This window comes from Pelmatolapia mariae, linkage group LG10_11 (genome assembly GCF_036321145.2).
Source record: "Pelmatolapia mariae isolate MD_Pm_ZW linkage group LG10_11, Pm_UMD_F_2, whole genome shotgun sequence".
Lineage (NCBI taxonomy): Eukaryota > Metazoa > Chordata > Actinopteri > Cichliformes > Cichlidae > Pelmatolapia > Pelmatolapia mariae.
Window position 1 is genome coordinate 17486969 of NC_086236.1, and position 62812 is coordinate 17549780.

General features: G+C 40.3%; 2 protein-coding genes across 2 annotated transcripts; one reads left to right on the forward strand and one right to left on the reverse strand.

Moving 5' to 3' along the window:
* Positions 1-3068: 3068 nt before the first annotated feature.
* On the forward strand, positions 3069-4040 carry LOC134635318 (olfactory receptor 1500-like). Its single transcript, XM_063484712.1, has one exon. The coding sequence runs from the start codon at positions 3069-3071 to the stop codon at positions 4038-4040; it is 972 nt and encodes a 323-aa protein (XP_063340782.1).
* A 16621-nt stretch (positions 4041-20661) lies between these two features.
* Positions 20662-57230, reverse strand: ubl3a (ubiquitin-like 3a). Its single transcript, XM_063487310.1, has 5 exons — positions 56491-57230; positions 30230-30338; positions 26526-26612; positions 24160-24237; positions 20662-22478 (listed from the first exon to the last, which is right to left on the reverse strand). Exons 1-5 carry the CDS (start codon positions 56515-56517, stop codon positions 22426-22428), a joined length of 354 nt encoding a protein of 117 aa, XP_063343380.1. The 5' UTR covers positions 56518-57230; the 3' UTR covers positions 20662-22425.
* Positions 57231-62812: the final 5582 nt, after the last annotated feature.

Here is a 62812-nt window from a genome sequence, read left to right on the forward strand (position 1 = left end):
CCTTACGGTGATGCTATGAGGGGAGTGGGGGCATGTTCTGATTTAGGACTCAGATGGCCTGAGGATAGAAGCGCTTCTTGAATCTCTCCGTTTTTGTCTTGATAGTGTGGAATCTTCTGCCTGATTGCAGAAGTTGAAACAGTTTGTTACTGGAATGGGACGAGTCCTTTAATATCCGAACTGCTCTGGACCAACATCTCCTGTGGTAACTGTCCAGTAGGGAAGGGACAACAGACCTGCAGCAGTGGTCTGCCGCACGGATCACTCTCTGAAGCGTTTTTGGTCATGAACACAGCTATTCCCATACCAGTATGTTCTGTGTGAGGATGCGCTCCACAGCACCTGAATAGGAAGTCCTAAGGATCATTTGAGAGACCTCATCCCCGTCGGAGATGGTACAGGTGCTGCCTAGCCTTTTTGGACTGGACCTCAATGCAAGCAGACCATGTCAGGTCTGAGGCAATGTGAACACCTAGATACTTCAGGGCAGTACCCTCTCCATTGGAGCTCTGTTGATGATAGACTCACTGCTGAACCATTCTAAAGTCCACCACCAGCTCCTTGGTCTTGGTCAGATGTTCAGCTGGAGGTGGTTGTCCTGACACTACGATGCCAGGTTCTTCACCTCATCCAAATAGGATTGTTGATGGAGCAAACTTAACAATGGTATTGGAGCCATGAGTGGCCATGCAGTCAGAAGTATAGAGGGAATACACCAGTGGCGAGGGTATGCACCCCTGTAGTGCTCCTGTGTTGGTAGTGATGTTGTCAGAGACACACCTACCCACCCTCACCACCTGAGATCTGCCAGTGAGGAAGTCCAACACAGATGCACATAGATGGCTCTTAAGTCCTAGAGTCTGGCTTGTTGTTCTTGGACACGGAGCAATGGAGGATATTTTCAAGCATGTGGGGACCACGGACTTTACCAGGGACTCACTGAAGATAGAAGTGAATACACCTACGAGCTGGTCAGCCCAGCAATGCAGCAGATGGCCAGTGATGCCATCTGTTCCCGCCACTGTCGTGGTGTTCACTCTCCTCAATGCCGCTCGGACGTCGTGCTCCACGATGCTGATTACCTGTTCCTCGGTGCTGACGTCACCGTACTCTGTTGTCGGGCTGTAGTTAGCACTAGCCACCTGGCTAACCTTGAAACGGGCGTAGAACTCATTCAGCTCATTGGTAAATGCAGAATCGACATTGATTGTCATGGTGTCCTTGGCTTTGTAATCTGTGATGGTACGCAGTCTATGCCGCGTGCTCTGTGTGTCACCCTGGTTGAAGTGAGACTCCACGCACTGCCAATACCTGTGGCATCCCTCACCACCATACAAAGCCACTTTTTAGGCGCTTATATTGCCAGTGGTGAGACCAGCATTGTATGTGGCGGTCCTGATGTTCACTGCAGTGCGAATCAATCCGTCCACCACGGTTTCTGGTTTGGGAACATCTTGACTCTTACAGTAAGGATGATCTCCCCTGCTACCATGCTAACGAAGCTAACTGCTACTTCCGTAAACTCGCTAATGTCATTGATAACCGGAACACGTTCCGGTCTATGTGTTCAAATGCTTTCTGTAGCGTAGCTTCTGATTGGGCAGACCAGCATTTCACCTCCCTCGTGACTACCTCATTAATATGTATGTTTTGTTTATATTAAGGAATGAGGAAATGGGGTTGTGGTCGGATTTGGATGTGAAACAGTTTTATTGCCCTACTTGTATGGCGTGTAGCAATGGTCCAAAATTCTTTCTCCCCTCGTCGGACACGTAATGTGTTGGTAAAAGTTCGGCATAACTTCTCTGAGGTTTGCTTTATTAAAGTCTCTTGCCACAATGAGGGCTGTACCTGGATCGTTGTTTTGAAATGCACTCAGCATATCATGTAGTTTAGACAAAGCCATACTTGTGTCTGCCGTGGGGTGGGATAGGTGGTGGCCAAGGTGAACTCATGAGGCAGGTAAAAGGGGTGATACTTAATTGTCAGATATTCCAAATGAGGCGAGCAGTCACTGGAGACAGTAGAAATGCTCCTGGCATCGCACTAATTTCTGTTTACCATGAGACACACCCCTCCACCTTTGGTTTTGTTCAGCTCTCCCGTTCTGTCCGTACAGAACACCGACAGATTTATGGCATGGTCTGGCACAGATGGGGTTCAGCCCTGTCTCTGTGAAGCACAGAATGTTACAATCCCTCAGGAAAGTAACTCTGGCCCTTATGTCGTCCAGCTTGTTCTCCCGTGGCAGTGCATTGACCAGCAAAATGCTGGGCAATGGTGCACGATGCGCCAGAACGTGTCTCCTGGCGTTTCTTTGTTCTGCACCTACAAGCGTCCCGTCCCCTGCTGTTGACTGCACCGCGCAGTATCTCAGTTGGCCATGACAGGTCAGGTTAAAAAAAACATATTACCAATGTTGAGAAGCGTTCTGCTATCATAAAATAGTTAACCAGCTGACTTTAGAATACGAAATAAATAACTAAAAAAGAGTACAGTCTGTGTGGAGCGGTCAGTCTGGACGCGGCCGCACCATCTATTTGTATAAAGCAGATCCAGACAAACTGACACACTATCTCAGTCAGTCAAACAATATGATGGTCAACAGTATTAAAGGTAGATTTCAGGTCCAACATCAGCAAATGCCATTATTTACTTACATGACTTTGAAAAGAAGATGTCGCTGGACTCTGCAAATGGTTGTTTTTGTAAAATGAGGTCTGCAAAGCCAGACTGAAAATGATCAAGATTCCTTTATTGCTGCTGCTTGACCACAACCTTTTCTAAAACCTTAGCAAGTAGCAGTAAATATAAATTCTGAGATTGGCATGTAGCTATCAAGAAGAGAAGAGGCAGACTTATTTTATTTTATTTTTTTCAAATGGGCCGATAAAAACGTTTGTGAACCCAGGCCTGCTTAAGCTGACACATGGGAAAAGAGCACTGCTATAAGTATCAGAGCACAATGTTGCTCTGCTTCTATTTGCAGCCAGCCTTAACAAAATAGAGGCTCCCTAAACAAACGATAGAACACAGAGAATTATAGAAGATTAACAGAAGCTCTTTACATGGCATTGATTAATTCAGCTGCTGAGAACAACATCACCTTTGTGCGACCTGCATATTTTATAATAAGTGGTTTTATTGGCATACCTAATATTAGATATTATTTTGTCTTTCTGTGTTTTATTTACATTCTTGCAGTGGTGGGAAACACATTAGTGATGATTGTAATAACATTGGATCACATGTTGAGAAGTCCTAAATATATTGCTGTTTTTAATCTTGCATTTACAGACCTGTTAAGTAGCTCTGCTTTGATGCCAAAGGTTCTTGACATTTTTCTGTTAAACCATTATTACATTTCCTACAATGACTGCTTGACTTTAATGTTTTTCAGCTTTACTTTTTATGCGATGCAAGCTTTTAATCTGGTTGTATTGTCATTTGACAGAGTCATGGCTATCATGTACCCACTGCACTATCAAATGAGAGTGAGCCACAAGCTCATCTTATCTTTGATTGCTTTTTTCTGGCTTCTTGCCATAACTCTTATACTCATTGAAGTTGGCCTTCTCACAAGACTTTCTTTTTGTAAATCTGTTGTTATTCAGAGCTATTTCTGTGATCATGGTCCTATGTATCGTCTTGGCTGCAATGATGTTACCCCCAATCGTGCAATTGCTGGTTTGGCACCAGTTATAATTCTTGGGTTTCCACTGGCATTTATCGTGGGAAGTTACTGCTGTATTGGCTATTCTTTGTCAAAAATTTCTAAATATAAGGAAAGAGTGAGAGCTTTTAAAACCTGCACAGGTCACCTTTCATTGGTGGCAATTTATTTCCTTCCAATTACATTTGTGTATATCTTTGGGAATGTAATACATCCAAATGCTAGAATCATAAGCCTTTCTGTTACTACTGTATTGCCTCCCATGTTAAACCCGATTATCTATGTTCTTCAGACACAGGAGATCAAAGAATCATTAAAGAAGTTGTTGCAAACTAGAGCGCAGTTTAGAATTGCAGCAAAATACTGATAAGGATTTAGACTTGAAGTTCTGCAGTGCCCACTGCAATGTAATGTAAAAGATTTTTTAAAGCTGAAAATGCTGACCGAGTATTTTATACAGAATGCTGCATCTGAATGCATTTTAAGACACACACATTAGTCTTAATAAAAGACTAATGTATTAGTCTTCATATCCAATGTTAAAAATATTGAAGTATGTATTTTTCACTGTAAATCAAAATTATTTAAAAAAAAAGAAAGAAAAAGTTTAAAATACAAATATGAATCAGTAAATTCAGATATTTCTGTGACCAAAGACATTGTCCTCATTTGTATTTTGTTGGAGCAACCCCTTAAAATGTAGATGTTAAAACAACTTTTATTAGTGTCACAGTGGCAGCATCACTGTTAGTACTATTATAAAATTATAAAATTATTTTATGTTCTTAGGAAATTAAGGGTGCACTAATATTGTATGTGTGGGTGTGCATTTAAAAGAAGAACCTAGATCTAGAAACAAGTGGTCAAGTTTGTGATTTATAGACCTCTATAGTGTGTGTTAGTCTGACTTACACACATTATAGAGGTCTTTATTGGACTATATTGAAATTGTGCTATTAACTATATTGAAGTACTGCAAGTGAGTATAAATGAAAGCAAAAATCCAACTATAAATTACAACTTTTCTTTCCATACTGATATAGGTTTTGTATGACCATATTAAACTGAAGCTGGAAATGCTGTCTGATATTTATGTTTTTAAGTCATATATGCAGTATGCAGTGCGACACATTCAGCTATTCTTCAGATATTCAGACAGTCTCCTCATATATTCTTCTACAACAAATAGTCCAAAAAACAAACAAACAACAAAAGTTGTGAACCTTGTGTGTGAAGGTTTTTTGTTCTGACTTTTATGGATACAGAGTATTTCTTCTATTAAAAATGACTAAATATGTTAGTCTGTATGACAGATTTTAAACATAACTGTCATCACATAAAATTATAAAAATGCATATATTTAAAAAACTGCTTTCTTTTTCTTTCATTTCATTACCATGCCTACCTTCACAAACTGTACAGGTTTACATACATCTGCTAATAATAGTAAGTAACAAATTCATAAAATGCTACAGTCTCAATTCAGTTCAATTCAATTTTATTGATACAGCGCCAAATCACAACAAAAGTTGCCTCAAGGCGCTTTATATTGTAAGGTAGACCTAAAATAATGCATAAGGAAAAACTCCCTTTTAACAGGAAGAAACCTCCGGCAGAACTCGGCTCAGGGAGGGGCAGCCATCTGCTGAAACCTGATGGGGTGAGTCTAGAAACAAAACAGAAAACTTTCTGGAGATCCTTCATGTTAAAAACAGGCTAGAAGGCACCAACAGCACACACATGGTTGGCAGGTTCCATTCAATGGCTTGAATTAGAAAAGATGAGTGAGACCTTGCATACAGCAAAGGGCTACACCCCCTGTGTTGACTCATGTGTCACTTATGCCCCTATTATTATCAGATGATGAATCATATGTACTCCTGTAACATCATAGCAATGAAAAACTGAAAAAAAAAATCGAAATGATAAAGTATTCCAATATCCTTCAGTACCACTCTTCACATCAAATTTTGAATTTCTGGGTATTACAATAAGTGCCATTTAAAGCAGCAGTCCCCAACCTCCGGTCCACGCACAGGTACCACGCCACGAGAGTTGAGGCTCGGGTGTGAAATTTATGGTTTTCGGGTTTTTCATCGTTAACTCAGTTTCCCTGGTTCTTTCCCCATGTTGTAGTTGTGTGTCTTATTTTGAAAGAAATATTTACACCTTACCATAGCAACCAGATAGCATTAAGGGGCAGAGAGGTGGACGTTTCTCTCAATGTTGTTGGCGCAGTTCAGGAGGATGCTGCTAATAAAGTCACACAATTACACAGTGAATTTCACGTCTATTATTATATTTACAAAATACCACAAATTTTGTCTTGTATCATTTTATTTTGTTGTATTTATCTGCAACACCTTAAAGAAGTCCAGATGCTTTTCTTTCCAAGCTCTTTAGACTACCATGACCTGGATGACTGAGAACCTTCACAGACATGCATTCCGTTACAGTTACCGTTTAAATAGGTGATAATCAGAATACAGTTACTTTGTTGAAATAAATGGAATACACAACAGTCATTTCCTGTTTCATATGTTAGGCTATCCCCTCTCTATTTCTTCTCCAATTTAGGTGATCAAATGCAGTCGGGCGCAGATTTAGCTCAGTTGGATGAGCATCCAATCATATGGCGCATGGCTGAGAGCACTTCTTTTTTTTTCCACTACTCAGTTTCCATCTGGGATTAATACAGTTTCTCAGATTCTGATTGCCAGAAACCCAACCAAAACATGGAATAAGAGGCTCTAATGTAAGTGTCCTGTTAATATTGGTGGCGTCAGGACCCGGAGCCAGCACAACAGAGCCAGCAGTGCACGGGCAGGAATGCATTTCTTACTTGGAAATTCCAACACCACTTCATAAGAAGTGGTGTTGGAATACCGATACTGTATATCGGATCGGTCCATCCCTAGTGAGGTCACTGATGTAGACCTCCTCAGCCTCCCTGGTAGTCTTGTAGCAAGACTGCCACTAAGGAAACCCCCACCCATGCACTTGGCACACAGTATTTCCTTGCTCAGTGTCTTTTTACACAGTTTCAAATGTGTCGTTTCCTAGTTCAGCATTGCCTGTCAGATCCATTTCTGCTGCCTTCCCTCCTGTAGCCAGCTCAGTCTCTTGTCCATTCACACCAGTCTTAGCCACTAGTGTCATATTAATAAGAGAGCAATGATTAGGCAAATATCGTGCTACAATGGGTCTCATGCTCTGACAGTTTTCGGCTGATGTAAACCACAGGTTGTTCGATCCCCTTGCTGGGTCCAAACAACTGTCAGCCCTTTGCTCAAGGCATCAATCTACAGAATGAAAGGGCGATCCAAATAGAACTCTATGAGTGTGGTGCAACCGGGCAGAGGGAGAATACATCTGCAAACTACGGTGGCAATCCAGCAACATCTGCTCTCTGGGCTGGTGTGAGATGGTTCTCACAAAGGAGCGAGGATGGAATAGTTAAATATGTTAACTCAGGCCTGAACTCATCTTGATACCGGGCTCACGAGAAGTAAGCAGAAGTTGTTGATTTACCGGTCAGTCTGCATTCTTACCATCACCTACGGTCACAAGCTCTAGGTAATGGCCAAAGAATGAGGTCATGGCTACAAATGGGAGAAATTAGCCTGCTTTGAAGGGTGGCTGTGGTCTCCCTTAGAGAGAGAGAGAGAGAGTGAACACCTCCTTGATAATGTATTCTGGGCATCTCCTACTCCGAGAAGGCCCCAGGGCAGACCAAGGACTTGCTGGAGAGATTACATCTCTCGGCTACCTTGGGAAAGACTGTGTCCCCGCAGATGTGCAGGAAGTGGTGATATCTATGAAAGATGAATGGATGGTTTGTAACAACACTATAACAATATAAAATGTGAACCAAGTGAGCCGTACAAATACTTTCTAGATGCACTGTAATCTTTTGCACCAACACATCTGCTTCCTATATGGACTTTTTTTTTTTTTGCACTTTTTACTAATATATACATGAAGCAAAGATCAAGCGCTATATGATTCAATGCACAAATGACTGATCTATGTATACAGACTATAAATACATTTGATCATGCTGCTTACATAAGAAATACTCTAATAAAGTCACAACATTTCTGACTTTCACAACAGTTCTTAGCTCCCTAGCCGAAAGCCGGAGAATCGCAGCCTAATGAGGATGTTAATGAGTTGTTTGTTGACATCGCTCTCACAGGACAATGTCACATCCTGAACTGTTAGGTAAACACTTTGTAGTAGTCAAGGGAGAAAGGAGCTCATGTAAGGTAAATTGTAAGAACAGGAAAAATTAAATTGCCTCATGAAGTTAAACATTTTTCATGACATTGGATTTACAGCCAGAGGATGTCATATTCCACACAGACAGATGAGGCAAATTTACAGGCTACTTAAACAAAATTAACTTCTGAATTGAAAAGTGTTGATAATGATATTTTATACTCAGAAGGACAAACGGAGGTGGTGAACACATGGCTTCCTCTACACATTTACATGAAAGTGTAGTGTTAGGAGCACTTAACTAATCAAAATTATGGTGATTGGATAGTAAGTTTACTGGCAGGAAAGTGGCTTATTTTACAAAAAAAGTTCATATATTTTCCCCATAGTATATGTTTAAGTTAAATGCATGCAATACTGATTAAAAGCTTTGGTGCGTGTATGTGTGTGTGTGTGTACCTGTTTGCACTGCACGGGAGTTTAGTATTAAAAGCGTTATTAAAATGCATGAGTGCTTTAAGCCCTTTAGTCAGCAAGATTGAAAAAACCTACTATATTAATAAAGATTAGCTTACTTCAAGCCAGTAAGGAGAGCTGGCAAAAATGCTGTGTTAGTTGACAGATTTATCACAATTCCCTTATTAAGACTTTGGCAAATTTGACAGATTATTATTAGTATTTCATTAAATTGATGTTTAAACGACAGTTTGAGTCTTCTTTTTTTTTTTTACCTACTGCCGCAATAGCATTTAACCTTAATCTGTCTGCTAATTTGTCATAAGGTCAACAGATTAAACTAGAAATTTACATTTAGAGAATTTTTGGCTTTCTCTAAGAGCAACATGACAAAATTAGAGCTGTCAGCGTTAATCTCGTTAAAATGACATTAACGCCTTAACTGCATTAATGCAGCAAATCTCTGAGATCGCCCCATGCGTGGGGCTGCACGGTGTCAACACGTTAACCAGCTAACCGCATAGTGCGTTGACACTGTGCATCCTCACGCCTTGTTTTACAGGAAACTGATGGGCAATATTTAGCATTTTTCATATTTTAGGATTATACTGATGTATATAATCTGGAAATTGTGAAGCTGTTTGCAGTCAAGTCAAGAATAAAGTCTAAGAATCTTTATTTATTACCAATGCAAAACAGGGAAAGACAAAGAAACTAACCCTGATCCCTTCTCAGAGGTCTGAGGGATATTTCAGGAACTGTGACTCAATTTTCCTAAATGGTTATTAGGCAGTGATTTCATAATTGCTGATCTCTTATCCTGAACATATCATATCACTTCCATGTCCTGAGTGCTAAGGCTAGTTAAAGTAGTTTGGGTGGGTGGAGGTTGGGGGCTGAGGGTATCTCAGTCAGAGGGACTTTTAGAGGCAAATATAAATAATTTTTTTAGGTTTTTTTATTTTAAAAGGGTAAAAATACTCCCGAACTTATGTCACTTGAGGCTCGTCAGTGTGGATTTCCTGATTCATCTGAGGCACTAGAACTTTGATGCATCCATTTTGTGCCAGAATACAAAACATAAAACTAATGGTTTGCTGGTTTAAGTAATGTCATCTAACACTAAAATTTAATGTTAGATGACATTTGCTCTAGAAAACACAGGTTACAACTTTGTTAACTTCGGTTTTTGTTTATTTTTTCATTCTGACTATTGCAACTGATTAGATCAATTACTAAAAAAAGAAAGAAAGAAAGAAAAGCACCAGGGTAGAACAAACATTCACATACAGTACAGTTCTTATACAGCAATGCCAAAAAGAAAAAAAAATACTCCAGAGACTATTAAATCTCCAGGGGCTCTAAACTCAAACTATTACACTGAATATTATCCACAGGGACATATTAATAAGGTATTGTTGCCAAATAAAAGAAATTAGCTCCCTGGGTATATTAGAGATGTTCAGATAATCCCTCAGAGAGAAATAACAGACTGTTTTAGGCCTACAGGAAACTGATCTACATTCTGTAGCCTCGTGTTGTAATCAAAGTGATTTCCAAGAAAACTGAAAGAGCACTGTGGTTGTAACTTACACTTAGTTTCACAATATTTTGGACAGTGTTTGGAGTTTTGCCTCTACGCATCACCATAATAGATATTAAAACAGTCAATATATGATTGAAATGGAGAGTTTAAGTTTATATTTAAGAGGTTTTATGAAGTGTTACATTAACTTTTCAGGAATTGGAGGCATTTTTATGTACTGCTTAGATTTAACCTGAATGAGTGAGTTCCAGTCACTAGGGGTGCAATGATATACAAAATTCATGGTTCGGTTCGTTTCGATACTTTGGTGTCACGGTTCGATATTTTTTTGATACAAAAAAATGTTCATGCCTTTTTTAAGTTATTCAAATTATAAATATTTCTTTTAACTCAAAAGTATAGTTTTTAAATTAAATGTTGCTGAAACAACAAAATAATAAAAAATACATGTATCTGATGGAGAAATCACTCATCTGTGGAAAAGAGAGTTTATTACAGAGAAATGGCTCTTTCCAAAATAAAAGCTATTTTGTTGACAGCAATAAAAGTAGCAATTGCCCTATCTCTCTTTTGCCCTCTTAGAAACGCCAGATCTGAATGACGGTGGATGAGGCTCAGTTTCGGGTAGCGTTGAGGTAGTTGCCATGCTAACTTGAGTGAATGCATATGGGCGGCGCTCAGTGGATCTGCGCTCGACAATGCAGCCTAGGCGGAGTAATCGAACGCAGATCCACTGAGCCCTCAACACAGACGGCATCGTCAGAAGAAAAGTTGTTCAAATAAATTAAAAACTTTGTATCGTTCAATACTTATGCGTACCGAACCGAAAGCACTGTATCGAACGGTTCAATACAGATACATGTATTGTTGCACCCCTACCAATCACATATTGATTTATTTATAATCAACTGTGGTGATGTAGAGGCAAAACTGTGTGTATTTGTCTGATGAATTATGGGCCTAATTATTGATCTGTGATTGACTCTTTCAGTGAGTTTGTTCACCAAATCACTTGGTGTAATACAGTCCCTAGGCCTGAGTTGCCGGAATAATAAGTAAAAAGGCCCTAAAAGATTACAGGTTTACAGAATTAGCATGATCTTACTTTCCATCCTTACAAAGAGGTCTGTGAACTACTCTTCAGGCTGATCCCAGAGGAATCCCACCACAGTGCCACTGTATCTTCTCATTTTCCCCCCACAAGAGGCCTGATCTGTTTTTCTACTCCTAATAGGCTGTTCCTTGGAGGACAACACTGTTGCCTGCTAAACTTGTTATGATCAAACTGACTAATTGATCCTGAGAGGCGTCAGACAAAATCACAAATATTTATCACACAGACGGCTCAACTTATAATTGTTCAAGAACTTTTTGTTTTTTTCTAGTCATTTTAAAGGTGCAGATGCTTCCATCACAGGGGTATTTCTTACACATCTGACTATGACATTTTGGGTCTTGAGCTTATATCTTATTTATTATTTTGGTGGATTTTTGCTCTGAAACAGAAAAAAAGGTAGAATATAGCAGATAGTGTTCTTTCTTACAAGAGAATTTTCATTTAAATTCTTTTAAATAATAGAATTAGTGACTTTTAGATGAAAGCCTGTGCTTCTATGCACAGGTTCCACAAGGCCTGCAGCAAAACACACAGTCTTGGTAATGTTGATTAGGTGACCTCATTTAGTGGCTTAATTTTGAAGCCAATCCTCACATTAAATCAAAACACATGAATTCACTTCAGTTTATCTCATAGAACTCACATAATATTATACTCACTGACTCAATGCTTTGTAAGGGTCACGGTGATCAATCCACTTCTTCATTTTGGGTCCAAAGACCAAGGGCTGGCGGGGGCAATTTTGTAACAAAACAGGAATAAAATTCAGACTTTCCAATTCAGCCAAAGATGTGCAATATGTCAGAGTTTTATATGGTTACACAATAAATCAAGATAAAAGGTGTGACACTTGACTCCACTGACCTTTACTTGACCCATTTAAATCATATATAGTCAACTGCCCCAAATCATTGAAGGTAAATTACATTAAATTACAAACACGACTCTTTGGCATGTTCAACAAAACAGTCTGAGATGATTTGAGCTTTCTAAGCTTTGTGTGGTACAAAGGGCCCCAAAGTGTGACAAGAAAATATCCCGGCACAATTACAGCACCAGCAGCCTGAACCATTGTTACAAGGCAGAATAGATTCATGCTTTTATGTTGTTTACACAAAATTCTGACCCTGCAATCCAAATGTCAGAGCAGAAATTGAAACAATGAGAAATTGAGATGTTTTATAAACACAAGTACATAAGGACATTTATTTCAACTTTCACACTTATCAGGATCATTGCATAATTTCCAATTATGGTGTGATGATTACCTGGTTTGACCTCTAATGGAAAGCAAATGGTTCAGGCTGCTGGTGCTGTAATTGTCCCTTGAACCTAACATGTTGAAAAACAGCTGTAAGAAGCCTAAGACACTCATAACAGACTTGTGTGCTTGAATTTTGTAGAGGGCCTGTCTGTGTGGCATACAAGAAATGGAAGATGTGTTAAAGGGTGATGGAAGTAAAGAAAAGAGGAAAATGAAGGTTGCCCTGAGGGTAATGGGATGAGGACAGAGTGTGTTAGAAAACTGAGACAAAAATAGTATCGCAATGTAAAGTTTTTGTTTTAAATACCATGGAAATCATAAATTCTTAAATAAAAATGAAGAAACTGATGAACATTTAAGGTTAATAACTGAACTCTTTTAAACCATGAAAGTAATTGTAGACTACAGTATGTTGAAAATGAAGTTGAATTGTGCAGACTTACAAGCATATTTATGAAATGTGGTGTAATTGCTCAGTTTATGACCACTAGGGCTGGGCCATATTATACCATTCACGGTAATACTGTTAGAAAAGAGGTGTCAATCATGCAAATTGACCAAAAGGAACCAAAGTTACAGCCCCTCAGAGTTTAAAGGGCCAGAGGCCAATTAAACGCTCCATGCGCACTGCAGAAAAGGGCCATTGCCATGTAAATGTGTGGTTAAATCTTCAAAAATATATTAAAAAAAAAAAAGCATTTTTAGGCCTGTTAATAAAAGTAATTAATTTATGCTCTTTAATACCTGAAGAATTCAACTGGCATGGTGTGCAATTGTGTGCCAAAATTGGAAATGTTTGTACAACGTCTGGATATTTATGTATTGACAGTGCTGTAATTTTTCACTGTTTCACTTTAGAAACATAAATCTTTGCATATATGATGTTTATATGTTGGTTACTGAATTTCTGGAATGAAATGTGAACTAAGGCATATTTTTAAAAGGGTTATATGCTAAAAAAAAAAAAAAAAATAGCTGAGGATAAAATCTACTTTTTCTGTGTTCCATGCTCAGTAACTTTAACACAGTAATATCTGCTTCAATATTTACACCTCTGATGAAATTTCACAAGTGTTAGCTTTATTTTGATACTAAGATTGTAAGCACAGAGTTTGTAATTGCAGAGAATTAATCAATTAATTTGGGGCATTTCATTTTCAAGCAGGAAGCTCAGAAACCCCTTTGGGGCTTAAGAGAGAGCGACAGGACTTAATGCCACTAAATCTTTGATTTCATTCATTTTTTGCTGTGTTTTACTTGCATCTATTTGAAAGAGTGAGTGTAAATACAAAACATTTTATCTTATATGCTGGAATATGCAGAAAATAGGTTTCTTCAAGTCAAAGACTGTTGCATATAATTTAATTTTTGCTTGATGCAATGTGCATAAAGGTAAAAGATTAAAACTAATAAAACAAATTTTAAAAGTGACTTTTTCATTTGATTCCATTTTATATGATGGATTATGCAGAAAAAAATGGGCTGAGTGCTTTATAACATATTCAGGTTGTCTATCATGTTTTTAAAAGTAACTAAGTAATAAAGTAACTAATTAATTTTAAAATAAGTAATCAGTAAAGTCACAGGTTTACTTTCTTAGAGAAGTAATCAGTAACTAATTACTATTTTCAAGTAACTTGACTAAAACTGTATGGCACACATATTGCCTGTTTTTTTAGAACCATCAACTTTTACAGCCTACATGTAGAGCTCTGCAGCCCTCACCTCAACTCAATTGAAAATTTGCAGACTATGCTCCCATGACAGGAAACCAGCTGATTTAAACAAGCCTTAACAAATTATACCTAGGAAAGTTGTCATGATACGGCTGTGACAGGCAGGATGTAGGACCTAAATGCAGGACACTCAGACGGAGGAATAAACTCAAAGAGGCTGCTTCATTGCAGTTGCAGAAAAAACTCCATAAACAATAAACTTGCAAAAACAAACCAAAACTAGAAACTAATACTAAACACTAGGAAACCTGGAGACAAGAGACTAGGGACAAGGAGCACTGAGGGAACCACAGACAGCATGAGGGTGTGGATCACGTTAACGACGCGACACAGACAGAGAGAACCACAAGGCTTAAATACACAGACTGACAATGAGAAGATGGGGAACAGATGATAATACACCAGGAACAAAATCAGAGCTAACGAGACACAGAAAGCAATGCAGACTAAACTCAAGACACGTAAACTTAACACAGAGACATCAGACATGGCAACAGGGAGGGAACATAGACACAGAACAGAAGGCGGTCAGAACACAAAACAGAAACCAAACCAACCTAAGAACAAGACAATCTTAAGAATTAATCTGAAACATAAAATAACAGTATTCAGAATCAAAATTACTAAGTCAACAGACTCAGGACCGTGGCAAAAGTCGTCAGATATCCAGTCAGAATCATGCCAGAAGCTACCAAAGTGTCTGGTTGTGTGAGAGGGGGGCAGAGGCCTGTACTAGAACTGGACTCAAGTGCAGGATTCAGGTGCGGAAGCATAACAATTTAACTAAAAAGAAGCTTTTATTCACAATGACATTGGATTGAAAAGGCGAAACAAAACCTAGAACCTTGGCTTGATACCCAATATGATACTAGTAAGGGAATACTAGCGTGGTGGCTTGAGGTATGTTACATAATGGGTGACTGGTGGAGTGGTGCTCAGGGGGCGCACTGAAGAGTAAGAGAAAGAGTTAGTGGGTGCACGGATTGGGCCAGAGGTACAGTGGATACTGAGATGGAGTGGCTTACTTTAGCAGGTGAAGGCTAAGGCTTGGAGGGGGAGGTCTGAGTTACTGGCAGAGGAGTGTTAGATGGTCTGACCTGAGTTTTTAAGGATCTGCGTGAGTGGTGATGGCAGGAGGGCAGGCAGGTTACTGTGGTTGGTAATTACTTCCTGGAGTGTGGCTGAAATACTATGAGGGTTGTGATGAGAATCCAAGAGGTGAGTTTTAGTGGTGTTGTCGTGACGTAGCGAGCCAATGGAGCTAGGAGCAAAGGAGATAAGGTAAGCAAATAAGAACTTGGCTCTCAAGCTAAGAGTGTGAGCCTGTTACCAACCTAGGTGGGTTGATGAACTGGCAGTGAAATAATAGTGAAACTGGCCATAAATACCCTCCGCTGATTGCCACAAATTAACTCCAGGTGAGCTGCCCAGGTGAGAGAATGGCAGGCTCGACCCGAGACAAGTAGAGGAGGCAGGGATCCACACAGGACACTCCCAGCTGCTCACACTGACCAAGACAGAGCGATGCACAAGTTGTTGAAGGACATGAAATATTAGTGAGGGCGCATGTATAATTTTCAGTCTGTTTGTGTACTTTTAGGCCTGCGTAGATTAGCGGAAATCCAAAATCATTTTTAATCATTCCACCCTGGAAAAATAACTGTTCAAAGAAATAATAAAACACCGCAATTACCATGACATTCAGCTCCATGGTGAGTGGATGTAAACTTCTGACCACAATCGTAACCATGACCTTTGGAGAGCTGAGTTTCACCTAACCTAAGGTGATCTTTGATATTTACAGCTTGTATATTAGAATATTACAGGCTCTTTGCATTCACGTCTTTTATATTATTCATGAACTTTTAACTATAAAAGTCTTTTCCCCTCTGGGCAGAAAGAAGATCTTTAGCTGCCACAGAAGTGCCATCTGTCATCGACTACTTTTCTTGTCTGCTTTACATTATTCTTCCAAATTTCTTCTTACCTGATAATAACCCTAAATATTGTATAGGCACCAATCTCTTTTCCAGTGTTTCCAAATGAGTCAGATAAATGGATCAAGATTTGAGCTAAAAGGGCAACATGTCTATAAAGCATGTGCAGCCTTTTGCAATTACCAAATCAAACATCAAAAACAACATTATTATTGATTGTTCACTTCCATTGAAACACATTGAAACATTAACATGAAAAATACATGACATAAATACTACTGTGGCGACCTCTTGTGAGGAAAGGGAGTAACTGAAAATAGTTTTCTCTTTATTGCATGAATTTTACCTTTGTGATATATGGGTATGGAGGGCTTTGAGTGCCAAAATGAAGGAATAAAATAAATAATTATCTATTAATTAAATGTGTGAATAATTAATGCATTAATTATATAAATAATGAATCAAATATGTCATTATTTCTTACAATTGTAAATAAATAAATAAATAATTTATTAAATGTTTTAAATGATTTGACATTTAATTAATTATTTATATATTTAATTCATGAATTAATTCCAATTTTAATTAATTAATAACCCATTTAATTAATTATTTAATTATGTATTTAATTCATTCATTCTGGCACTCGAGGCCCTCCACAGCTGGTATAGATGCAGTTGAGTTTTATTGTTAAACAACATAAGGTGAGTGTATAAATATAAAGCAAATGGTAAAGACTTTCAGCTATTTATGGAGAATAGTGAGAAAAAAAGAATTTACCAAAGTGTATCATACAGCATGATCATCAGAGCTGATCTTAAAACTCATCCACACTCATGAATAAGCTATTTGATATTTTATTCCTCATAGTGAGATAAGGCTATATTTAATAACTATATTGATACGATGGTAACAGAACCTATAGTTATATATATAAACACACACACACACACACACACACACACAATAAATAAATACTCAAAGCTATCAGACGACATGTGCATTTATAGTGCGGAACGATGAGCTGTCATAGAAGTATTCTGCCAGAAGATGGCATCATCCCCAATCTTTACTGCAAACAGAGAACTCACCCACTGAGCAAAGCAACTCCTGCCTTGCAACTCTGTTTGAAAGATCTTTTTCCATAATTATATTTTTTCCCTAATAATCGATGTAAGCACAATAAAGGAATGCTGAGAGAAGCTTCATGAGAAGATATCACTGCACCAGGGTTTTAACTCTGTTGCTGTGGTCTGAAGTAAGCATGAGAGATATCTGCTTTATTAATGTTTACAGCAAAGCTCAACACTTAAATGTGCTTTTGTATAGATCACAGATATTTAGCTCATACTGCAAACTATAAGGAGTTCTTACGGAGACTCAGATTTCCTTGGAAACACTGATTTGTATAAATACTGTTGGTGTATTGTTTGGAAGCAAAGCAGAAGTGATGCTGGCATGGTTAATGCCTCACACACACACACACAGAGTGGTGCTTTTCACTACTGTAACCACAGCCCGCTCTGTCTGTACCCAGTCTCTTCGAGAAAGAATAGCTGTATTCATGTTAAATGTGGCCCGCGTTACTGTGACACAGCACGGCTGCAGGGAGGAGAGGAGGGACAAAAACTACACAGGACTCCACTGGTAACACAGAAACAGTCAGCATCTTCAGTTTGAATAGCTCTTTATGCTTCTCTTACACTGCACTGCTTTACACCTAGTGATATTCTCAGATAGATATCTTTCTTAAACCACTGAGCAAACAACACATGTAACATATTTTGTTTGCTCAGTGTGTCGTTAGTAGATGAGTACATGAGGTTTAACACGTTTGCAAAACTCTCCCAGGACAGCAGTCTGGGTTGTTCTCTGTGCTGCTCCTCCTGCTGCACTTTGGTCTACTCGATGTTGAGCAAACTCGACAAGTGACTCAATGCCATCACATGTTTCTTTTTGGTTTTTTACAAATTATGCAATCAGAGTTTATTCTTTCTCGCTGTGTATGACTGTATCTGTAACTTTGAATGAGTCAATATTCTGACTTACTTGATGTGTTGAACACGAGAACCAACACAAGCATTAATCAGGGGACTTTATCCAATGAGAAACTGTTGACTGTCACCTCACAGGAAGCATACTCCTGCACACAGACATGCTCAGGCACAGTTGCTGCATCTGTAGTGTTTTTCTTTCAGTGTACCCATACTCATTTTTGAAGCGTCATATGATGTACTGCAATACTTAATAATACTTATTATTTTGTACACAAAAAACTGCAGTACCCCTCACATTTTTAAACACCTGAGATTTTTATACGCAGCAATAATTGCGCATCATTATGGCGTGTATCAACTATAAATATGTTATTATTCATATTTATAGCTGATACTTCATTTATATTCCCACCAGCATGTCATAATCCTAAAACTGTTTCATATTTTTCTTTACTTGTTTTAGTTACACACCGTAGGTCAGGAGGAAACAACATTTCAATCCTGTGTGTGTGTCCTGAACAAATTGCAGACTTGACAATAATGTTGAATTTGAAAATATTGCTTTAAAGAGTGCATCAATAATTTATGCAGCAATCTCACACATCAGTTGAAAAAGTCTTTGGATCATTTACTGAAACAACAACTTTCAGTAAAACAATAAAATTCTAGTGTCAGCGGCACTGCTATTATATTATTAGACTTTTTGCATCATTTTGAATAATCAGCTTTGTTATAACACAAGAGTGTTTTTACAAATTAAAGTAAAATCTATTGAGTTTTTTTCTTATTTGTGTAGCACAGCCTTAAACACTTAAAACATCTCTACCACCGCTAAAATTGGTGGATTAACCTCCCACCTGATGTGTTTTTGTATATTTAATGAAGCCGTGCAAATTCTGTGCATCACAGCATACCGCAAGATGTTTCCCACATACTCACTTACTTTTTTTTTAATGTGTACTGTGATAGTGTTGCTTTCTTGGTAGTTTGTACCGCCTGCCTGATTCCACCATCAGATTGTGATGATGTGTAATCTTGGTACACATTCATCTTTTTTACAGAGACAGGAAAATAAGGAGCTTTCAGCTTCAGGAGGTCTAGAGTGATATCTTGATATGACTCAGAAAACAGATAAAATCATTCAGGCTGCCGCTACTGGTTTCTACTATTCTACATCATACAGTCATGTGAAAAGGTTTTCATAGCGCTCTATGGAGTCATCTGAAGTACACTCCTACTGCTTCCATAAGGATAAGTAGCAGCCAGCTGCTTCTAATTAAATGGACTTGTTTAATTGATCATCAGCAAGTGTGAGCACACCTATAAAAGCAGAGGTTTGGACAGTTTGCAGATCTGGAGTATTCACCTGTGTCTAAAGGATTCAGTTAGCACGTTAAACACTAAATTTCATGGCAGTACAATTAGAAAAATGCTATGGGGCTTGTTTTTTTTTTGCCAGTAGAAATGCTTTTCTCTCAAAAGAAAAACACAAAAAAAACACAGCAAGATGGTTTAGGTTTGCAAAGCTGCATCTGGACAAACCACAAGACTTTTGGAGCAATGTTCTTCGATGAAAATCAAACAGCATATCAGCACAAACACCTCGTACAAACTTTCAGCATGGTGGTGGAGGAGTCATGATTTGGGCTTATGTTTGTAGCCACAGGACCTGGATACTCTGCAGCTTCTCTGTTAACAACATGTCATGGTCCTGGGTCATTTTGACCCAGCGTTCTTAGTTTTCTTGTGTTTTTGTATTTTGTTCTCTATTTATTCTATGGTTCCTAGGTTGTTCAGTTTAGTTTATTAGAATTCCCCTCATGTCTTTACCCCGTGTCCTCCTCCACGTATCTGAGTTCCCATGCCTCGTTTCTCCTCCTTGTGTTTTATTCCATGTTTTCCCCAGCCCGTTATGTTTGTGCTCTCCCCGTGTTCTCTCCTCCCCTCCTGTCTGCGCCTCTGTGTACTTCCTGTTTTACTTTGACAGTCTCCCGTCAGTATGCGTCATGTTGTGTTTGCGCCTGCCCTGTCTCGTTATGATTATCTGTGTCAGCTGTGTTCCCGGGTGCTCCCACTTCCCTCGTTAACCCTCTGTGTATTTATGTCCGTGTCTCCCTCAGTTCTGTGTCGCGTTCTCCCTCATAGCTGTGTGTGATTCTCCCTGTGTCTCCTGGTGCACATTATAATTAGTTTTTCCCAGTTTAGTTTTGTATTGTTTGTATGATCTGTTTTCCCAGCAATAAAGCTGTGCTTTGAGTTCAAGTTCTGTCCCCGTGAGTTTGCGTTTGGGTCCATTCCTGCCTGCCACACAGCCGAATCATGACACAGCACCATCATCTCAAATTTTACAGTTTGTTTAAATTATTGTGATATTGATACTCAAAAGAAAAAAGAGACTAAATGTGTTTTACTTGTTCCAAGAAGTTGAAGAATCAAAATTTAAGCCCACCTCTATTTACAACACTAACCTGTGAGTGATAGCGTCAAGGTGAAATTCAATGTACCAGAGTCACTGTAACAAGAAAAACTCTTTTTAGAATAATTTGCTGAGCTTGTTAAGATGAAGATTGGAGTCATTAAAAAAGTACCCGGTGTCTTGTTCAGCCCTTTGGTTAAATTCCCACAGACTGCGAGCTACGATGCTGTTAAAATGATTAGTCAGTGGCACTTAAAACATTACAGTTCACGTGCAATAAATCATGACAACGAGGTAGCGCACTTCAATAACTTTTATTTAGTTTACAGATGTATTCCATTTTGAAGTTTGCAGGAGGGGAGGGGAGAGCATTAGTGCTATTTACAATTGGTTTGAAAACGTTTATCTCTGTACAGATTTGAACCCTGATCAATATAAACAATATTTTTTTAAGACCTAGTGCTGTTACAAAGCGATTCTTTAAAGCAAAAACAACAAAACCCCACAAAGAAACAGGATTATATTACTTTATAAACAAATGAAAAAGAAAAGAATAATAAAAGAGAAAGAAAACAAAAATTCATCAGTCCATAAATGATTAGGGAGGATTTGCTGCTGTTAAGCACAAGACATTGTCAGAGAGTGACTGTGAACTGGCTAGAAGCTAACCGTATACACAATCATAGACTAAACACCAATATAATGTATATCACCAAGATCTAAAGTTGTCATTTTCTATATAAGATTCATATTAAATATATTCTACACATGTTACCTTAGTTTGGAACATTACTTCCACTGGAAAAATATAAAATAAAACAAAGCTTTTTATACATTTGTTTTAATAATCTAATGAAGGAGCACATGCTTTAGTTGTGCAAACTGGACTTATTAATGCAGATTTAAGAGGCAAATTAAGACAAATAAGGACCCTTTTCCTTCTGAGTTAATGTCCGTGCTTATAAAGCAACCGTCTGAGAGATCCTTCACAATACTGCTATAAAAATAAAGGGAGGGGGGGCACAGTGAGACAGCAACGGCATGTCACGGAGGAAAGAAAATTGGCATGATGTTTCATTAATCACAACACTAGTCGGTCGATAATATGAGTGGACTGTCAAAACACAGTCACCAAAAAACAAATCATGAACAAACAAATATCGAAAAACAAGACCGTAAAAAAATGGTTGTTTTCTATTTGTTTGCTTGTTAGGCTTCGTTTGGCTAAAACACAACAGACTCAAAGGAGTGGGACGTGTCGCTCTCGACATAAAAAAAGGGAATCGTTTCTCTCTTGCGACCTTTAAGGGCACATGCAGAGGAGGGCAGTAAAGAGGGCACACACGTGTGTGTTATTATGTGTGTGTGTGCGTGTCATGTTTTGAGTTCTCTGATCAGGCACGTCTGCGCTTTGTCTGCCGCACTAAGGGGTATCACGCAAGCACGCGCGGCTCGATGTGAGGACAGGAAGTCGGAGCGTGCGCGTTTGTTGGTATGCTGATGAGCTGTTAGTGGTTAAAATTCTCAGCGGTCTGTATGAGAAAACAAGGCCACACGCACAAATTTGGGCACTGCATTACAATGACAACCGGCCAGAGTAAAGAGCCAGTTAGAAAGGTGACTTGTAAGAGACCGCCTGAGGATGGCTCAACAAGGTGTGTGTGTGTGTTTACTGCAAATGTGTGTGTGCATGCATGTGTATGGCAGAAGGCTTCAAAAGGATTTCATTAAGAAAGAAAGAAAAAAAAAACATGCAAATCCAGTTCCTTCTCATTTTCAGTTATGACAGCAAATCAAGTACAACAAAGGAATCAACTCTATCTTTAATCAATTTACTGCTCTCCAAGTCTGTCCTGGATCAGCCTGAGCCTGCTGTCCTTCTATGCATGTGTATGAGGGAGAAGGGGAAAAACAGAGAAAGTGCGAGTTTGTTTGTTTCGTTAAATGTCTCTATGAGTATTCGCAGTGAAGACAGGCTCCAGGACAAGGTACAAGCTCATTAGGTCCAGGACACGGAGGGCGAGAACGGATGCGAAGGATGAAAGGGGGTGGCGGTGTGTATTTACAGAATGACACAGCAGTTACTCTCCCCGGTCTTCTCTCTGTTCCTCTGACCTGGACACACAGCACACAAACGTCATGATTAAACAAACACCCACACAGCACTGTCACAGAGTTACTCAGCTCAATAGTCAGACATCACCTCAAAAGGACAGTTTTAGAAACATACTGGTAGGCCAAGTTCAGATACCGCAACACTGCATGGAAATACTTTTGATATACTACAACCATATAACATATGTACCTCATAAATGTTCTAAAGAAGGACTAAATCTCCATCTCATACAGCTGAGCAGCATTTTGGGATTTCATAAGACTGGATCTGTTGCTCAAACTCAGCATTTGAGTTTGTTACATTTCCTAGTGGTACCTGAAGCAACATAGCCTCATTTTTTTTAATGTAGACTCTTGAACTCTACACTTACAGTGTTGTGTAAAAGTCTTAACCCATCTTTAATTTCTTTACATTTTGTTAAAATGGGAAATAGGTGCTGCAATTTACTGAAATGTGGAAATACAGCATAAAAAGCTTGAAAGCCGAGATTTGGTATGACCACAGGCTTAACTTCCTTAGGCAGGATGATCCAGCACTGCTTTAATAAGGTTGGGGAGGCCAATCCATGACTGATAGTGTTCCTGACTGTGTGTTTTAATGCTTTTCCTGCTTTGGCAGTGTGTTTGGGATCATTGCCATGCTGAAAATGTAGTAAATGTAGTAAGTCAGATGCTTTCCAGTTGGTACTCCATAGTGGATCAAAATCTGATGGCACTTTTCTGAGTTGAGAAGATCTCAAACACCACTGCCTGAAATATAGCCCCAAACCATGACACAGCCTCCACAGTCATCTAATTCTACAGATGCTTGGAGATACTCACTGTTGTACCTCTCTCCTGACCTGAACTACAAAATTTCACATTTGTATTCATCACTCCATAAGACCCATTGCCACTGGTTTTCAGTCCAGATCTTGTGCAGTTTGGCATATCTCAGCCTTTTCTTCCTGTTTCACTTCCTTAAAAACATCTGCCTAACAGCTCTTTGCGAATCAACTTGTTGATGCAAACATGCTATTTTATGTCTGTCAGACTGTGTTGTCTTTGAGATTTTTCATAGATTCAACTAAAGAAACGCTGGCTCATTCCTTAAGTTAGATTCAATTTTTTATGCTTAAATGATTCACAGGTCAGTGTTAGGTGGCTTGATAAACATAAAAAAACATTTCTCTGAAAGTGGTCAGGTACAAGGACTGGACTGAAAAAGCAACCAAACTTTTAAAAGCCTGGAGAACTGCTGCTCAAGAGCACTAAAACATACAAGACCAGAAATAAAAAGGGGCGACTCAGGTCTTTTGTACAGTTCACATAAAGAGTACTTCAAATCTAACTTTGTAACTGTTTCTCCACATAACAAAAGTTCATTCAGATTCATTCTTCCTCACATGGGCTCACAGATACCCAGTATGAGAACTTGATGTCCATTTGAACTCTATTCGCTTGTCATAGTCATAAAAAAACGAAGCAAATCTTCTGGCATGATTTATATTAGCTGTATATTCTACACAGTGTGTTGTATCTTGGGGATACACTTCAAGGAGCCAATTATTTGCACTAGTGGCTGCTCCTAAAACAGAAGCCATGTGCAGAAATAAATAATGGCTGGGAGCGGAACATTTAACGTTGTTCAGCGTGTGAAAAGCCTCCTGAAAGGAAAAAGGGGAGACGGGGAGCTGGTTACCTTGGGAATTTGGCTCAGGCAAAGTCTCTCTGGCAACTAAATGCATCACTGTGGTCTTCCCCAAGGGCAGTTTGAGAGCTGAGAGAGGGAGAGAAGGAGGGAGAGGATGAAAAGGTTATTCAGTGAGCTACATTATATTTGTCTGCACAGTGTCACTCAGCAGAAGTATAACATGACTTTTTAACAGCTTTCTGAAACTGAGTGCAAATTATAGAGTGGATAATGCTGAGCTACACATAGAGAAAATTAAATTGTCAAATTATGCGATTAAAGTGGGATTCCAGAATAATAATCACTTGAACATGAGGAAATTGCCAACAATCTGAATCCATATGTAACCGAATCATTTAAAACACTGTTCACAAGCGGCTGAAGGATCGGCTAGTTTCTTGCTCTTGAATAAGACGACTCGGTTCCAAGTTTTATTGTTATTTGCAGATAATATTGCAACATAATTACCAGTAATAAAGGTGCAAATTAAACGATACTTAACACTAAAAAGGATTAATTAAAAAAAGAAATGCACAAAATATCTGACACACCTGGAGAGCGTAGTATGTACATGCACATGTATACAGTGGATTCAAGTTCAACGGGATTAGTTAGCAGACAAAAGTGAGAAAACACAAATGTGGAGGTTGCAGAGCACCCTCTGGTAGACATGCTATGTAACATGTTTGAAGGGTGTTTTTCCCATTTCTTCTTTAGTTTTTAAATTTTCATTTACCAATACTAATATATCAGCTACTATAAGCCAATATATCGGCCCTGCCGACATATCAGTTGAGCTTTATTAGTAGGCATTCATGTTAGTATGAAAAATAATGGAAAGCAATGGCTATGAGGAAGCCAGGTGAAATATCAATAAAAAAACAACTTTGTAATACCGAATAGACCAAAACCAATACATGAGCTGCTGGATACCCCTTAAAGAGATAATATTTGTCTACTATTCCGACTTGGCGCCTGCAACCTGGGTCAAGAAGCCAAAAGGAGCAAAATCAGAGGTCGATCAGTGCGCTTGAAAGTAAATCAGCAACATCAGCAAGGAAAAAGCAGCCAATAAGATTGTAAAATATTATTTTATTATTGTCTCGCTGCACTCTAACAAACCTAAAAAACAAAAAAAACAACCCACCCACATGCCTCGGAACAACCCTGCAGGAAGGTGAGGCACCACCAGATTTTGTATGAATGCAGCATAAATGCACGCTTCATCCTGTCCACTGACGCCACTCGGCCCTGCATGTGTGTGTGTGTGTGTGTGTGTAGCACAGCCTCGCCCTTGGCCACACAAACACACAGACCTGCTGCTCTTTTTTAAAATCCATGACACAGACACCAGAGGAGAGAGATGGAAAAGGAGCGCATTCAGTCTGAAATGGTGCCTCCAGGTTCATCTAAATGTTTCCATGAGACGCTGTGGTATGCCCTCGCCTTTGGTGGGTGTGTCAGAAGTACTCGTCAGCAGTAGCAAGTTGAAAAGGTAGCGCTCACAACAGACCAGCTGCCATAGGTGCATAACATAACAGGTTGTTCAGTGCAACCCTGCTTCTGTTTAAATAAGAGTTTTGCTACCTCGTTGTTGGAGCTAGGCACAGTCTATTTCAGTAGGTTTTTACAGAGTCCTCAGACTACACACACAGCTGTAATTGGCATGGGGTTAAACAACCACTGCCTAAAGGCTGGAGCCCAGAAATGCAGTGAATACACAAAATAAGAAGGAAAATTTGCAGGATCTCTCACCGCTTCGCATAAGTTCATATATAGTTATAACTTTTAAAACTGCACACTGCTGTTAACATGTAATAGTTGGCAACTTGGTGTGTGCTTTAAAATGTGTGTGTCTGTACTCAACAAGGATTCTGTGTTAATGTGCAAACATGCTAAAAGATAAGGGAATTATCAGATGGATGGCAGATAGAAGACTGCAAAAGGGTTAGGGTGCGCTGTAACACCGTTAACCACAAAGCACCAGTCAAATCTAAATTGGGTTAGGCAGATAAAAAAGCCTAAAAGCCAGAGAGAGTGAACTGGCCTTCCACAACAGAAGACGTCCTTTTCTGCCTTTCACTCTCGCTTCCTTTCTCTCTCTCCTTTGTACCACTTGAGGTCTCCTTTAAACGCCAGTCTTCCCTCTTTCCTGACCAGCCTCTTTCCCCTCTTTTTCTCTATTTCCTCTCTCCTCCCTCTCTCCCTGTCAAAGCAAGCTTGTCCAGAGCACTGAGGTACCTCTGTTCTGTGACTCAGGAAAAGGATGAGAACAGCAAAGAACTTTCCAGCAGCGCACGGCTGTGATTTTGTGTGCATGTCTATGAGCGAATGAGCCATTTTCTCTGGGTGGTGTAGCTTCAGTGTTTTCTCACCTCCTAGTGTTACGTTGCCGTGTAGAAAACGTCCCTGGTAGATGAGCCTCAGGATGTTAGGACTGCTGACCTGCTCTTCCTCCCAGTCTGTAGGAAAGCAGAGAAAAATGAGGAGACAGTTAAAGAGAAAGGAGAACTGCTGGTTCTTTCATTTTTACCCCTTATTTTACTCGTATTAATTTGACATTTCACAAGTACAATTTAATGTACTTCAAAACCCACAATATACAAGAAACCTAAAGCTGTGTATAAAAAGCTGTCGTGTCGGCGTGATGAAAATGCTGAACACAGTGTAGTGAAAAGAAATCAGTTGCTGCCTGGTAAAGAAAAAAAAAAGAAGAACCACAGACAACCACACTGAAGATATTTTAAGACATTTAGGGCCTTTATTTTAAATCCTTAAAGGCAGAATGTATAATATTTGGGCTTTGCGGGATGCCCTACAGAACGTGAGAAAGAGCCGAGGCAAAAGAAGAAGACGAGGTGTGGCTCGGGAAGAGCTAAGGACAAAAGTAAATGCATTAAATGAGAGAGAAACGAGAGTGCGGAGTTGCGCAGCAACAGAGTCTGGCCACCAGATGTTTGTCTCTAGCTAAGCGCAGGGTGTTGTTGCTGACTGAGAGCCTGCTCTGGGTCTCTCAGGGTTCAGATGGGTTGTCTGGGAGGAACACAGGGTGCTCCCAACACTGATGGGATTGAACGGAAAACTTCTGTTGTCGAGGAGAATTCGAGTCCAACTGTGTAATTTGTAGTTTTTCATGCATCGTGGAGTTCTCTTAAACTGGAGTACATTAGCGGCACCGTGGGAAAAAGCTAGAGTTTTGAAGGTGACGTAAGGTGGGCAGTATCAAATGAATTCTAACCCTGGTGCACAGCAGCAGCGAGGCAAGTGGGTGTATTACAGAAAGGAAGCGGCTGCACTGTGATCTCACATTCCTGTATGCAATGATAATCAGGCTGAAAGGAGTTCACTCTAATTACCCTACACCAAAGATATGCACATTCCCCACACTGCTATATAGACCTGCATGTAAGCAATTAGCAGTTGGTCTGACAGCAATAAGTCTGATCAAGTAGTTTCTAAGCAAATTAACAAATATTTGTTTACAGTTAAATTGTTTAATTAGAGCTTTTACAGAGATTCGGTAGCTGTGCCTGCGTAATGATGATATTTATTAAACGCCACATATTAAATGCAAAAATGTTAAAGAATATAGAACTGTAAGTAAAACCAAAGCTGATGCTAAAATCTGACATGTGTAAAGCAGATGTGAAAACCCAGATCTTTCTCATGTAAATCAAATAAATAATACAACCGTGTTATAAGCACCTTTGTAATGAGGTAAGAAAGAAAGTCAACTCTAATGCTAATTTTGCTGTTAACCTAAACCTTGAACTGTGCGTTAATCTTGTTTGCACATTACAAGCTAGAGCAGCTCCACAATCATCCACCGTCTTCGCTCGTTGCTGACTGTTTGGTGTCGAGCGGGTACATTTTCCATGTGTTATTTTTTAGTTTTTAAATGTCAAACATGAAAAAAAAAAACCTTCCAATACTGAAAAAGTGAACTGAAAAAGTACAACTGCAGGCTGGGCAGGTAAACAATGATATTTTTCTTTTGCTACAGATTACTATCATAAGACTATATATTTAACCTGCTTTTTCACTTTAAAAAAAAGTCAATCAGCTTTGAAAATGTGGTTACTGTAAAAATAAGTTTGTAGATGTCTGTAAGAATTAATCAAATATATGAAAAGCTATATCTTAAAGAGGAAAGAGAGAAAAAACAAGTGTGCCCTGACTGCTTCCAGGAGTACCCTTTGTACTGCTGTACGGATCATGAGTGCATTGCCACGTCCATAAAAGCAAAAGTCTTGGCAGTTTGTTGGTGAGGTGTGTATTAACACAAAGCCACAATCTTCCCAGGAGTAGATGTCCCAGCAGGTTCACCCCAACGTCAGACCATGCAAAAAAACTGTACAGAACCCGAGAGCTAAATCTCAGACTCTACAGGCCTCAGATAGCATTTTAAATGTCAAAGTTCACAATAGTGCAGTTTTAAAAGGCCAAACAAGTATGGTTTGTTTGAAAGGGTAAACAGGAAAAAGCCTCTTCTCACTAAAAAGAACAGGGCAGCACAGACTAGCTTTGCAAAGCTGCCTCTAAATGAGTGGAGATGTTTGTCTACAATAGAATGCTCCGTGTTTGGTGAAAACCAAAAACACTATATCAGCACAAATACCCCATACCCTCTGTCAAGCACAGTGGTGGAGGGCTTAAGAGGTAGGCTTATTCTGTAGCCACAGAACCCAGATATCAGGTCATTGAGTCATTGAGTCGACCATGCACTCGTCTCTATACCAAAGTATTCTAGAGTCAAATGTTAGGTCTGTCTGAAAGCTGCACCTTAGCTGAAATTGGGTCATGCAACAGAACAATGATTCCAAGCACAGCAGCCAATCTGTAACAGAATGGCTGAAAAAGAAAATAATCAAGGTGCTGCAATTAGGGCTCGGCCATATCATACCGTTCACGATAATACCGGTATAATGTTGGGCAACGATAAGAAAATGAAATATCGCGATAGAATATGGGTAAAAGCACTATTTTTGGTAGAGCATGCTAGCGGGCCGTCGTTATTACCGTGTTTTTTGGAAAATACGGCACACTTAAAATCAATCCTTTGATTTTTCTGAAAATCGACAGTGCCCCTTATAATCCCGTGTGCCTTATGTATGAATTATGGTTGTGTTTACTGACCTCGAAATGATTTTATGTGGTACACGGCGCTTGAAAATCTGTCAAATGTTTTAGTACGACTTTGCTAAGCTACGAACCCGCACTGATTGATGGATTGTCGGAGCATTACGGCTATCGTAGGCAGGAGCCTCGCGGAGTGATACGTACTGTGCTTCAACATAGTATTACGGTATTGTGTGTGTATAACCTCTTTTTACGTTTTGTGGATATTATACATGGTTATGCTGAGGATATGTCGACCAATTTCCACTGGAAATGCCTTTTGGTTAAACTGTCAGCAAGGAATTTGCATTTGCACTGTTAAAGTTTTATATAACTTTAATGCACATAAAAAACAGCTGCTTGTTTAAGTGAAAATACATTGTTTTGTTTTTTTGCACTAATAAAGTTGTGGAGTTGTAAAGTATTTTGTCTAGTGTCAATTATATCGTCAGTTATATCGTTATCGCAAATTTTCAAATGTATATCGTGATAAATATTTTTGGTCATATCGCCCTGCTCTAGCTGCAATGGCCTAGTCAAAGTCCAGACCTCAAACTGATTAAAATATTGACAACCTTAAAGAGAGATGTGCACGAATACCTTTAAAGCTCAACGTACTGAAGCAATGCTGTAAAGAAGAATGGGACTAAATTTCTCCACAACGAGAGAAATTTAGTCAAGCAGAAATACAGATACAGTCAAGCAAAAAAAATAATTTGTGTTATTGCTCCTAAACGTGGCTCTACAAGCTAATCTTCGGGTGTGCTTATTACTGTGAAAACTTTTTCACCGTACTGTAAGCGACTGCCTTAGACCACAATGATTTTATTCATAACGTAGGAACTTGTTATTACGTTGCTTTCATATTTATATTGCACATACATTTATAGCAGACTCATACCTCTGCATACCGATGCACATGTATCTGATGTGAATAGAAATACATAATTGAGCTACTCACCCATTGGCCAGTTGTCATAAACATGTTTGGCGATATCTGCTGCAGAGTCGTTGGGAGAGAAGAGGAATTCTTTCGTCTTTCCACTGACCAAAATCAGCCGCAGGTTTATCTGCAACACAGGTAAAAGCAAAAAAACACAGCATTAGTGAATGTGAGAAACACAAAAAATGAAGACAGAGAAAAATGCACATTCAAACAAACAGCTGTCCCATATGTCAGATTATACAGCTGGGTCAGGAAGCACACGGTTTCAAGTTAGTAATTTAATAGGAAACAGAAGAAGGATATGAAGACCCTGAGGAACATCCTTCCGTTGGATGAACTCCCATCCGTCTCTCCAACTTCCTCTTCAGCTTTCTCAATTCCCTTAAACTGCATTTCTTTGTCTTTGGTTCCCAAGTCTGAAACTGAATGGAAGTTTGTCTCTCGCTTACCATTCAAAAGACTTTTCCTCATTTTTTAGTTCCTGTAGGTGTTTAAGCGAGACATTTTTCAGGCAACTAAAATTAAAAATTTTCTCAAACCTTTTCCTTGAAATTTCAAGTGCTGCATCCATGTTTGTTTTGTACTGTAGTTTATGTAATATAGTAATTAGTCACCTGTGTTTTTAAATCCCGTTTCCACAGTCATGTCATGTATGTATTTTTGAGGTTAATTTCCTGAATTTGTGTGTAGAATTTAACCCCTCCAATGTGCGATCACTGAGTAACCTTAGATTGATACTATTTATAAGTCTGACTGTGAAGCACCTTAGCAACTTAAACACTACCACAGCACATGTTGACCTAAACATTTTGGTTTTAACAGCCTTAGTTATTGTTGTTTTAGCTGTTTTTATTGACTTATTTTATTTATGTATTTGGTTTTTCTCTTTGGGGTGGCTGTGGCTCAGGAGGTAGAGCAGGTCACCTACTGATTGGAAGGTTGGTGGTTCGATCCTTGGCTCCTCCAGTCTGAATGTTAAGTATCCTTGGGCAAGATACTAACCCCAAGTTGCTCTCCGATGCATCCATCAGAGTGTGAATGTAATTAGAAAGCATTAAGTACAGAGAAAGTGCTTGTGTGAATGTGACATGTTGTATAGAGTGCTTTATAAGAATCAGTCCATTTACCATTCTATATTTTATTGCATCATTGCTGTGCATTTTATTTATTTTAGTGGCATTTTACACTGTTAAGCACTTTGTGCAGCATGGACTGTTTGGAAATGTGCTATACAAACAAACTTGACCGTGACCTAAACTACCTAACTTCACTATTACTGAATACAAACTCATATACAGTACTCATTATGTGTACTGGATGATTCAGCTGACAGATTATAAAAATACATCCACTGAATTCTTCTGTACTGAAAAAAGTAAATGCTTTGAGTTTAACAGAGAGAAAAAAAACCCTCAGTGGTGATCTCTGCCCCGCGTAGAGACAAGGTCATTATTCACCAATGTGATTGTGCAACTAAAAATAACCACATAAATGAGAGGGACACACGTGTTTTGCTTCCAGCCACATGATTTTGTTTCTCTCACCTTAGATCACCAGCTCCCAGCGAGAAAATATACACAAGTGAAGTGAACACACTGTGGGGGTGTACATTTAGAACCGTTAATTTGCAGAGCAATTAAACTGTGGCGCACTAGGATGCAGATGAGAGGCCTGATATGTGTTTAGCAGTGGTACAGTGTGCCTTTAAGAGCAGAACTCAGTGGTGTGTGCTTGCCTTTGCTTACTGTATTTGTGTGGCTGGCCCGCTGTGTGCGCATGGCACAAGCACGTGTGTCATTGTTGTCAGTGTGTTTCCATGTGCCAAGTATCTTCTACACCACACCCCGTGTCCTACCAAACCCACTCTGCTGAGCGCCACACACACACACACACGCACACAGACACACACACACACACACGCACACACACACACAGAGCCGGGTGGAGTGATGTAACAGAGCTAACACCAAAGGATTGAAACTGAGATCTCTTTAAGTACGTAACCAAATCAGCTTATAGGTTTAAGCATGGACGAGCCATACAGAAGCAGGTATATATATATGACATACACAAAACACCACGTACAATAAACATAATGAGCACAAACACTGGTAAATGTGCCTCTAAGAGATTAAATCAACTTGATAATTTCAAGCTTTAGTTTTGTGTGTATGTGTTGTTGTTTTTTCATGTATTTGCAGGTGCACTGTGAACAAACACATGCATCCAGGCAAACAGACTCACACAAACACACCTGTAATGATTGGGAAACGCTAGAAGTAATTCACTGCTGCTTCCGGCTGTGATTCACAAAATATACCTTTAACAACTTTGATGACACAGATCATAAAAGCATGTATTTGCATCAGGTTTTTGAGTGGATGCCTGAAGGTAAACATGCACACTGTTCCATCTGTTCGATTGTTATAAACACAAACACCTGAACGTTACAGGCAAATGCAGAAAAGAAGCAGAAATGAGCACAAAGTAAGATTCAAAGGAATCCCCTTTGCATACGAGAGGTTTTGCTCCTTCCTAGTAGAACACCTGGTAGTTACCATGGTGTCACCATGGCGACAGCCAGTGGTGAGCAGCTTAACCTGATAACACCTACAGGATAGCTTCGCTTCAACCTCCCACCCCCAACCCCTGCCCATTTTCCATTGCTGTGTCACATCAAACCATCTTCCCCTGCTTGCAGCAGTGTCTGCATCCCCTCACTCACTCACTCTGTCTCTTTCACTGACTCCATCAATCTCTGGCTCTGTACAGCGTACAGTGGAGAAATGTACAAGGCCGGAATAACAAGAAGAATTGAGCTAGCCTGGGTTAAACAAGGCAAACTAAGCCTTTCTTCTTATATATGTCAGCACAAGGGTGGATTTCTGCCTTTGCCTCTCTTCTCTGTCTCTTTTTCTTTGCTTTCTCTATTCTTACAAGTCTCTTTCTCTCAGTGTACTTCCTGGAAAATGCAAATTATTAGAAAAAATAAATGCATGACAGATGCAGATGTTTCCACTCAAACTGAGAATGTTTGAAATGGTTTGCGTATCAAAATTATGCAAATCTCATGCTATGGCCAGTGCAGCCGCCAGATTTCCACAGAACTGAAATTCCTGCAGGACTTGTGAACAATGTGCAAGCCACCTGGAACATCAGAGCATAAAATTAGAAGAAAAAATCTTTACAAAAGACTCGTGTGCACTTCAGGGACATCAATGAAAAGTAACAGTCATTGTATTCTGGTGGCTCATGGTGGTGTAAGACCTTACATTGAGCTATGCTGCTACAGATGAATTTCTCCCCTTTTCCCTCTCTGTTCTAATTCTGATTTCACCTGAGTCGAGATCTCAGCTCTCCCTTGCCATTTTTCCCTTCCCTGCCCCCTTTTCCCAGAGGCTCACTGCGCCTTTCTCTCTTCCGTAAAAGGGCAAGGTAATGAGGTTGCACAGCCAGCTCAGGGAAGTATATTCAATTACAGTCTATTCTCTCTAACAAATACAATTGCTCCAGGTAAGGGGAGGAAAACAATTCATGCGTGATCACAGTACAAACACATATCTCCAGGCAGACCGCTAGTTACTCATGCATACAAATACTACATCCTAACCCACTACCAGATGCACTCTGAAATGCCAGAAATTAGCACTGTGAACATTTCATTAGCTTGCAGAGCTTGTAGAGCTGCAAGAAGAAGAAGAAGAAGTCACTTAGCAAGTGTTTGCAGAGCTTGCAAACACTTTCACGTCCTCGCGTTGGAGACGCAAAAGTGTGCAAGCTCTGGTAACAGAATGCGGAAGCATCCTTGCTCCTATTCCTGGCTGCTTCTGAAAATAACACAATAAAGAAACAGGTTACTTATGTGGAAAATTGGTCACACAGCTTTTTGCCTGTCGAGCCTCTCTGCTCCACTGCAGACCAGACATTCACAAAGTCTAACACTAATGTGACCCGGCTGCCAACAAATGCCATGCCGTAAACATGTGAGCAAGCAAGCCCTCTTAGCTAAACACCGTTTGCACACGGAGGAGAGCAGGAAACTCAATGCCATCTATAATTATTCCTCCCTGAGCGCCGCTTTCAACTCTTTCTCAAGGCAGTGTTGTGTGTGCATATGCACGCATGTGTCTGTGTGTATGTTTACAAGTGCATTAAAGAGTATTGCTGCTCTTTAGACCCTCTGCAGCAGTCAACAAATTACAGAGTGGGAAGCCATCCTGTGGGAATATATTAGAGCAGCTTTATATGTAGTCTGCGCAATAAGGTTAGCTGCTGCTGTCAGAGTGGATTCATAACTGCATGAATGAATTTAAGAGTGGACGTGGGTGATTAACCCGACTGTGGTCTGTTTAAAGCGAGGCAGCTGGATCCAGCAGCCAGCTCGCTTTGACTTGCCCGTTAAATCTGGAGAAAACTCGGCTGTAAACCTGAGAAATGTAGCTGCACAGCACTTTAAATACTAATGAATTCTACGTCAGTGATTTTACAGACAATTGCGGAGAGGTCGCTTTTCTTTCTGCCACTGCTCTCTGGCTGTAAATATTAAATGCTACAGAATAGGCCATGTTCTGGTAACCTGTAACACATTTGTTGCATTTTTTTTAAAATGACCTAAAGACGTGTGAAAAGAAACAGCTTTGCAAGCTCTCAGTAATTTTCCAAAAACACAAAGAGGAACCACAATGTTAGTCTCCATTAGCGTATAAATTATGCGCAGGAGCCTTTATTTTCTTTAATTAAAAACACGCTGAGAAGGGATAGCGCTTTTAGAAAATCACTAAAATCGCTTTTAGAAATGCGTGTATTAAAAGCCGCGAGCTTCATCTGCGCCCATGTGCAAACTGTAAGCGAGCGCATGGGAAAGCAAACTCTTTCGATTTGTCAGGGAGTCTCATTTTGAGTTTGACATAATTCAATATTCTACACAGAGGTATTTTATCGCTTGCACGGGTTCCCTCTCTTACATTCGCACATACACACAAACGCGGTCGTTACGTAACAGTGGCTGACTGATAATGGTGTGATACAAAAAAACAAAGCCCAAGGCAAAGATTTGTAATCTTTGAGTCTCTGTAAGCATGTGTGTGTCTAGCAGCGTTCGGGGGGGGGGGGGGGGGGGGGGGGGCAATGCTCTAATCACATTAAACGTTAGCTTTTGCAAGCTTATCTTTCTTTCCTCCCTAAAATGTGTTACCTCTAATCTTTGTTTTCAGACCTGAAACACTGCAAACTGAAGTTTAGCAGTTTCAAGCAGGATCCTTGAAATTATGCTGAAAGGGTATGCCAGGCAACAGACTGGTGAACCAGCTTGTTAGGTGCATCAATAGCCAGGCCAATTTTACTTCTTTATCTTTTAATGAATGGGTGACATGCAATGACTTCTCCCCACTAAGGGAGGCGGACAAATTGCGATAAACAAATGTGGCTTTATTAAAAATAAAAACAATATGTGAAACAACAGGAGATGTGGGCGTCTTTTGTGTTTTGCATTAACCAGTGTCAATGAACTTCTTTGCTAGTGATGCGATAAAAACAATAAAAACTGTGGCGTAATCGTGACTGGATATTTAATTGACTAACTGACTGCTTTTCTTCTATTTTTCATATACACGAGTGCGTGTCTGATCAGAGAATCAGCCTTGATGAAGCTCTGAGCTCTCCATTGTTGTTTAAATAAACTGCATTTTAACAAAATGTTTCCCTGGCAAAGCAATGATGATGTGTTAAAGTAAAAAAAAGTGAAATAATTAAGCTCTGGGACAGAGAAGAAAAATGGATTAACATAATTTTTAAGAAACATTTTTAAGAAACAGTGCAACACTCATGCATATTCATACAGATATGACTGTGCAGATGATAAATTTGGATATCAGCATGTTCACTGCAGGAAAAGATAGAACAGAAGGACCTTTACCCAGTTGAAATGTTTATTATTAACTTTGCTATCTTTATAGACCACATATCTACAATTGCTGGTGTGTCATGCTTTGTTTTGACATGGCTTTCCAACAAACACTAGATAGGTATTGTTTCCATGAAACAGAGAGAGGCCAGACGAAAGACAGTGATGCTAAGGTTAAAGAAAGATAATTTGACAAATATATAAACTTTGAAAATAAATTAAGCCAAGAAGAAGTCATTATTGTTACATGTTTACATCACACAGACCGCATGCCAACAAGATGCAAACAAACTGGCAGAAAGGGGCTGAGTGTGAATCTTTCAAGCAGTTGCCAGACTGAGAGGAAACCTAATCTTCCTCCAAACTTTTAATGTTAAGAGAAATTGTCATCTTTGCTCTTGCAACAAGAAAGCTCCAGCAAAGCAGTCTGGCTGGTCAAAATTTATTCCAACACTGCTGATTGTGCCTACAGCCATGCTATGATGGCTGCTATGTCAACACTTGTGGTAAACAGGGGCCTAGTTAGTCATCTGTGCTATTTTGTTCTGTTTTTCTGGATATATGTGAGCTCCTCTCTGTGATCATGTAATCAGTGTACAAAATAATAAAAACACCATCTGACTGAAGTCCTTGCAGACTCGAAGCTGGAAGTTAAATGTGGCACATGCACTTAGTTTTGTGGTGCTCGTCTTCTGTGTCCGAATGACAAAAATACTGACCAGGATGCACACGAGCTACAAAACGCAGTCAAGTTTGCAAACAATACATTGTTTTGACAAAAGTATATGGACCTACACCTACAGGAGCTGCTCGGCCCATATCCATACCAATAGACACTCCTGGTGCACAACTTCTGTCCTGATGTTAATGCCAGAGGAGGTTTGGGGCTCTGCAGTTAGTCAGGAGCGCATCAGTGACTTTTACAGATGCACAGCGACCTTGTAACTTTATGTGGTCTGCCACTTTGAAGCTGAGTTGTTGTGGCTTCCTCTTTGCAATAACACCACTTACAGCTGATCGAATATCTGAATATCTAGGACAGAAGAAATTTCACAAACCAACATGCTGCAGCAGCTGCATCCTGTTACAGTACCACAGTACCAGGGAGTGCTTTAGAACGACCAATTCTTTCACAAATGTTTGCAAAGGCACGCTGCATGGACAGGTGGAACCTACCTGAATTCACAGTTTAAGAGCAGTGTCCTAAACCTTTTGCCCTTTTAGTGTACTCGAAGCTCATGCTTTATGGTTCTTGAAGCTTACTCTGTTCCTTTTCTCACATTTGTTTAGGTAATTTGCATATTTGTGGTCTTGAATACTGAATGCAGCAAGAACAGAGAAAGAAACCTTGACAGTGTTCAGCCTTGCTTGCGTTTCCTGTTTTAAATGGAATTTTCAGACCTCACTTTATTTTTATTTTTTTCCACTGTAGCACAACCACAGGAAGGAAACAACAGGGCAACGGGTGTTTATTTTTACATAATGACCCTGACGGTGCTGGCTTTTATTTTGCTGTTATTAGTTGTCCTCCTTCACTGGTGAGAATAATTTCGGTTATTTTTCCTCTTGTGTCCTGATTGCTCCTTTAGCTACATTTTGCAAGAACACATGTTTAGCAAGCCTTTGCCTGCACTGCTCCTGTGAAATAAATTCATCTTTTGATGAACAGGGGACTTGTGACCAGCTGTTATTTATCCTTTCAGAGACTCTTATCCTCACAGACTTATGCACTGTTTTTCAAACAGCAGCTAGCATTTCCCCTCCACTGTTATATGCCTCCACAGACCAGTCAAGATGCAGTTTACCTCTGTGTTAGATTTGACAGTTTAATGTAGCTGTTCCTCATCTCACTAGAGGAACTATGGGTGGTAGATTTTGTTAGCTGTGCAGCTGTGCTGTAAAGTCCCGTCAGCCACACTTCTGATTCCTGATATAGATGCAAAATATATTAAAAATGTATTTAAAAAAATCATTTGACTTGTTCTTGTTTTGCTTTGTGTCTTCCGTGTTTTTGAACAAATTTAATGTGGGAAAATAAAAAACGAATGGTTCCACAACAGCCCCGGTTTCTCATGTGACCCCCAATCCTGATCTGTACTTTCACCATAATTTCAAGGTGTACACCAAAGATTATTGTGAACCAATCAGTACCCAACCTTTCTTGTTTCAAAAATAAACTCAGTTTCCGAGTTATGTTGTTGAATGTAATAAAAGAGGTGTTTCCACTGAAAATTATAATGTCTTGGGTATGAAAAGGTAGCTATCTTGTCATAATCCCACCCATTTTGTTTTCCTCAAGACAATGTGGGAAGGGCTGGATTCTAACCAAGTGACAAGACACCAGCTTATCACAGGACTAGCAGAGGGAGACAGACAACCATTCATACTCATTCGCTTCACTTATGGACAATTTAAAATTACCAGGTAACTTAACCCTGTGCATGTTTTGGACTGTGGGAGTATGCCCACACAGACACCTGGAGAACATGGAAACTCCCCACAGAAAAACCCCATTTGACTGGATTCAAACCCGGGACCTTCCAGTGCTGCCCCCATCTTTCCATAATTAGCATATAAAATCCAAACATATGGACAAGAAATTTGATCATCCTTCACCTCTGAACAACACAATCGAATCTCTTCATCCTTGACTCAAACTGTGTGCCAGATGCACAGAAATACCCTTCAGGTATTTTTGATACATTGTTTTAAAAAGAATGAGATTGAAGTGAGGTCTCACAGAGACCTTGACCTTTAACAGTCAAAGTCTAAAGAGTTACTTTATGAATCCAAACACATACACGCACTAAATGTGAAGAATTCCCTTAAGGAAAGCATTTTAGGACATCCGGAGCCATGAATAGCTATGTCATTTTTAAAAAGCATCATATATGTTCTCAAATGTTAACATAAATGAACATGATAACGAGCTGATAATTAAGTGTTTAGAAAATCATATATCTCCCTGCCTCAATATAGGCAGAAGCTTGTTCAGTAACCATAAAACACCGCCCTATTTCCTGTTGGACTCTATTAGGGGACATTAATCATTAAATAGAGTATCTACTGTAAGAGCGATTTTAAAAGCACCACAGACCTTTATCGGATGCCCTTTCTTAGGCTTCTTCCTAACTTCCTGTAGTATAGGCAGCTAATGGCTGCATTACAGTACTAATAGCATTGTAATAGTGTGCTTTCTTTCCTTCACAGCATCCTCAAGCTTTCTACAGCAGTTTGATTGGGCAAAGTAAAGACACCCTCCGCTTAGAGATCATCTGCAAAGGCTAAAAATTCATAAAGGTTATTCTATGATCATTGTGTAACACTGAAGGCCTTTCTTCCCTGACTTTAGCGCTGACCTTGTGGTTTGGATTTGCATCTATGGAGCTTCACTACACCTCCAGGTTTTGAATCCAAGGGTAATCCGATCCAAGAGAGACGAAAACTCGCTTTTTCGGCAGCTCCCACTACTACCAGTCACATGTCTGATTATACAGTTGCCCCATCATGCCTCGCATCTCTCTCCAAGCCCTTGTCCCTTTGTAGTGTCATTCAAAAAGACCCATCCTTTGATATGACGACATCCTCATCACAGCCAGAATCTGCTCTGCTTCTCTTTCTTTTTTTCCTCTCTCCCTCTCCTTCCTGTCACAAGCAAGATCAGCCGTTTCCTGTGCTGTACCTGACAGCTCTCTGCTGTCTGTCCTCTCTCTTCATCCTTCTCCTCTACATACAGATAAACCTTTAATCCATCAGCTGCTTCTCTTCTCTCCAGAAACAGGCAGGGCCTTCTTTTCATGCTGTCATCATACTCCTCCCAGCCTTCTTCTCTGAAAACCTGCTTTGCTCGACACACACACACACGCACGCACACACACACACACACACACACACGCACGCACACACACACACACGCACACGGCTACATTCCTCTCTCTCTTATAGGCACTAGGTAGGTGCCTTTGTTCACACATTCCTTCTATGCTTTCTCTATGTGTTCGGAGCTGTCACACAAAGTTTTACTTCTTGTGGCTTTCTCCTGCGTCCCTTGTGACTGTTAAAGACTTCACACTTTAAAAATGGCTGTTCAACACATCAGGAACAAATGAATTAGCATGACAAATGTGCACGATGCTATAACTGAAAGGCAGTGAGTTACCTGCAGATAGGCCACACTCTGACAGGATACTGTATGCTGAATGTGAAGCAGAGAGGTCAAAGAGATCTTTATCCAACAATGATATAAGAGTCAGAAAATGTTATGATGATGGTGTAAGAGCTGACAGACAGGACCATGCACCCGATTTATCAGCCAGGGTTCAAAATTTCCCTGTTTATAGTTTACTTTTGGTTAAAAGATTCAAAGAAAACTGCTTGATAACCAGCTGTATCAACTGATTATAAAGACAACATGGTTTCTACTGTAGAGAGGCTGAGGGTACAGGATGGCTGTTATACGCAGGTCAAAGGTCACTTCATGCTCTTTCCACAATGAAATACACCATGTTGATTTTTTAAAAACAATAATAAAAGTGCTTTAATTAAAAGTGTGCAACACACCTCGGGGTTAGAAAATTGCGTGGAAAAATTTTACGCATTTAATAAACAGAAGAACTGAGGAGACTGTGAAGGGCGGTACACAGAAACATTAATAAGAGAAAAACGATGACGGTTTCACAGAAATATCCAAACAGTATTTTCAGTGACACTTCCCAGTGTCTGTGAGCATCTGTAACAGTTTAGGGCTCTGTAACAGCCCTATCCTCACCCTTCATCCAGGGGAGGCTCCACTGTCATCATCTCAACAGGGAAAACAAAACTCCACTAAATACTTTCAGAAAGAAATGTAGGAAAAAAAGACAAAAAAAACAAACAAGTTGTCAACTGGAAGAAATTTTAAAGCTACAAGAGATAAAAAGAGGTTTGCAGAGTCCTGTATCCCACAACATTACCAATATGCAGGCCCGATGCAGTGATGACAATGACAAGTCTGAAGCCACAGCATACATAGGAACCCCTGACACTTATAGTACTGAGGAAATGAGACAGTGTCACAGCAAAGACCGAGAGGCCCAAAGCAGGATCAACAAAGGTCAAATAGAGGCAGTAAGAAGAGGAAGCATGATGGTGAACAATGAGATAAAAGGACTTTCATGTATCCACCATATACACAAGCATATGCACACACATGAACATACAAATATTTGTGTGCGCATTCAAAATGACTGCTGTGGGAGCTGGCAACGCTCCGGTTTTAAAAATGTGGGCAGAGATGTCAAATTGCTCTTGTACGCTTCAATCGATTCTTCTCTGATCCACCCGTGAACCTCTCGACTATCCGTTTCTCACTTTGCGGGTAAATTCGAGGCAAAATGTGACAGAAAAAAAAGAGAGATTACAAGATTACAAGGTGCTAACGTTTGATAAAGTGATAAAAAAATATATCATTGGTTGCGCAAAGCTGTGATGAAATTATGCTTTGCATGGTTGAGACAGAAGTTGAAGATGATGCGTCCGGAACTGATAAAGAGTTCACCAAGACGTTTGTTTGCCCACATGTACGACTCGCTCCCGCCTGTTGGGTTAATACACATCACCTGTTTCTGAAGTGCTTTTGCATGAAAGCAAAAAGAAACTGAGAGCTATTTATAACTTTACTCCGGAAAAAGGCTATAGGGTAGGTGCGACGCATGCTTCATCACGAAACCTCAGATACCTCTCTTCATAAATCTTGCTCTTTTGGGGTTTTTTTTTTTTTTTTTTTTTTTTTTAAATACTGTTTCTGTTACTCTCCTTGTATAAAGGATTGCATTTCTAGGAAACCTATATCTATAAAAACATGCATCTTTTTTCTCCCCTACATGAACTGCATTCAATTTGCACAGCTGATTTCTTTCTTGAAATGTGGGCTTTTGGAACAACTAAACACCTCTAACTTCAATCTTATCTTACCCAAAGAAACCACAACCTTAACCCTCTTAACAGGTATACGCACAGTTTCCTATCCTCTGAATGTCAAGTGTATTCCTCTAAAAGTACCGGCAGTTACAGTGTACTGACTTATTGTCTTTTTCTTGGAAACCTTTGCTGAAGAGGCTCAAAAAAGCAACAACAACAACAAAAACTATCAACCTGTTCACCAAATAATGCTGACAGAAAAAAAAATTCAAGGTCAGTGTTTGTAATAAACACCACGAACAGCAGTATAAAGATTTTAATGTACAGAATTACAAAAAGCAAAACAGCAGTAATAATAATAATATAATAAATGGCTTAGTGAGCAAGAAACTAACTTATCTAGCCTCTATTAACTGTAAATTTTACTGGAAACTGAGACTTCTGTCTTTTTTATTCCAAAGCAGGTCACAGTGTTATGGTATCACACTCAGTTCACATTGAAATGCACAGAATTCAAGACGAGCAACACATTGCTGCAGAAGTGATGATGCAATATCACAACTACACAGTCACATTCAACTACAGCACAGCCCACCCAGACCCTTATTTGTTTGTTTGTTAGTGCAGGTATGTCACGCCGTAACTGACGACTAAGCTAACGACTCTTGTTTACATCGCAGTCAAAAAACAAAAGGTTGAAGCTATGTTTTAAGTGTAGTGTTAAACTGAAAACGTTAAGAGCGGTCTCAGATATGAGCTGTGTGTGGGTTACTATTTGCCTTTTGTGCTCTACTGTAACCTAAACTGGTGCAGGTAATGAGTAAATGGTCACGATGCAAGTACATTTGGAAACACTGACACCATAGCACGAAAAACAGCATGGAAAACACTGGCTGTTGTCTCCTTGTTTTGGCTCCCATTAAGGTTTTTCAGGGTTTTGTTATCAGCCAACAACTCTCAAGGTGTGCTTAAAGAACAAAACCAACATTTGTGTGTGTGTGTGTGTGTGTGTGTGTGTGTGTGTTTCCTTTTTTTGCATTCAGTGTAACTGAAAGCTACAGGTGTTGAAACTGCCTGGAACAACAGACTCTAGGCACATGTATGACTTACATTATCTTTTACATGTATACTATAATGTGTGTGTATACGTGAGTGTCTTGTTTTAAATCAGCACTGGATTCTGTTTGGATTTTTCTTTGTTTCACTCTAATTTTCTATATTTTGTCTGCTTAGGCAGCCATCATCAGACACAAAGCCAAAAGGTCAGCATGCCACATGCAGGCGTGTTGCTGGTAAAGTGACCAGACAGACACACACACACACACACACACACACACACACACACACGCACAGACTTGATGATTGCTGGTGATGACACTAAAGTAGGGACATCCTGTCCTTTACCTCATTCGTCCTACCATTTGCTCAGCCTGCTCACGCCTCCTCCTCTCTTTGTCCTTTGCTTCCATCACACAGTGTCTCACCAATGTGACTTCCTCCCGTGTGCTTTCCCCTGCCTATTGCTATGTAAAAAACCCTGGAGACATGTAAAGCATCCCCATGCTGCTCTTCCCCTCCCTACCTCCCTGCCTCCCAAGAGAGCTGCATGCTCTGATGTGACCTCTACCTTCCCCTGTCTCCTCTTCATCCTCCCTACTGTGTCAGCCCCCGTCTCCCAAGAGGTGTGCAGTCCAGCACACCAGGTAGTCAATTTGTAACTTTCAGGTTGCCCCCGCCGCCAAAGAACAAGCTTTCCCCTGTACTACATCAGTGCCTCTATAATTAATTGATCACATGCATTTTCAGATTCATAGCCAGCAATTAATTAAGAAAAGAGGGCAATCCCTCCCCTGTTAATCGTTTCTAGAGTGTGAAAATTTGGAGGATTAAGTGAACAAAATAAAAGGAAATGGCCATCAACAGATTTATTGGCATTCCTCCTTGCAAAAATCTTTTTGGCAGTATTTGCAGGCAGCAGATTAATGCAAATCAGTCTTGTCTTGAAATTAAAAGTGCATGTTTATGAAGTAAAAGCTTAGCGGGAGTGTTAAAGACCAACTGATGTAACATGTGAGGGGGGGACAACAGAGTCGAGAGTAGAAATGGCCCGGAGACAGCAGTTATATCCACGACACTGCATTTTCTTTTCTCCTTCAGAAACAAGCACTGCCCTGTAGTCACGACTCACGTGATGCCGAGTGTGTGTAGAGGAGAAACTGTGTGTGTGGATGTGTCTGTGTGTATGTCTGTGGGTCTGTGTGTTGGAGGGGAAGAGAGGGAGGCACACACAGAGACATAGCTGGCAAGCTAAAATGCCCTCTGTGCAGGAATTTACCAGATGGTACTGGACAGAAACCAGGGCTATGACACACACACACACACACACACACACAGAGTACATTATCTGAGCCTATTTGAGAATGAGAATTAAAGAAAGTTATTAAATTCTGACACAAGATTATGCAGTAAGAAACCAAAGAATTATTAAAACAAGCCTAAAGCAAAATTTAACTTTAGGTCATCCGGCTGTTTGCAATTAAAAACAGGCTATTAGGCAATCACAATATTAACAATGCAACTAGCACTAAGCCTCATAAAGCGAGACAACAGACAGAGGATTGCAAGAGTAGGCACATTAGAGATTTCAGGGTGAACACCATACCATACAATCCTGTATAACATAATGCAATCTAATGAAATGGCCTTACAACAAATCAATGGCTCTGCGATGAATGTTATCTCCATGATGCTCATTTGCTGTTTGTAGAAATATCTACATTTATGTCTAGTTTCATTGCTTGAGAAGGGCCGTGGTGTTGTTGTGTTAGATAACACTGCAGCGGATGTTACAATAGCTAACCGGGTTGAGAGGGGGGGCCCAGAGGCCATAAGGCTATTGCAGAGGCGTCTCTTCCCCGGCTCTGTCTCCCAGCTTTCCTCGCCACTCTCAAATGCCCTGTCATAATAAAGACTAAAAGTCCCCCCCCCACTTCTCGCCCACTAACATGATGCATTTACTTGCATCACCCACACAATAGCCTAAACATTCCAAACTTCCAAAAATCTCAACAGAAATCTCCTACAACTTCAATTAAGTGATAATAAAAAATTATCTGATCAAAACAAACATAAATTTAGCATGTGTGTCTTTGTGTCTGCAGAATATAAGACATGCACCGGCAGTTTTCATCATTGTTTATTTATTTTTTCATTGTTCTGGTTAAGGCTTTTAGCCTCCGATTATGCTCGTTTGTACACAACAGGAAAAAGGAAGCCTCTGTGGGGAGACAGTGGAGGCAAGCAGTTACACAAGCAACAACAGGAAGGCACAGGATAGCGACAGAGGGGGGAGGGGATTCATGATGTTTCATATTGTTCCAATATGATACAGACACCCGAGTGAGGTTAAGGGATGTTGTGCTGCTTCTGTAATGTAAGGAGAATTGAGATGATGGCACACACTGTCACAATAAAGGAATCTGCGTCACACATAACCACCTGAGATGACAGAAGTGGCTGAAGATGCAGAAGTTTGGTTAACCATTTGAGAACGAAGCACAGCACGCTTTCACAAACAAGGGTGCTTTTTATACAATGCTGTGACCTTTAGATTAAAAATTAAACAGGATTACTGTGCCTCTCAGCCTTAATGGTTCTTCTGAGCTTTAAACTCCACTGTACTATGAACTGTAACTCTACCAACATCAGCTGACTGAGGAGTCTGTGCTAAATGAAAGTCAGCTAAACTTAGCTGAAATGTGCCAGCTTTATATATACAGACACACACAAGCATCTGAGCTTTCAAATGCCACTAGCCTCAAACACTAATTTAGGGCCCACTGACTGGTTCTGTAACTGTATATCTGGCACACGGGAGCCACTTCACAGAGATGTGTAATTAGCCTAAATCATGGTTGATATCTGATGTCTTCTATGTAAGTCAAAGTTCTGCCATTTCCCCCCGACCTAAACGGTTGTTCCTTATTACCAGAAACTAAGAAAAACACACACACACACACACACACACACACACACACACACACACACACACACACACACACACACACACACACAAAACCCCTGCCAGGATCATTAGAGATCTTCATCGAGTGCTCCATAGCGTCTAACATGCAATGACAAATTTGTGCAAGACACCATGAAGGCCAAACATACCCTCTCTCTATTCCCCCTATCAACCAGCATGCATGCACACAAACACACACACACACTCTCTCTCTCCCTTTTTAACTCTATGACCTCTGCCTCTTGATTCCTCATTGCCCATTTCCACCACCTGTGTCTATGTGAATATATTAAAACCAGAAAGACAGGAGAAAGACTCTGATTATGTTACTCTTTAATTTGACATCATGACAACCCAAAACGAGCCAAAAACATATCCTGCCAATTTTCTGTTACATCCTGTTCGGCATAAGCTTGACATTACTTCAGTATTAAGAACACATCCCGTACACAAACACACAGGAGTATCTTAGTAGGCTCGGTGCGAGGACTCACACAGCAAACTGAAGCTGCACAGAGGGGATTTTCAGCGGCTGAAGCAAAAAAAAAAAAAAAAAAAAAAACGGGAATGCTGGTGTGACCGTTCTCAAAGTGGCAAAACGGAAATAAAGTTGGATTCGACTCTGGTCAAATATTTTGTTCTAGCTTCAGCCGCTCAATTTTTTCTCTCCTGTGTTTATAATCACACAAATATCATGTTCTGAAACTCTTCTGAGCTTAGCATTTTCAAATAAAATAACAAAGTGACTGTTTAATAACTGAATCAATTATTAAACAATCACAGCAGCAGAAGCGCTTACAGAAACAATTATCAGCTGTTGCCTCTTCTAGCTATGATACAATTAAGACAAGTCAAAGCATGGCATGGTGCTCATCATCTGATGATTGCAGACGATAAACATGATATCATCTCCTCTTCAGAGAAAGCCTGTACTGTATCATTAACTGTGCTATATGTAACCATCTAACCCTGTTCTCTACCTACCGGCAGGCTGACCATGTCACTGTGCCAGATCTTGATGTTTTTCAGAAGCTGGTGATGGGATGGGTCTGCTCTCCAGGGGATACCCTACAACCTGGAGGACCACTCCAACCAGCACCTCCACGACACCGTGAACTAGGTGACTGCCAAATAGCCACTACAGCTGCAGTAAAAGATGATGATGCTGAAGTCCACATCTAAACTCACAGCTAATCATGAGACCTAAATCTGTTGGGTGAATCGTGACTCATATCTTGGATCTTGGTCATACCACATAAAATCATCTTCACTGTCATAATCATCATGTGGCCAAACTGCCCTCCCCAAGCTGCTTCTGAATGACACTAGGCTGGGTTGATTTAAAAAAAAGAAAAAAGAAAAAAAAAAGAACAAGAAGCTGTGTCAGACTTTTTACATTTTGAAAACACAGAGAGGAAAATCTATGACTGACAACCACAACGGAGTACAAGTCTGGTTTAAAAGACTTGTGTTTGATGACCTGAGGTCAGCGGATCCTTTTGGAACATCCAGTCAATGAGGCTTAACCTTTGGATGACTGCTCCACGGCTCACACCTCCCCTGTTTGGGGCCCAAAGAGTTTCAACACTGACCCTCTAATTCTCTCGGTACGTGCTGTCTGTCTGAGTGCTCTGGCACAGGGTGTCTGAATATCAGGACAGATTTAAGCACTGATTTAGAAACGGCAGCCTGTCCAGAAATGTATGAGAAAGAGGGCTATTTGATTCATGCCCGGTTCTATTCAATTCAATTTATTGTCATCACACAAAGTAGAGCCAGTGCAATGAAATTTGCAGCATCAATCAGGGCAGCACAGCGACACGACGAGTGCACAGACCGAGACCTTCGCTGGCTCAAATAGAAGGAAGATCAATACAATGTTCTCCATAGAATTACCATACGATAACATGCATGGGAGTATAGGGTAAGATAAACAGCAGATTAACGAGTTTATTAGTAACCTGTTATTACTGATAAAGTGGCAGAGCATGGCAGTCTCTGATCCAGTCATTGTGTTGTTCCTTAACATGAACAGCGCAGACACACACATATACATACAGCATGTCCTGGCACAGCGAAGCTTTAATATAAATGTCCCCTCAGCTGGAAATTGTTTCCAGCGCAGCTGAAAGACCGCTTTTATTGAGCTAGTTAAACACCCCCACCCCATCCCCCTTTACTCCTACACACAACCAGCACACACGCTCCCTCTTTATACTCGACATAATACTTATAAAGAAACACAAGGTATTTTTCTGCATTTGTAAGCCTTTTGTTTTAGATTTACTTAAATTATACACCGAAAAAACAACAGTGTCACAGTTTTAACTAAAGTCCTCATCGTGTAATGTCGTTTGAATGACATTAAATATAAAGCATGACATTATAAGAGGACCCAAAAGTCTGCAAATGTAGTTAATGCCTGGTGTAAACCTGAAATAAATGCATTACTCATTTTGAATGAACATGTTTGTGCAGAATTTTCATCAGCGGGGGGAAAAAAAAAGAAAAAAATGGAAAAATACAAAAGCGTCCAGTTTGCATTAATGATTCACATTAGTTCACATTGCCGGTTGGGAAAAAACATGACAATGAGCAGAATATTTAATGACGCTATCATGCCCCCTTTGCACAACTGCCTCGGGTGGTTGAGAAAACGATATAAATGAACAAAAGGTTTTCACTCGGTCTCCTTTTGGAAAACAAGACTTTCTATGTAAAGGACATTATAATGAGCTTTTGTTAGACTGCTCATCTTCCTTTTTACGTCTAACTCTGTGGCCCTTTCTCAACTCATGTTTCTCTTCCTCTTTTCATCTTCTTAATTCAGCCGGCTGAAGCATGAATTTAATTCCTTTAGTATTAGGTGGGTGCTCAGCTTCTCCTTATCTCTCTTTTACAGTTAAGCTGCTGTTTTCTTAGACGTTAACTTAAAATACATTGTGGTCCTGTCTTAGATTATATTTCTGGGTTTATGGCGATTTAAAACAGATGAAGAACAGTGGTGGGATTGTGCGTTTGGGTGTTTTTCTGCCAGAGTTATATTTGCGCCATCGTGGGATGGGCCTTCAGCTACGTCAAGTTGGGAGATTTACAATTTACAGGAAACATAATTTAATGTATATGACATTTGCATGATTATAGACTCACAGTGTCTTTTTGTATGGCTAGCCAGTGACATAAGGCGTTAAATGATGCAGTGCCAGCAGCACAGGAACAGCATCATTGCATGCAAACAGTGGCTTTTTGAAGCCAGTCCAGTTTGTCCTGGGATCTGGAGCAAAAGTGAGCTGGCGTGGGTGTTACTCCACCGGCAACACCAACAGCAAATACGTCACATTTAACAGCAAGAACAGGTTGTGCATTCGCCGCTTCCTTCATGCAAATATGCACATGCACACATTTGTCAAAAAATAAACATGCACATCGACATCAAAAGCAGCTGCAAGCGCACGGGAGATTCATTTGTTGAGTTAGCGAGCGCTTGTGTACGACTTACGTTCACACCCCCTCATTTAAGTCATGCTTGGACTGAACCATTTGGCACAAAAGCCTAAGAGTGTCCTCGGTTTACTTTTGTCCTGAGGTGTTTTGTGTCCAGCATCTACTACTAAGAACATTTCTGTTTTGGAAAAGCTCAATGCCAAGAAATCACAGTTGTCACATCGCTATTATTGCTCCAAGGACACAAACATTTACAACTACAACCTGAATTATATACAGTTTTGTATTTTTAATTGAGTGTAGTTATAGCCGTTTAAATTCACTTTAGCTTTTATAATTTAAAAATGTTCTGTTTTAGTTTCAGTGTTAGTTATTAACTACATGCAACAGCTGCCTGTCTACTATTAAGACTATTAAGAGGATCAGAATCAGACGAGTAGACCAGTTTCATCTTGAATTACCAGCCCCCACTCGCCCCCAAAATGATGAAGCAGTTCAATGCATTCCTCAGCCTGTGCAAAGCCATACCTGCCAACACCAACTGCTGAAAAGGGGAGGGTTTTCTAACGTAATAAGTCCTTATCCCAGCACAAGCACAATCTGGCTTTTTCCTTGTAATTCCTTGGGGTGACTTAAACAACTATTCCCTCTTTTAATAAAATCTATGCCAATCCTGAATTCAAAAATAGAAAAAAAATCCAACTTTAACTTTTATTATAAGGATCCAAATGAGGAAGTAACACTTTATTTATACTCCACAGTATTTTGATTGTGGAGTTAATGTTTAAAAGCACCTGTAACAGCACAGAGGCTGAAAGGAAACCTAAATTCTGCAGAAAACAAATTGATCATCATAACTGATGTTTATTGTTTTTGCTTTGGGGAATTTAAATATCAATGAGATAGCTTTTTTATAAGTGGAGTTTTTTATTCCTCCACAGCTGCTCAATATGTTACTCATTCTTCAACCATAATGTTTTACTTTGGTTCGGAGCAGCCAAGAAAAAAGAAACAAAAAAAGCAGGTTAATCATCAACTGTATATAAAAGATGGCCCCCAGCTTCCAGGTCAGAAAAGTCTGCATTCTTTCCAAAGGCCAGTCCTTTTTTATGTTCAGTTTGTCAATTATTTTCCCACAGGGAGAATAACTGATTATAAAGGATGGCATGAAAAAGGATGGGTGGGCAATGTCCAACAAAATAAAGCCAACATGGAAGTGGCAAAAACTGCAGGTCCTCTAGGTGTCACTTGAGGCTAGCTCCAAAAGACAGCCAATCTCCAAAATGAATAACTTAACAGCATTAGAAAGCATGGTTATGGCCTGGTACAAAACACAGTTTGAACCTTTATGGGCAGTCTATGGACAAGTCAACTCCCTGGATAAATTTGGTGCATGGCTAAATTGTTTTGACAGGTATCCCAATAAGGGCACCTGATTAGCGTCTGCTAGGCTTCAGCCACATCCTTCCAGTAACTAAAGTGGACCTGTTCACTCTGTGTGTGTGCTGTTGGAGCATTTTTAAAGTATTATCTGTCTAATTTTCTTCCTTGTTTTCTACTACAGACCAGCCTATACGTTTGTGCTTCAATTTTGGTGACTGATATTCAGTATTTATTAGTCTGTCCCTTAGCACTAATTAGCTGATATGTGCATATCTGCACCGGACAGTTACAGTTTATCAATGCAGCTTGCTAACCAAAGCTTGTCTCCTTTATCACTCCACCCATAAGATAACGTCTGGCGTCAACCCCCCCCCCCCCCCCCCCCCCACACACACACACCCCACCCAAAAAAGGTTAGATTTCAAAATGCAGAGTTAGAAGTCAGTGATCATGTCATTGATGCTACATCCATCTTTTATACTCTCTATGCATACTGCATGCAAGTCCATCAGTGCATCATTTACGTACAGTCTATGGTTGAGCTGAATGTAAACACGGTATTCACTTATAGCACTATCCTAACTCTCCAAGCACTATACCATACATGTATAGAAGAAAACTTACAGCTTCTTGAAAGGTTATGTTCATGAGCTTCTGATAATTCATATTTTTTACATTAACAAGGACAATACTGCTTAATCAACACGTCAAAGGAAAACAGACAAGCTGGGAGAAAGAGATCAGGGAGTACTAACAAGTACGTAGCACTACATCTTTGCAGCACATTCACAGGATGCACATGCCCAGACACAGCCCACAATGAAGAACACGCAGGCAAACGTAAGCAAAAAACAGTTACATAAGCAATCAATGGATGACAGCTTCTCAATTGGACTTCCTGTTGGTGTTGTGGACATGCATCAATGCAATTAAATTACCTCTATACAGAGGACTGCTGGGGATATACATTGACAAGAGCTTTTCTAATATCATTAACTGTAAATACAGCTTTGAAGAGCGATGCAGTCCATTTTGCAGCGACAAAGCATCGCCTCACAAATTAACTATAAATACAGCAACACAGTCCACAAACAGATCATCAAAAAACTTGACAACTGTTTTTTTTCCCCAGTCCCATCAATCAAAATATCGACTAAATGTATTTGGCTCATTTATCTTTGTTAAAATATTTATATATATTTTAGCTGCTGTATCTATTCGAATCTCCTGACTGGCTTGAAATTAATAGGAATCAGGCACACAGCTTCTGCACCTTCAGAACTACCATCAGAACTTTCCATGGCTCTGCGAGGCCTGCATGTGACGATGCCAGAGTCAATATGTCAACTGCTGCACGGGGGCAAGATGACGTAATCCTGATCTGTGACTCAAGACCAGCAGCACATGGCATTGGTAGCACACACATATCCAACGACATGCTTTCTCCAACTGGCGCTGTCAGGCTACAGTCATGTTCTCGCTCCCTCTGAAAGTGTCAATCAAAGTCTTGTTAGCATCTCCAGCCTGAAGCTGACAACGCACTGTGGCATACGTGCTGAGTTAAGCTCTAGCTGGAATCAGAACATCATAACCGGGAGCGTTGTTTTCAGCAGCAAGGATTCCCCACCCATTGTTTCTTTCATTCCTCATCTGCCACCGACACACAGTTGGCCTCTGACCCTGACCTTTGACTTCTTTTGTGTGTGTGTGCGCGTGTGTGTGTGTGCACCCAAACAAGTCACTGAGCTGTTTTCGAAGCCACACACAGAGTAGATTTATCCAATCCTAATACCACTAAACAAATCTGCTATACAGCATTCCTTTACTTTAAACACAGTCACAGTGGCGCAATTAAAACAACTGGATCGACAATAAGGATTTAGCCATGAATCAATTAATCAAGTCATCATAAGTCAATAGACAGAACAAAGAAAAAAAATTAACAATAAGTGAAAAAAGTCAGTTTTAAGTTGAGATTTGCTCAATGACATCCACACACTGCTGTACCAACTTCACTGTCTCCATCAAACCACATCAGCAGCATTTCCAGGCAAAAGACAGAAGACTTCATTGACTTAATAACAATAATTATTGACTAGGAGCTCACACTGATGTTGGTTTTTTTTTTTTTTTTTTTGAATGATCAAGTTGTAATGAAGCTAGGTCCTCCACGCCAAAAGGAGCCAGTTTGGGTGGTTTGGCATTTAATAAGAATGCCTCCCGGGTGGGCGGCTTCCTCAGAATGCTTTCTGGGAACGCCCAGCCGGGAGGAAACCCAGGGGTAGACTCAGGAGGAACCGGAAAATGCTGCTTAGCCTACTGCCACCTCAGTCCAACTCCCGAGAGTTAGAACTGTACTGTACCACCTGGTTTGTTTTGAGTCAGAGCTGCGATCACCTCCTCCAACACAAATTAACATGTTCTCGCCAGTCCACAAATGACGGGGTGTCTGAATACTACACTCATTGTGTGTGAGTGAGTATGTGTGATCACAGTCTTTATTTCTTCATATCATCTCATAGCAGGATCGCATGTGTTCCTGTAGTAGTAACCTCATCCAACTGGGAAGAAGGACCAAACAGTTAAAATCATTTAAAATTTGCAGGAGCAGTTGATACAGGGTGGAAGCACCCTTCACTGACCCAGTCACCAAAACTCCTCTGTATCACTGACAAAAATCTGAGATGTGTCCATATGATTAAGAGGTCTGCAAACAGGTTAAACCAAAACTTGCTGTTGTTAATGGTTTAAACAAGCATTAGCATACAAATGCTGCTGTTTCATGGTCTGTTACAAGTCTATGTAAGCTGGAGCTCCCTGTCTTGCCTGGGACATATCGAAAGCAGCGATGTCTGAAATTCACTCTCTGCTCTGTGGGCCTTTCAGTCTCGTCTGCGGCGTATTCATTCAGCTGGGCTTATCTGAACAAGGGCGCTGCTATCTTCTCCTCTTCCCGCTACACTCTCCGTCTCTCGTCTCGTCTTGTTGCCACAACACATACCTGCAGTGCACAAAGACCTATCCTTCTACATACTTTCACACAGACACACACCCAGACTCAGATCCAAGCGTCTCACTGTTGCCATGGGGACTATTTCAACCCTGTCAGCACTTCTAAGATCTGCCCGGAGAGAGGTAATTTGCCCCTCTTCCCATGCTTCGCAGTCTTTCTATCTACCCATCCTCCCCTCCTCCTGCTCCTCCTCCTCTTCTTCTTCTTCTTCTCCCATTCGAAGATGGAAAAAAAATCCCATCCTCCATTCTCGAGAGGCATGACTATTGCTTCTCCTATTCTTTCTGTCAGATTCATTCACCCACAGTGTTTGGCACCAGCAATCTCCTCTCCTCCTACTCTCACTCCCACTCTATACAGCCTTTATGAGGCTGTGTGTATACACTTGCTTCTTCCTCAGGCTGAGTGAACATTGAGGTGGTTGGGGGGGGCTTGGGGAGAATGTGCATCTGCTGCTGATTTCAGCCGCACAGGATCAGCTAAGTGCTGAGAGCTGAGATTTTCCCCCCAAATTTCCATGGGGAACACAAGGGGCCAGTTTGATGTATCGACTGAGCCACACCACAAAAGGGAAGATTAGAAAACCTGAAGTGTCTTGCTCATGTGGCGAATCTGACCTTTATGTTTCTTCTGCAGGCATTTTAATAGCGTAAGCCTGGAGCAGGCATAAAAAAACGATTTAAAAAAGGGGGAAAGGATTACTACTTTGGAGAAGTGAAAAGAATATTATTACTCTACCTCTTAAGAAATGAACTTTATGGCCAGCACTGCCGATAAATGATGTAATAATAATGTGATACTTCCCCAACGGGGGAAATTCTCAGAGAACAAATCAGGCAGAGCCATAAACCAGCTGGCAGGGATTCACTGAGTTGCTTGAAGACAATTTAGCAGGAGGCTTGTGGCTCAAAACCAAAGTTCACTGGCTGAACGATGCTCTTGTGCTACCATAAAAAAAATTAAAATAATAATATCCACATCCACAGCCAAGGTGACATAATATTTTAGTATTCAGCTTCCAGTACTTTACAGGTCAAAAGATGAAAGATCCGGCTCATAATTATGTCTGTAATCTGTGAGAATCCCTCGCCATGAGCTACACTTTGAGATGCTCTAACACACATATACACACTGGACGTCTCATTTACTTCCTCATAGCATTATCCAAATATCCCGACAACATTATGGACCTGCAGCTAAGGGGATCAGCTGAACTTGGACAGGCCTGAGCAGGGCCACAGCTGGGATAGCTGATCTCCCGGAGGGGCCATATTACACGGTTTATCCTTTCTATACATAGACCTGTAAGTATTCTTAGTGCCACCACACGCTGGCAGCAAAGATAACAGCCATAAAACTGTCATGCCCACGGGAAGGGAAGCACTACGTCAAAGACCCAAACCCAGCTAAATGCACTTTGTGATGCTTTTAATTTGTGACAGTGGGGAGACAGGAAGCTGACGTAAATCCTTATGAGGAGAGCTCATAATACACATGACAGCCAGCAAGCTAGTGTAAAACAAGTTAAGATGTCATAGTGACTGAAAGAGTTGCCTGATGATGACCACTTTTTACTGCCTTTGTTTTAAGGTCTACATCAGTAGGTATGACATGTCGCTGTATGACGCTGATTTTATAAACTCCAGGCTGCTTCTAGGCTTTCTGCAATGGTACAAGGCTCCAATCTGATAAAGGCATGAGGAACAGATCTGAGCGGGAAGTATCATCAAACTGGGAAATGCAGAGTAATCGCAATACGATACGATTACAGCAACATAATTAAAAGTATGTGTTCCCACAGGATCGTGCTGCTGGTTATTGCAGTTTCTGCTCATGTTTTACATGTTTTACACTGCACTGATCTCTTTAAACTTAATCTAACGTTTCCAGGATGCCATTGTCTTCCATGGCTCCCTCTGCAGCGTGAAGATGAATTTCTAAACCCTTGTAACTTTCTTGAGTAATGCATGTGCAATTAACTCAACTTTTCTTTAGCCTCAGGATTTAGGAAAGGGTGCCGATCAGAGCTCAAGTGGAGCAAATGATCGGTCCAGCAGTTTGCAATCTAAATATGTTCAATTCAGGTCTGAGGTTCTGATTTCTTCCAAAAGCTGGACCCAGGTAATGTTAAGCTTTATGTCATTATCAAAACTGCCTGTTAATCTCCACAATCAGCTTCTTTCTTCACATTTCCTAACTTATTAAGTTCTCTCTGGATGCAACTGCCTCACCACAGCAAGATAATATGATGCATAAAAATGAAGGTACACTTGATGATGGATTGTAAATGGAGTATAAAGCTTCCAGAGCTTGCTAATGGAGCTTCACAATTAGTCAATGGCAGCCTAAAACTTTTTACAACATGTACTTTTGAACAGTCAGCAAAAAGAAAAGAAAAAAGTTAAACTTCCACATTTTATTTCCAGAGAACCTCTAGAGACCCAAATTTGATCAACCATAAAGGGTCACACATACAGCTGAATTAATAAAAGCAGAAGTAGCGGTCGTGGGCAGGACACACTCAGACGTGTCTGCTTTCAAGTCCAAAGCCTAAGGAAATGAATGGGTGTGAATGTTAAAACAGCGGAGGAGCTGACAGGCATTTCTCTTACCATGTCCGCTGGGGTGCTGCCCGTCATCGTGAAGCTTCTCCCGGTACTCGGAGGTGTTTAAACGCACATACACACACACTCACAACTCTCCCTCACAGGACGGATGCCAATATTCCTTCTCTTTTTTTCTTCCTTTTTCTCGCACTTGTAAAAAAGCTCCCCGCAGCTCTGACAAACGCGTCCTTGTGGTGTTTTAAAAGCAGGAAATAAATTTTTATTCCCGGCGACTCGCTCTTTCTATCTCTGTCTGTCTTTCTTTTTTTCCCCACAGTCACAACACTGAGGTAGCCGAGACGTGTGAAAATGTCTCTTCCTCTCTATTGCACAATCATTTCGTTAATTTCTCTCCCTCACAAATCAATGATTTGGGGAAATATACTTAAGATTAGAGGGGCAAACTGTCGACCCGAGGGCCTCCTTTGACCCTCAAACATCAACAATATCCCGATTCAGAAAAAATAGAGGTGCCTACGACATGCGAAAAAACCAATACTGCTGGCACATCCGGACGCGGACCTTGTTCTCTCGGGGTGGAAAAAGAACAAAAAACATCCGCAAGGTTAACGGCTGCCGTCCTCTGATAAACTCGGACACGTCCGCCGGTCGGCGTGAAAAGGCGAAACGGTGATATGAGCCGGTCCTGCTCTTTAAAACGCGGGTATGACCGCTGTTAACGTTTCAGACTGCACTGCTGCACCTTTAGGACCCGTTCAGCTGTCATTCAGCTGCCTCGAGTCCGAGTAAAGCTAGCCAACGATTCAGAACTTCCGGTGTGGGTTTTCGAAATAAAAGAATGTAACTCCTTAAAGGCTTTTTGTGTGAAAGTTTTTCTTTGAAAAAATTTGAAAAAAATAATGTATAAATCATGCCATTTGTCTAGCATTCTGGGGTTTCTATCTGTCTATCTATCTATTTATCTATCTATCATTTCATTTTTTCATATCATAGAACTTCCCACTTAAATTATAATTCTGAAACATTATGTGGTTGGCTCCACATCCAAGTAATAATATTAATAAATATAAAACACATTAATTCATGAACAATAATAAAAAAAAAATAAAAGTATCTCTCTATCCATCACTACTTATAATCCTATTTTCTATTATTATAGTATATTATACTATTGTTTTAGTTGTTCACTGGTAATTTGTTTGATTACTCCAGAAAACTACTCGTGTAAGCTGCACAGCTATTTTATTGAAAAACATCTATACAATAGCCTATTAAACATTCGTCAAATATTTCATTATCCTTAATGAGCTGTGACAGTGCACCGTGACCTGAAAATCCTAAATGAAAAATTATCTTACTTGTAGGGCACAAGTGGACTCATGTTATCATTCGTAGTTATTCTATTCATCTGATTTCTTTGACCAGTCTATTGCTGGGCCAACACAAAGACAAAGTCACACTCACCTGTGGCCAATTTACCTGACCCATGCATGTCTTTGGACTGTGGGAAAAAAACTGTTTTCCCCATGCATGTGCAACCTCCACATGGACTGGTGGATTTGAACCCAGACCTTACTATTATTATTATTATTATTATTATTATTATTATTGCTCTATTACCAATCTAAAAGTAATAGAGCAATAATTATGGACGAGTGGGCTGCTACAGGGTTAACATTTTGGTTGATCTGATTGGCAATAAAATATATATATATTGTGAAAACGACAAATTCTTCAGAAATTTTCAACCAATTTCTCAGGGTTCATTTTTGTTTTATTTTGAAGTAAGAATTAGCTTATATCCGGATGTCGGCGCCGTTTGTTTTATTTAACATGGCGTCAGTAGCCAGATTTGGAGGGTGGATCAGGAAAGGGAGTGTTGAACATATTTAATAAAAGTAGTGGGACCGTGGATTGGAAGACAGCGCAGTGCAGTTTGGTGGAAGAATAACCAATCACACTTCCACAGCAGCAAGAAGGGCAGAGAACACACAAGAGGGACAAAGGTGGAAATCTAATAGGGCATATCCAATCTTGCACAGATTGCTGTAATCTTATTCTTCTTTTGTCTTTATTTACAAAATCTCAGTTAATAAAGCCTTTCTTAATCATTTGTCACTAAATGAAATTAATATATCGTGTTGATTGATACCCTTCTTCGCCAGTGCCCCCTCTGGAAAGGTTAAAGGTAGGGGACTCAAAGTTGTACAGTTGCACTTGCAGACAGGACTGTGTGACATCACTTCCATTAGTGAGCTGTGACTTAGACGATGAGACAAGGCAACAAGGATCCTCCTGTAATCCTCCTTAATCAATAAATCAGACATTCAGTACACGGGGAAGAGTAAAGAGCAGCAATAAAACAGTACTGTATATTTTACATTTAACATCGTTAGTATTGTATACAATAAATGGACTACTTAACAAGTAATCTGATTAAGAAGTGAAAAAACATGACAGCTTTATAATATGAATTCAATATAGCTGTCAGGTTATTTATAGCATACATCTAATACATGTAATATAATATCCTGTCCTTGATGGAGTGCTCTGCCTTGTGTGGGTGCGTGTGCATGTGTGTGCGCACTTGTGTGGCCCTGTTTCCGTCAGGGGTCGAGATATGCATCGGCAGCAGGTCTGTCATCTCTCTTGTGGAGTGAATGAAATCCATTGTGGCATCAGGAGAGGCTTTTTCTCAGAGATCTACTGGATTAACTACCTAATCTCCCCACTATAAAGGGAGAGTGAAGAGGGCAAGTGAGTTACGCACACACACACACACACACACACAACCAGCATGCCTGTACAAGCATAGTAAAGTGTGAAAGTGGTTTTGTTGGCTTTGTTTTCCAAATTGCGGTCAGTGTGTGATTTTCGCCAAGCAAAGGAGGGCATCAATTGAATAGTACTGCCATTACCAAGTCATCTCTTAATTATTTTCTACTTGCTTGATAATTATCCAATATATAAAATGATAAAATGTTAGAAGAACTGATTGCAAACTCAAGACGATTGCTTCTAATTGCTGTGTCATTTTAATGTTGAATATATGTTAGATACATGGCACACGTACACTCACAGCCACCTTATTAAGTACACGTTAGGTGTACCTGACACAAGTATCTAATCAGCCAATCATATGGCAGCATCTCATCATGATATGGTCAGGACAGCCTGCTGAAGGTCAAACTGAGCATGAGAACGGGGAAGAAGGTGGCTGTGAATGTGGCGTGATTGTCGGTGCCACAAATGCTGGTCTGAGTATTTCAGATTTCAGAATCAGATATTCCCACACAACCATCTCTGGGGTTTCCAGAGACAGGCCAGAAAAGCAAAAATATCCAGTGAGGAGCACCTCTGGGTGAAAATGCTTTGTTGATGCCAGAGATCAGAGGAGAATGGCCAGACTGCCTTCAGCTGCTAGGAAGCCAACAGTAACGCAAAAGAAAACACTTGTTACATCAAAGACATGCAGAAAAGCATTTATGAAAGGACAACATGTTGAACCTTGAAGCGGATGGCCTATACCAGCAGAAGACCACACCGAGTGCCACTTGTGTCAACTTCGAAAAGGAAACTGTCACAATAATTTCACAACAGAAGATTGGAAGAATGTTCCCTGCTCTATATTTTCTTGGCACACTTAGGGCCCCTTAGCACGAGCAGAATATCATTGAAACACCACAGCCTAGTATTGTTCTAGCAGCATAACATGCCATGTCACAAAGCTCAAATAATCTCAAACTGGTTTCTTGAACATGACAATGAGTTCAGTGTACTCAAATGGCCTCCCAAGACACCAGATCTCAATCCAGTCGAGCACCTTTGGGATGTACGGGAGATGCACATCATGGATGTGCAGCTGACTTATCTACAGCAGCTCTTAGATGCTATCATGTCACTATGGACAAAGCTCTCTGAGGGATGTGTCCAGCACCTTCTTGATTCTATGCCACAAAGAATCAAGAGTGATCTGAAGGAAAAGTCGTCCATCCTGGTACTAGCAAGCTTATTAAGTGAAGCTGAAATAAAGATATTTTCCATTATGATCCATAAAAGAAACATCTGGTTGTAAAAGTTCCACATACTTGGCTTGTGTGCAGCCAAGTTATCAGTTTGTTACTTCACTGATTATGCTATTATATCACTGTATGTTGGACTTTCATGGGGTGACATTTTATTATTGTTGCATTGTGGTTAAAGGTTGAGGTTATTTGCATTATATTAAAGCTGTACATAAGCCTAATGTCACATGGTATTTGATCTATGCCTTCTGTATCCAAGCCTGGATGCAAGACAGACTTTCCGCGGTCTTCTGCAGATGTGCTCCAACCAAAATGTCTCTTATCTGGATTAAATAAATCCAAGCATTCGTGAGCGTTCAGAGTCTCAGTGTGCCTGTGCAGCATGTGTTTCCCTGCTCAGCACTTGTCTTTGCTTGTTTGACAGTGCAGGTCTGTGTAATATAAACTGCCCGGTCACCTCTGCAGTCCTTTACTTCCTCTATTCAAAGTCTGCTGATCAAATAGAAATGTTACATTCAGTTTAAAGACAGTACACCTCTGTAAGTCTGTGCCTGGGCTCTAGACTGTTCTGCTGTCTCACTCAGGCCACACACATACAGAGACACATTTATGGAACCACAATGCTTGGCCACGACAAGGAAACAAATCCTTGGTTGCTTCATAGGTCAAAGGGCTTGATTAGAGATTAAGCAGCACAGTGTATTCACTTTCAGAGAAGATCTCTTTCCACTTCCAGTGACGCTACAAAACAGTTGTCGCATTTCAGCTTTGAAGGGCAGCACTCAGCGGTTAACACTGCTCCATATATAAACACTGACTCTCAGCCTAGCAGCGCTGGGATAGTCCTCTACCAGTGCCCTCTGCCTCTCCATGTTTCCCGCAGAATATTAACATGCGCTGTGTGTCATCAGCTATTCTTAGATCCTGAAGTAGACTTTGAGCTTAGACTGTGGCTCAAAGATTGGGGGGGGTTGTTTTGTTTTTTTCCTCTGGAAGCTACCAACGCAACACAACACACAGTGTGACACTTCACGCCCTCAGACTGAGAGGACAATCCAGTTTGTCTCTCCCAATGGAGGTATGAGCAATTATTTCCCTACCACGGGCACGGTGTGACATCTCCTTCCTGCTAATATGCTTTCATGACCATCAGTCCCTCACTGAGAGAGATCAACAACCTAAACAATTGCGTGTTTTTTCCAAAAAACATGTGTTTATCCAAATAATGAGCAAAACCAACAACCAGACAGTACAAGGACTGTTTTATAAGAACACAAAGCCACTGAATTCAACTAGTTCTTTCATTTTAAATAATCTCCCTGTCATTTTTGTTGTTGTTTTTTTGTGTGTGTGTGAAAAGCTCCAGAGAATCTTTTCTGAGACTGACAACTCTGCTACAAATATCACCAATCCCAAAAGAGCTGCCATTATTATGCAGGATCAGGTCCCTCTCAAAAGCCATAGTCTAAACCTGAGTTGGATTAGGCTCAGACTTACCAGGAGACACCCTAAGCCTGAGCTTATCTACAGCGAACTATTGTTGTGCGGATCAAGCGGAGGTGGGTACACCTCTAATCTGTCCACCTGTCTAACACACTTAGTGTTAAATCTGCACAGGCATCTGGCCTGACATCCCCCTGACAGACCTTTGCTGAAGGCTAAATCTAGTCGCGTCTGTGATTTCAAGTTACTTCATTTATCTGTTTGTTTTGAATCGCTGTCGAGTGCAGTTGGTGGTTTCTCTGGAGTTAAGCAGTACATGCTCATCACAGTTAAAACCTCCCCCCTCCATGGCTATGAAAACATTTGTCATCACCGCACATTTTTGCCATCTGTCTACCACAGAAGGGGAGTAAAATAAACACTCGGCACTTGTATTTTGTATCGACGTGCACCTGCTGCAGGGAGTGTGGAGCCTTATTTCCACACTCTCTGTTTACCTGTGAATGTGAGTTATTTAGTATTTATTCTCTGTGTTTGTAAGAAACGTCCCAGAGAGGCACTGTTCAGTCCATCGGCTGGCTTTGTGCTCTTCCCTTTCTTCAATGCCTGTTCAGCTTGTTCAACACAGTATTCTGTAGTGCTGCATGAAAGTAGGCATGTCAGGCACTGCCTGCCGGAATTAGGCGTAACAGGTTTACTCATCAAACAAAAAAAAAATGTCCTTGATGTTGGATGTGTTTTGCATTACTCATGCTATGAGGACGTAAATCTGCCATCCTTTGGGAAAAAAATGGACAGGTATTTCCACATACAGTGTTTTTCATTCAACCTGATCACGCAATGCACTTTACCCTAGAAGCCACATTCACACAGTGCTTAATTGGTAACAAACACATTCA

What these genes read in the sequence shown, in the direction of transcription:
- LOC134635318 (XM_063484712.1), top strand. Translation starts at nt 3,069, where the DNA reads ATGGCATTGATTAATTCAGCTGCTGAGAACAACATCACCTTTGTGCGA.
- ubl3a (XM_063487310.1), bottom strand. Translation starts at nt 56,517, where the DNA reads ATGACGGGCAGCACCCCAGCGGACATG. An exon ending in TTATGACAACTGGCCAATGG is followed by an intron (nt 26,613 to 30,229) that starts GTGAGTAGCTCA and finishes GCTTTCCTACAG; the next exon opens with ACTGGGAGGAAGAGCAGGTC. An exon ending in GCCTGAGCCAAATTCCCAAG is followed by an intron (nt 22,479 to 24,159) that starts GTAACCAGCTCC and finishes CTGTGTGTCCAG; the next exon opens with GTCAGAGGAACAGAGAGAAG.